The sequence below is a fragment of the Pholis gunnellus genome (assembly GCF_910591455.1).
Source record: "Pholis gunnellus genome assembly, chromosome: 6".
In the NCBI taxonomy this organism is placed as follows: domain Eukaryota; kingdom Metazoa; phylum Chordata; class Actinopteri; order Perciformes; family Pholidae; genus Pholis; species Pholis gunnellus.
This window is the reverse complement of record NC_136532.1, coordinates 17191957-17264045: the sequence shown is the minus strand read 5'-3', so window position 1 is coordinate 17264045 and position 72089 is coordinate 17191957. Positions and strand designations below refer to the sequence as shown.

The window sequence follows — 72089 nt, the reverse complement described above, 5'->3', positions numbered from 1 at the left end:
CACATGAGTCATAACACTGTATCTTTGGCAGGATTGTCACAAATACTTCTGCACTTCTTCTAATGCCAGGAAATAAAACAGAACTGTGGCATTTAGATGCATTTAGCGTCTAATATCTGCATGTTGTGTCGCCACATTTAGGAAGGAGTTAGCAAGAGTGTGTTTCAGACGTTGTTAGCAGAATGTTTGGTCATTTCTGCGAGAATAGATGGAAAAGGAGGGGTGGCTACACTGATGCTACTTGTAGTCAGGCAGCAGGGGAGGGCATTAAAACCTAGTTTGCATCACTCAGCGCCTCCAATTAAACACGAATAACCAGATACAAGTTCCTGTCTTCAGATGTGTTTTATGAGCTCCTGTGCAGCAGGGGAATTCTCCAGAATATACTGTACATCTCCCCGCAGTTTGGCGATCTCTACTGCACGCCTCAGTTCATTAGTGTTAAAAATGGTAAGCATTTTAGAGCCAGATGTACTTTTTTAGCTTCAGATGATGTTGTTTAAGGGGCATATGAGGCTTCCAATTAAAGCTGTATAAAACTAAAGTTTCTCTAATATTTTTTTCTTCCTAGAGTTAGATGCAACTTTTCTAAGCCACGGGCCTAACTGTTAGCACCCTTCTTATCAAAGGCAGACATCAAAGGACGTCTGCTGCTTGTGCAAACTCAGATGTATTAATCCTTAAGACAAAATCTAACAGGCTGGACTCGAAAAGAGAACAATTCAGTCATGATTTGTTGATGTTGTCCATCGGCAAAGTTGCTTGAAGGTAGCGTGAAGAGTAAGTTGAGATGGAAGAATTGGTTATACAGCACACTGTCGTCTATTCACGGAAACAAAGATGGAGTTAATTGCAAAACATTAATGCCGTACAGCAGCTGAAGCTTCGTAAATGTTTTTAAAAATCGACTAAAAAAGCAAATAAGCTTAAAATAAAAATGTACTCTATAATTTCTTGTCTGAAAATCCCTTTTTGCTTGCTCTGGGTCAAAGCTATTTCAATAATTTTAGCACAACCTTTTGGAAGAAGATCCCAAGAATCCTTTCCTAAATATGTCCAACACTACGCTGACCAACTACTTTGATGCTCTAATTTTGTGTCGGACCCATGCTAATGGCTTCATCCTGAGCCATAGCAGAGGCAACAACAAAGCCATTCAGCATCTCCTAGTAGTACGGGAAGGTGCACCGAGGCCAGGCCGTGCTGCACTCCCAATCCCCTTACAGTGCTGTCACTATTCATTCACGGTCTGCCCTTCCTCCTCGCGCCACAACTTCAACAGGGGCATCGCTCATGATAGAAAACAATGAGCATGATTTGTGAACTCTCGCCGTCTTTGTAATTTCATCAGTGTAATGGGATTATATTTCAAATCACCACTCCTTTGTTCATTACACATTTAAACTCCTCTGACAGACAAAAACTTAAATAAAATGTGCATGTCAACCCTGGTTGACTTTGCCCGCTCCGGCACTTGATTAGACAAACAGCGCACCGGGGCTGCAGAACGGGGAGAAATAATGTGCTCATTTATTCATTTTTCAGCAAGTCACAATAGATTTTTAACGACCAGTGTCTGACCTCCCCTAGGTACTTCTTGCTTAGGGGGGTTAATAAAGCCTAACGCTGTGGCGCTCAAGCACCACGACGAGGACCAAGCTGAGAAGATGTCTGTGATGAAATAAAGGCAGGGCCAAATCAAGAGTCTCTGAACGCCCGCCTCAACCCCGGAGAGAGGGGGAGACCAAGGGTGTGGGGGCTGATGGTGGTGTCGGCGGGGTGAGGCTAGAGAAAGAGACTGGTATTCCACTTAGATTCCAATTCCACAGGTCTCTGAGGGACAATTAAACCAAGTGAGGAAGAAGTACTCTCTTTTCTCAATGCACTGGGGCGTGCATATTAGACGCCGCAACCATGGTGATACACTCACACACAGAAGAGTCTGCCAAGACTTAAACTGGGAAGCTTGTAAAAGCCGCTCTGAAAACTTCACGTTGACATTTTAGAACACAGAGAGATCTCTCTGTGTAGTCCTTAGATTTAATGTCAAGCTGTGCAGTTAAAGGATCTTCTCTGAGTCACGGCAACATTAAAAGAAATGTGCGTTTGTAAATCGTGGGATTGCGTAATTTCTGGAGTTTTAAGATGCATGCATGCACGCCTTATTAAGAGTGCATCCAGACGGCTTTAGATGTGGTGTGTCTGGGGAAAATGTCAAAAGTTTGGGCACACCAAACACACACACACACACGCACGCACACGGCGAGAGGGAGGGAGTCTGTGCAGATGTGCTGCCACTAGACATCCATCTTGTTTTCCCGCTTAGCTCAGTGCTCTATTTGTCTGAATCTATGTCATTTTAGCTCACTCAGGTCAACGGCAATTCAACCTCCTCTTTCGTCTGAGGCACTTCAGAATCATAATGTGATGCATGTGGGATAGGAACCTGCTAAACACAGTCCCTGTCACTGCTCAGACATTGCTGGATATAAATGATATACGCCCTGCGCCTGCCTTCCCTATTCTGAGCCATACTACATCCTGTTTCCACCTGCCCATGATCACTACTTTGTGCAAATATTCTCTCCCACACCCTCTCAGGTATTGTTCGTGATGTGTCACGGCATTAGACTATAATCACACCTCCAGAAACGTCAGGGAAAAAAAAATAAGACTTAGTGATCTGGAAGAAGAAATGGTAACAAAAGGATTTATTCATAACAGTTGATATTTCATACTTTTTCTGGCGCTCAGCCTTGTTTCTCTCCTTTTAGTTGGTGTAGCTCTCAGCTGGGCGCCTCTTGGGAACAGAGGAAATTACATCCTACCTGATAATTAGCAAAGTTCAGAGCAAACTAAAATCTGCCCGACTCTCTTAGCTCCCCACCACTGGCAGCTTTCTCTTAGCAACTAATTAAGTCCGCCTCTGAGGTTTTCAGCAATGTGCTGGATGCTGCAACAGCAGAATTAAAAAACAAAAGGAAGAAGGATGGAAATGAAGAGTGAGGGTTCATTTTTTATTATGTTTTTCTGTTTCATCTTTTTATACTGACAAATAAAATATGACAATGGTATTCCTGGAGGGAGTATTATTATTTCACACATGGATGCATTCTTCAAATAGAAATAACAGTGTTGGCCGCCATTACGCACGGTAGCAAATAGCGAAGAGCCCTCTGTCCATAATGTTCTTTAATTATTATAATGTCATCATCCATATCCGGCAATGTTGCATGAAAAAGAAACAGCAGAGCACACGAGTGTTAAATGCAAATCACTAATCTCCCCACAGTTGAATTAAATCACACTACACAGACAGCATTATTAGTGATGTTATCGTCACTGTTGCAAATCATATTGGAGAATCTTATGTGAGACTTATACAATGGGTTTGATATTTTACCTCCATATTATTCATTTGTGGTTTACCCTTATAGGCTTTATAATATATTTTTTCTTTTTGAGTCGTCCCAATCACCTCAACTCTTCAACCTCAACACAGTAAAGTTACAATCCAAAACATCTCCATTGTGTTCTCTTTGGTGGCTCCTATGGCAATAAGTGATCATTGTATAGGTGTGTTTTTGGATCTCACATCACAGAGACAATTTCGCTGCTTGTAATGTTTCCTGGGAAATGACACCGAGTTCGTAATACTGCAAATGCAAGAGCTCAGCAAACGAGGCTCAATCTCCATTGTGTAACCTCATTTGGCCTAACAGACATATTTAATGGTATAATGTGTAGCATTTAGGGGGATCCATTGGTAGATATGGAATATTATATTGATAAGTATATTTTCTGCAGTGTATAATCCCCTCAAAATAATGTAATTAATTATAAATAAATAATTAAAATGAGCCTTTTATATCAACCTAAGGAGTCGACCGCCATGTTTTCTACAGTAGCCCAGAACCGACAAACTAAACACAGGCACACGCATTTGCATTTTTGAGTCAGCCGCTGTAGTTCTTTTACAGATGCCGCCAAATCTTACATACTGCACATTTACATGAAGAGAGGTAGAGTAAGAAAGTCTGTGATTTACGTAAAGAAATAAATAAATAGAAGCTAATTTTAATCTGTCATAATCCTTGAGTTAAACACTTGAATACAAGTTGCTCATTAGAGACGCTTGAGCCACTGGGCCACTGATGACTAACAGTGTAAATGGAGTCGCCTTTAAAAGGCAACCCAACAGCCTCCTTGATAAGGCTCTTGGTTGCACTGAGACTGTTTGTGATGTGCAATCCATGAGAGACAGAGGAAGCAGGCAGGCAGGCAGTCATTATTTTCTCCACAATTACCTGAAGTCCTTGATAACGAGCAAAAAAAATGCCATATAATTAGAAAAACACCAGCAACACCATTATTGTCAGGAGAACACAACAGTATAATGAAGCAATTATAAATGAGCAGCTTTGTGCTTGTCATTAATTTCTGCTTTTAAGGATGTGGAGATGAAGCATGGCTAAACGTCAGAGGGAGCAGGGAGGATGTTTAGGTGGGTTAGGCTGCGAGGAGCGCACTCTGGGGTGTTGTGTGTGGGGGTGTGTGTGTGTGTAGTGTGTAGTGTGGGTGTGTGTGTGTGTGTGTGGGGGGGGGGGGGGGTGCGGCATAGACAGAACTGCTGGTGATGAGTCCACCAAGTGGCAGCATGGACAAAATGTCCACTGGGGGACACTTTAAGCACGTTATAATAACTTTCTATCATGAAAGTGCAACTAAGGCTTTCAGTCTGAAATGTGTGTTTACAAATATGCACAGATGAGGACGTGCAGGTTCCACTGCGGCCAAAGACGGTCGGATATCATCACACTGCATTCAAGTTGTTTATTTTGCATCAAGTGGAAGATGCTCGGTTGCCAAATGAAAGGTAATGAGGAAAAGTACATGCTGGGCGAGGAGCTTGCCCTTTTCACATATCATCACAGAGATTGATCTCTCCTTCCCTTCCCCTCACTCGCATCCGGTCTCAATTGAGAGATACTACATTTGAAATTCATGCATATTTTCCTTTGAAATGTATACTGTGCTCTTCATGCAGCCGTGCAATTAGATAACATGTTGCATTTCATTAAAAAAATGTCCTCCCAACCACTGAGCGGATTAGAGACACGTCCTTTTTATTAATGAGCCTGTTTCCCTCTTTGATTTCTCCACATATTGAAATGAGTGGAGACAAGCTGAAATCCCGGTTTCCTCCTGATATGTCAGGGCTACTGTGAGCTCAGTTGTTTGCCGCCTCAAAGGCATCAAGGTGAGCAAAAAAGGAAGACAGTGAGTGAGTGAGTGAGTGAAGTCACTCCACTTGGTATACACTGAGAGTACAACTCCAAAGCAATGTCCTCAGTTAGAAATGCCATCTTATTAACACATCCTACAGCACACTTCATCACATTGTCTTGAGAAGGCAATTGTATGGAAGGGGCAATTAGGACAGAGAAGCTGTGAGGTTGCCATTATTTTTGAATTTAATGACCACGCAATACGGAGCTAGATGTAGAAATGAGGGCTACAATACTACAATTATGCATAATCTGGCAGATCTTACCGCACCCCCCACACTACTCTTCCTTTCGCCTTGAATAAATTTACATGGAAATGCATCTCTGCCTAATTTATTCCGAAAAATTAGAATATACATTACAAATATTTCCATAGACGACATCGGCAACATGCGGTTTAGAATTTAATGACTTATTTCTTTGTATTCGTGCTTATAGATTAGGTCGGTAGGGCACACCCTCCCCAGGCAGTTTCTTTTTTTTTTTTTTTAAGATAAATAATCAAACACAGGTGAATATACTGATATTTATATTCACCTTTCATTTTTGTTTCCAGCTGCTGTGCCATTTATTCTACAGGAAAAGAAAGCTTTCCGGCCCATAAGAGAGAGAGAATACACACTGTGGAAATGTGTGCTCTGTATGCAAGTGTGTGTGTGTGTGATATGTGCTATAAAACAAAGTGTGTGTGTGTGTGTATGTGTGTGTGTGTGTGCCACTTGTAGTGGCAAGATGCATGACTCTGGACACAACCCAAAAGCAGGGATTATTGACATGGATGCTCCACCATTAATAAGCCGCCGTATCCTTTTGTGTTCGGGGTCGCCATTGCTGCAGTTAACTATAACTTGTCAAGGCTGCTCCAGCCGCACAATGCGCACCTCATGCATCTCCTGTCAGCAGGCATAATTCCTGGATGCTGGCACGCCGCTGATTTCTGCATAAGTGATGCGAGCCTTCTAGTAGAGTTAGGAGCACGAGTCTTTTGCCATTGAGAGATGTTCATCATTCTTGATCTGGCTCTGTCAAGACCTGGTGTTTTAGTGCCTCTCACGATTAGGCAGAATTGACAGGCCAAGAAGGCAGTGAATAGCAAAAATGTGTGGAACTAAGGGGGTGCGGTGTAGGCTGTAGGGTGAAGTGGAGTGTGGCCGCCATTTAATCTGCAATTTATCAGTTTAGGCTGCACCATGTAACATCAGGGAGATTACATTCCGGAGAGAAGGAGCTCTATCTATCCTCCATCCCCTCCTCCTCCCCTATCTCCTCTCAAATGCCTCCTAATGTCGTCTGACGGCAGAACGCGGAGGACAAAGAGGGAGGACTGTCTTTATGGTAACCATTATTGTTTCTGAAACCCTTAATTAATATATAGCATTGTGGACTCCTCTGTGAGTAAGCAATGAAGTGCCAGTGACAGAAAGACGGAGCTTAAGAGGTTTGCTGCAGCGAGACAGGCTGCATCTTTTATAGAGTCCATTTGTCATAAAGAAAAAGTTGGGTCAGATTTAACATGCACACGCACACAGATTGCACGTGCGCTCAAGCAAACAGCCACACACACTCGCTGCCATTGACGTCTGCACATGACCTCTGACAACGCTGATCACGTTTGGCCAATAAATGCTTAATTGCCATTTTTCCGTTGGGCTGCTTTATTGATGTCGCTTCAAAAGTGATTAATATGAACTGTTAATTAGCTGTTGCATTTAGCACTAAACAAAACTAAACTGGCATGTTGCATTATATTGATTTCTTAGATTTTTCTAACATTGTACAGAGATGAAATTAAAGAAATAAAATGTTGTTATGGTTCAATGTCAACGTAAAAATGAAATTAAACTGTATGTCTTTGCAATTGGGAGTCAGTGTGCTGAAATAAAAATACATCTTAAGCACAGTGTTTTGGACTTGAAGATCAATGGATGAATGCCTGTTTTTAAGAAAATCTATATTTTTTTGCATTTTGTCATAAGCAGCAGGAGGACACAGCTGTTGTTGTTTTTCAATATTTACTCAAACATCCTATTCATATGAATCCAAAATATTTTCTCAACATTTGTGCTCCTTGCACACTCTCCGGGGTGTTTAAAAGGACCATTAACAAGGTCACTAACTCTATTAATATACACCGGTAGAGTATACCAACAACAGTTGTATCTCTTGTTTTGGGAGGGCAGAAACAGAAATACGAAGAAGCTGACTTACAGGAAGGAAACCCATGGCAGCCTGATATTAAAATGGTTCAGGAGTCAAGTAGAACAAGTCAAGCAGCTGGAGGGCAAACAAAAGAGAGAGAAAGAAGAAGAAAAGAACAGGTCATTCTCTAAAGCTAATGGACTGTCAATGACCATATTGTATTATATCAAATATTATAAAATATGTGTGCTTCATGTGAAGACTGTGCTATTAGTCATTGTCTGTTTATTATTTAACCAAAACCATTAACCAACAACAACAGGAATGAATTAAATGTACATATTAATGTTAAAATAGTGAGAATTTGTACAACTGCAACAGAGAGTTTCCAATTACAATTTCAAAAACCGGTTTCAGTTTTTATATTTTTTTAAATTAGACAATCCTCCACACACGTCTTTGTCCTACGTCTTGCTAACCTCTCCAGTGTGGAGTCTGTCTACCCGCTGCTGAGACCAGAGCTCGCCACCGCTGCAGCATACAGTACTGTCCACCAGATGGACTGTAGCCTGAATACCAGCTTCTTCAGTGCTCATACAAAACACATTTGAGTGCCTGGACACGGAAAAAGCGTGTTAAACAAGATACACTTGGACTTTTGATAAGGGTATATGTATTTGTACATTGAAAATCAAGTGTTGTAGGATACAGAGTGCACAAACGTATTGATGCATTTTATTGCTTCGTGATCGCCAATAAAGCAGCCTCTATTAAGCATGCCCGTATCCCTGTGGTTATTTTCTAAGACATTCCCAGAAGGGGAAGTATGATTCTCTCTCCGGCGACAGAGAGCTTGATCCATCCTGAAAAGGGGATTGAACCCTCACAAGATGAAGACATGACATCTTCGTCTTACTTGATGTCAATGATAGGACAGCTCACTTGTAGATCGGGCATGTTGCCAGCCAGCTCTCCCTGGGTCCTGAATGCTGCCTCTGAACAGAGGCCAACGACACAGATGACATCCGGGGAAGCACATCACTTGTTGCTTAAGGACAGAATAATCGAAGTGGGTCGTACCGGGACGCTGGCCTCAGTGTGTGTGCAAGGGCTGATGTGTTCATCTAGTGAATGTCTGTGTCGTGTGTGTGTGTGTGTGTGTGTTTCCTTGACTGGTCAGGGCAGCAGTCAGAGCTGAGCCCTAAAATCCACCCCAGTGACAGAGATGGTCAGCATCAGCAGCAGATCTTCTGCCTAGATCATGTTCACAATGAGAGCTGTGCCAGGCAGTGGCACAACTGCACCGTCCTGTTGGACAACCACATTCTGCCTGCCAACACATTTCTAACCATTGATTTAGAAATGTTGAAATCAGACAAATGTGTGTAAGCAATATGAACATTTCTCAAGGCAATAACAAAGGTCATTTTAATATAAACAAATAACCCTATTGATTTACATGCATCCAGGTAAAATATGTTATTGTTGCCCTTAAGGGATTTTGTTTTCTTACGATCCTCGCCTGACACAGCCCTAACAATATTGCTTAATTGCAACCTCAATGAAACATGCACGCTCAATCACGGAGGGAGTTTGCTGTCGAATTTATGGAAATGCATGAAAGAGGCCTGTGTTAGTTGTAGGGTACACCTGCACTTGTCAAGGTACTCAAGTACGCCGGGTAATTGGCCGTTGATTGCTGCCATTAACATGTGATGGCTAAGTGCATCTAATTCCTGTTCTATTTCCACGGTTCAATTTGATGTCACCACCCACTCTTTCTCTCACAGGTGATTAGCTGTGCCTGTGAAAATTGTTCTTTTTCTAATGATATAAGCACAATATAAGGAAGGAGTGGTAGCCTCAGAAGCACCATTGTAACTGACACCGTTGCTTAATTCATATCCTTTGTGGTCAGCAGTAAAGGAAAACATGATGGGGAATGTCATTTATTACCATGTCTACTATTTTAGACTAAACCCAGTAGGTTTGATGCCACAATAAAAGTGCGGAGGGATGCCATAATCTATGTATCTGTCCTTTGGAATGATGCTATAACATGACTGTTTGGGTTAGCATTTAGCCTACTGTAGCCTATTTCTATGTTATAATATTGGCTCTCTATAGCAACCTTCTGAACCAGAGCTATTCTCTTATTTGTTACAAGACAACAAATCTCCTTTGTCTTCATAGTTTAAGTTGCAATTATTACAGAGAATGGCGCTCACTTTTACTATTTGCATCTCTTACACTATCACCACCTCAGGGCAGAGATACTTGGTATCCCTTTGAGTTTTAATCTCCTCCTCTGCCTGCATCCTTGCGGCTTTTTCATTTAAGTTTTCATATGTGTATTTGACATTTTTGTTCATTTAGACCCCCCTCCTCCTCCCCACAATTAATTTAATTGACGTGCTGCTGCCTTGTGTTGTTTTTTTTTCTGTCCTTTGTGAAGATTTCCCGCCACCAACAACAGATTAGTCCCAAAGAGATATGTACATATGGAACTGCACCATGCGGTATTTGCGCGTGAGGGCTTGGGAGGAGGGCTCGCGCTTGTGTGATTACACTTTTCACATCATGTGAAACGCAGTCAACAACAGACCATTCTTGTGAGCTAAGTAATAAAAAGTATTAGCCTTATATGCCTGTGTATTTGACTTTAAGTGTGTTATATCTCCCTCCTACTACTAGGCCCACTGAAAAAATAAAAGGCTTAATAATAATAATAATAATATCCATATTTTAAATTTGACAAATATCCACAATGAACAATACAGATCCAGTTCCAGACAGCGAGTCCCATTGGTTTTAAATTTCAAGCCGTCGTGCCCCGCGGTGTTCTTTGTCTGAGCCGCTCTCAGATCAGATCTGCAGACCGTGGTCGGGAATGGTGTGTCTGCCATCTGCAGGACACCGAGGGAGAAACACACACTTGTACAGTGAGTAAGTAGCATGTACAGTCAATGGGGATAACAGTGCTGATGTGGTTTGTCGTTCTTCCTGCAGCTGCATGCTCTTATGGTATATATATTCCTGCTTTAGACTATGCTCCATGAAATACAAATATTAATATTCCAGTAAATGTCACATGTAGAATAATCGTGTCTGTGGTATATTCTGGTGTATTTTTAGTCATGCTTATGAGCATTATTTTATTCTCTTTTAGATCACTAAAATGTAGGTCCATCTTTAGAGATATGTCACCATCCTAATTTTACAATTGATTATGACTGCATTAAAATGGTATGAATGGCAATTTTAGTGTTCTGTCAAATCTACTGTTCAATAACTTCCCATTGTAATTGAACAGTAGGGGGTGGGGGCTTCTTCCACTGCTCCTCTACAGCCAGAGAGCACCTTTCGACGTGCGAAGTCATGCACGAGCCCTGCTGGACTGATCGTCCGTCATTCCCACAGCCATCTGTGTGAGACCTCAGGCCTGTTGATGTCTTCAAGCAACAGGATGACATCAATATAAAACTAAAATGAGTCTTTCCCACTTGATCCATCTGCCACCTGTAAAAAAAGAAAATCCCCTTTACGGATACAGTGTCTAATTTGGAAGTAGCGTTACACCCGATGTGATGTCTGCACAGCCTCATGTTGCCTCTAGTTCACTGCTGAGGAAAGCATCAGCCATTAATAACGTCGAATGTGGAGCAGCGTAAGACAAAAACAAAACCAAGCCTCCTCAAATCAGCTAAGTGCCACCTAGTCAAAAAGATCCTATCTCCAAATCTGGCCTATCTAGCCCATTGGCTTATGCAACTAATTAACTTCACACACCAAAATTTGAATTTAAATTAACAATTGTGCGATATCATCAGGGGACACAAAGCACCCTACGAAGAAGTTTATGATGAAAAAAAGATGAGTATTAAAGAAGGCAATCGGTGAAGTAAAGAGGGCTTTTAGATGAGGGGATATCTCCAATTACAATCCACCGTACACTTGTCAGCAGTAATGAAATGTTTGCTGAGAGGTTGCTATTTGTGGCTGCTAGATTGGATGATGCTGCTCCACTGCCCCCACTTACAATTATATTCCACGCATAAATTTCCCTACCATCTCTTCTATTGTGTGAACTGTCAGCCAGATATACCTACAACTGTCCCAAGAAGCCTGAGAATAATGAAACACCGTTGTGTACAATAGGTACGACATTCTCCCCCTGCAGTGGAAATGTATCGCAAGAGACATAAAAAAAAAAAAAAAAGAAAAAAAACTTCTGCTTCTTTTATTGTTTTTAAAGAATTACATAATGCATTAATCACAGTAAAGACAAACCGGCTTTCCCCGCATGTCGTAGTTGTGCAAGCTTACAATTAAATGTAAAATTAGATGTAAGATGTAAAACTGTTTTTTTTCTCTGCTCAGCTTTTCAACTCAATTGCACAGGGAGCAGAGCAGTAAAGCTTTGAAGAACAGACCAGCTCTTTAGTCCGTACACTTGACACTACTGCCCAGTGGTTTGCATACAATCAGAGCTGAAATTACAGTTGCTATCACGGCGAAGTGCATATTTGTGTAAATAATCTGGTGTTTTGATCAGTTTCTTTACCGGGGTCAACTGATAGCTGATGCGACCGGCTATCTGAGGAAACGCTGAAACGCAAGCCAGCTCCAAATAATTTCATCACATTTGTGCAGTATGTATTGCCAATTAAAGTGGCATCACATAAACCTAATTAGTATAGATGCAACCTGCAACTTGATTTTCCAGTGCATGGTTTTCTCATCAAATTGATTACAGAGACTCTGCAAGGAAGCATACTGCACATACAAATCTGGTGTATGTGCTACTGTAGACAGATATTTAAAAAAAAAAAAAAAATGCATTTGTGATGTTGCCTATACATGTGGAAGCTTGAAATATTCACAGTCAGGTGCTTAACTCGGCTACTCAAACTTTATTCTAATGATAATATCTTAATGTTAAATGACTGTAAAGGCCAGAAGTAATGACATTTCAAAATGCACTGCTCCCTTTCAATTTTTTTCAGGCAAACATCTGTTTTGTGCAAAATTAATCGAGTTTTGATATGCAAGTATCACAGACACAAAGAGAAGCTTTGCATCCTCTTGCAGGTTCAATTACTGGCCTGTGGCAGATGCTAACTCTATTCTACTGTTCATCATGATGGAGAATGTACAGACCATTCAATGACTTCATGCAAGAGGAGGCAGAGGGTCAACCAATCAGACGGTCATCTCACACGCACTCACTACATAAAAACCACGCTCACGGACTACACCAACCACTTTTAGCATAAACTGAAAAAAATAAGATCAGTAACAAGTCAATAGTGTTGATTATTTGCTCTTCTATCCTACTGTGTATTGTGCTGTCAGGTCAATTAACGTGAAAAGTAAAGGATCATCGAAATCTATAATACATGTGGCACGTCTGTGCACAAAAATGAAGCAGAGGATTTCAAGAGAGAGGCGTTTTAGTAATTTCTGGATAATTAAAGACATGCTTGTACTATACTTGAAAATATACAATGACACTGGGATATCACAGCACGCCAAATTGGGGAGAAAAAAAGAAAAGAAATAGAAGTGCACATAAGCACGAGTCCCTTTCTTGAACTTGTGAGGAGGTAGAGCGCTAATATCCAATAGTTTCTCAGGTACAATATCAGAAACTAAAATGTCTTTGTTCACTAACAAAGGCTTGTGTTGAATTAAGGGTGATGTGAACACAACAAGCATCACAGCAGGTCAGTATCCAACTTTTCCTCCCGTTCCCCTCACCGTTCTACTACCAGTGCAAAAATGATCCAGTACTCTGTTGACAACCAATACAGGACAGTCATAATCAGGCTCATTGGCTTCAACTCTGAGGTAGGCTCTACAACACCAAAGGGGATATTTGTTCAGATTCAGCTGCGTTAAAGGGACTAAGCCATGACAATCAGTGATGTGGAGATGTCCCCTGGACAAAGGTTTCTCAGTGAGACGTGGTTGGCCCATTGGAGTGTGTGTGTGTGTGTGTGTGTGTGTGTGTGTGTGTGTGTGTGTGTGTTGGGGGGGGATAATGCCTATGCTGGGTTAAAAAATAATAGTCAAAAAATAACTACCTGACAGAGTGCCCAACATCGAAAAAAGGCACAATGTTCAATATTTCCATAAATGCCACCACTACTCTGAATAAGTTGACCCTGTATCACAATCCCCAGCCGACTCATTGCTGAGGTGCCTGCCTAACTCAAGCTTTTCTGGCAAGTTTATTATAATTACACCACTTGCCTCAGACATCTTGAATGGGCATGATATGCATTTTCTTTTTTTTCCCCCTCTTTAAATTAGATAAACAAAAGCATCAAATAGAATTACAGAAATAAATACAGTTTATTTCATATAAATATGTGGGCCCTTATGTCCAAATTGTCACTGACACACTTGTTTTTTGGGAATAAGATGAAGTAAACAATTCATTGAAAAAGCTGCCCTACTTGTTTGATACACTTACCTTGTGAGTAGTATGATTATTGTGAATTGATTTGAGTTTTTATGAGTCGCTAAATCCCATCAGTAACTACCACGCACTGTAAATCCCCGCGTTACAATGCCTTCAATGAACATTATATTGTAATTTAATTGGAAGCCCTTCCCTCTCACTCAGGGGGGAATAAAAAGATCAGTGATCACATCAAGGAAGTCTGGTCCCTTTATATAGGATTATCTTTTAGATTGATTTAATGTCATATTGGTAATTGTATATTTATAAAAATTCCTAATACAGACCCCAAACGTGAAACATGATTGAAGAGACAAAAAGAAAAAGAAAAAAATCCAAATCAGGTTCAGAGTTAACATCTTGCCAATTTTTCCCCAAGGCCGTTTTTTCAGCACGGCTAAAACCTGGATTTGTTCACATACATACAGTAATATATATTTTGTACTCTTTCAACGTCTCTGGCTATGTACAAGCTATACAAATAAAGAGCAGGCTGAGGGCCAGGTTTTATAAGCTGTGCAGAGGGAGCAGTTGGTTGGGAAGTCTCCAAGTCTCCCGGCTCCTTCCCCCGCAGTCTGCCCATACAGGTGGCTGTTCTGCTTCACTTGCGATCGTCGATGGTCTTAATGAATTCCACCGCCGCGGTGAACTGCATCCACCAATAGCACTCCTCCCCACTCAGCCGGCTGGCATAGAAATTATTGATGTACTGAACGGTGGACAGCAGGCAGGGCGGGTTTGCCTGGAGGGGAGGAGATGTAGGGATGGGCCCACATTAGCCGCTGAAAGAACCTCACGTAACGCCGGACGGATTGCAATCATAAATATGTTGATATGTAAAATATATCCACACAGGCTAGCGGATAGCAGTCTTTATGATGCATGGAGTTACAATGCAGTCATTTAGGAAATCATTTTCTGATGATTAGTCTTAGTCTTCCATTTCCAAAAATCAGTCAATAAGTGATCGATACTGAAGGTCAAAGGAAGAGTCTGTTGAAAGATGCAGCTTAGTGCTGACTGTGCTGTTAAAAGTGTGTAGCAGTAAGAGCAGACTTACCCTAATGAGGACAAAGACAAGTACAGGGACAAAGTCATCCGCTCCAGGGACGGAGTCCTCATTGGCCAGACTGAGGAGGTTCATGATGGTAGAACACATGCGCAGGATACACTGGACTTTGTCTCGAGGCGTCTTGTATGCATTGATGGTCCTTATCTCAGACTGTGCAGAGGGCCAGGGAGCCTCCTTCAGATAAACCTGGAACCACAAAAGTAAACGAAGAAAAAACAACAACGTATTAGTCATTGTTTTTTCTTCTTCTTCTCCACAAATGAATAGAAGTGATCACCAAGTAAATACCTCTGGGATTTGAAGAGCTTTATGATTGGCTGTCACAACCTTTGTGAGCCGCTGGATATGTTCATGGAAAAGCCTGTGTGAGACAAAACAAGTCAGTATATGACAACAGAGAGAGTGCACATTCTGCCCAATCCAACAGTGCAACATATCAATCTCAATATTAAGCAGCTTATTGGAGTTTATCTTCCTCACTGGTTGTCTACTGATTGATTAAGTGGCTTCAACTCTTAAGAAAAATGCACACACAAAGCATCCTGGCTCGATAGTAAACGTTAGCAGCTAAAATGAGCTTTTAAGGTTTTTCTAGGTTTATAGCATCATCTTTACTACATGTTGTTGCTCAATGAAATAGGCCTGACCAGGTTATTTATTATTTCATGAAGATTTAAAACCTAAATCTCATCATAAAAAAACACAAAAAGGTATTTTTGGAGTACTGCCTAGTGTGACTGTGAGGCACTGGTGTCATTGCAGCTACTCACTGGTCTCTGAGAATATCTCCATCCTGGTTGGGGTAGAAGGCCAGTTTGAAGATGCGGTTCATAACGCTGCGCTCAATAGCCATCTGGGCATCCTGCAGCTGGTCCTCGCTAGCGTACTGCCAAATGGCATCACGGGCCATGGCACCGTACAAGTAGCGCAGAAAATCCTCCACTGCTGCCGTCTTGTCATCCGATGCTGTGCACCCCTGGAACGCTGGAGGGGCGCAGAGAAACAACAGATGTAACAAACCAGCACAGGACGTAGCTGCAGCCTCTACCGTGGATTGTTTCAAGTCGAGCTTGAAAGTGATGTTGTGTACACATCTATAAATAAATACATGAAGTGATGGTCGGAATCAATCTCTACTAATAGTTCTGGCCAAATGTAGAGTAATTTCATATTAGCTATAATTACATTGTCAAACTTAAAGATAGACAACAATCCTTCCATCATATCTCCCACTTCAGAGTTGGGGGGGGATGGACGGCCTATATATTTAAAAATCCTGTAAGGGTCACCACCGCCTGTTTTTGGTTGTTGTGTTTAAGGAGTGGAATTGGAAAAAAAGCATTGTAAATCATGTGTAATATGCCAGAAATGGAAGAAAATAGGACGGCAGGAAGGTCAGGATTTTCTCTACTCTCTGCCAGCTGAAGTTCATATCAAGTCCATCTGTCCATCTGCTGTAGAACATGTGGAGATACCTTTAATGAAGTCAAGCATCTTGGACTCCATGTGTTCAAGAAGGAGCCGGACACACACGGTGGTGAAGTAGCGGTTAGCCACCTCCTTGTCTCTCAGCACCCTCTGGAGGAGCCTCTCCAGGTGGGCCTGAGAGGTCTGCAGGCCCTGACGACACCTGGTTAGATAAGCTATGTATGGGGCCCGCTTTCTAAAGGAAACAGACATTTGTATTCTATTATTGCCACTGTATTGATGGCTTTTTCTTAGTAAAACATCACATTATGAATTGAGCAAATTAGAGATTAAATGGCAAAACCCATGGGGTGCCACGAGTGACTCTCCAGTCCTCCACAGTTACCTGTAATCCTCTGCAATGGCAGCCAGCAGCTTTTTGCAGGTACGTGCGTCGAAGCGGGTGACACAGCGCGTTGTCTCCTGGATCTGGGCCATCTGGTTCTTATCCTGAAGGTTGATGGCCTCTGCGAGCTGGATCTTCAGGAAGCAGACGATCTCATTGTCTGAGAGAGAGAGAGAGGACGACAACAGGGAGACAGCATTAGACGACACTGCGCGCCGCTCACAAAAGGAACGGCTGGCTGCTGTAATCTGATCAACCTGCTGCCTCTACATGACAATGTGACCGATGGCCGCAAAGATGGAGTCTTATGGTTTTACTGTTGAGCATTTCCTAGGATGTCCCTTGATTGTGCTTGCTCCTGATGTGAAAGTGGAGCCCTGCAGAACTGCTGTGTGGAAAGCTTTGTTTTGTGCAGCATCAGCATACTGGTGTCTTTCTGATAAAATGTTAAACCAATATTAATGCAGGATATAAGTAGTTTAATAAGTAGGATGGTTTAATAACGTGATATTTTACCGACACCATATGGAGTTTCTCTTTTAACATCCCCCCCCTCTTTCAACCTTGCCCCAAATCTTGGAAGGCGGGTCAGAAGGTGATAGTGGTACAGACAAGGTGCCTTGCTTAAGGACACTTTCAGCAGGTTGGATGCTTGCCAACCTTAAAGGCTTGTACCCTTCTCCCTGTGGAGGGGTTTGACAAAGACACCCAAAGTCTAGTAGATCGCACCAACTATAACAGCTCTAAATGAATACACTCTCTGACTCTTAGCATGAATTTAATGGATTGTGCTGCATGATCAGTTTGTATGCTAACACCAGTTATTTATTAGTCCCGACAGCAGCCCTCATACAGGATAGATCTCGGGAATGGCTACCTTCAGAGTCCATGTGGTCGGGCAGCCCATTTCGCGTGGTTGTAGGAGCCATGATGGGCAGAGCCACCGAGTCTGCAGAACACAATGCCAACCTCAACTTCTTCTTTGCATCACTGAAAGAGACAAAAACAAAAGAAATCTCACCGCAATGGCTAAGAATATCTGTTAAGTAAAGTAATTGTTGAGTAATGGATTATGAATCGGGTTTTGTGGTTTTCTGACCTGAAAGAGAACTTGGAGTCGTGCTGCTGTGCTGTCTGGCTGGCTGAGTCTGGGAGGTCATCAGCGGAAATGTTCTGAAGAGTGTCTTCTCTCGGAGAGTCGTGCATGCTGTCCTCAACACAAAGATCTGTAAACGTGAACAAAAATAGGCAGTTTATTCAATATAACTTCTGCCAGCATGCAGTGTGTAGTTTACATATATATAAAAAAAAAACAAGTGTCTTTCCTGACCTCCTGTACCGTCATAAGAAGCTCCACCTGTGGCTCCATCACTCGGGCTGGTCCTCTTGATGTTCCTGTACTTGTCCAGAATGTCTTCAGCTGCCTGAGCTTGAGAGCTGTGTCTGGGCAACGGGTCATCTGATGAACCGACAAACATAAAAGATGAATGAAAATGAAACCACCATAATAGATATATTTATTTTGTCCCCAATTAGGGAACCAAACCAGCACAGACCTTGCGGGACACGCTCTGGGGCAACGTCGTCTTTCTCATGCTTGTCTCTTTTCCGAAACGCAGCTATCGGAGCTGTGGAGGAGAGACATGCGATTAGTGCGTTGACACCACCTTCACTATCGCCGGATGACAAGCTGGTCATGAGTTGCCTGCCTGCAGCCTGCTCCATGTTTTTCTCATGGTTTGTATTGAGACCAAAAGAAATCTCAATGTAGGATGTATGGTGTCATACAATACCAGAAAAAGTATAGTGTAGAACTTAACTAACATCAAAGCAAAATAATATTGGAATGGTAAATTAAACCATCGTTTCATAGCAGAATATCACAAAGGTCTAATGCAAGTCATCATAAAAAGTCCAGTCGATATCGATGTAAATAGACCCACTGATGCTTATCCTATAACACTACAGGACAAACAAGAGACACAGGTTTTACAATTTGATGACACACACACACACAGAGAGAGAGGAAAAACTGGGTGGAGTATCTGTATTGATATTCTGTATTCTCCATACGGTAAAATGGTAACATACTAGCAAAAACATATAGAGAAAAAATAAAAAGGGGTGATAAAACGAATGCAGGAATGAGGAGTGTGGGAGTGTGAACTCAGGCTACAACCATGTCACATCACAGCTCTAAGGCGACATCTACAAAGCAGCATGGGTACGCAGCCGCTGGCTCCAGCAGTAAAGCTAGCTCAATGATGACAGCGTGGAAGCGTTACCTGGGACATCACTCTCAGCCGTCCAATACAGCACTGTGAGGAACACAACAGACAGGGTTGGCCTTTCACACACGGGCTGCCGCTCTGCTGGACAACTGACTGTGCGTCACCATGCAGAGCAACAGGACAACACAGTGGACTCTACAGAAGTTTGGCTGGAGATTGGTGGTTTAGGAGTTCAAGGCTCTTTACTTTTCCATGTGAACACAGTCTAATGTTTACTTAACAAACATCATTATCTCAAAGAGTAATAAGCAGCCTTTCTGTGTGGGCACAGCTCATTATTTCCCAGACAGATGTATGAGGGACGGTTATAGAGTAGAACTGCAACAAGAGATGTGTCATCTATCAGTGCTGATGACAGAAAGGTCTATCTAATGACCATTAGCCGCTGGCTGACAGCACTGCTGGGAGGGCTACAGCCATACAATCTACACAGCTAACGCTCCTCAGATGACTGATTAGCTTTGAAAAGTCTATATAAATCTGCAGCCAGTGAGACGTGAGAGAAAAAGGACTGGACACGTCTCTGAGGTAACTTCAAACAACAATAAACATGATTTTCCAACTGGCGCCTCAGAAATGGAGTGGACAGTATGGATCATCATTCTCTTTCCCACATTATAAATTGCTTTTTGCTCTGCTCTTTAAAGTGTGATATTTCCTGTCCGCGGTGATTAAGAGAATTATTTTTTTCCCGCAACAAAAAAAACAAAAGGAGCGCTGCAGTCCAACAGATTGCTTTTAAATGTATAAAAGTTCCTTTTTAAAGTGTTGAAAAGAGGGCATGCCTAAAATGACCAAGTGTTCCGTTACCTTACCTTTGGGAATGGCTGACACAAAACGCTTCTTCCACCATGGCCTGTTGCGATCAGACTTCTCGTCGTCACTGTCTTTCCTGTCCTCAACCTTTGGATAGAAATGACCAAGATACACTTAGACAATAGCAGGGACACTATTACACACAACAATCACTAAAAAAAACCCTATTTGATGAATTTAAAACTGTTCCTCAGCAGCATTAGTAAAAACACGACTGTCCCTGTCAATAGCTAAGAGTGCCTCTGTAACTGGTTACCTCTCCTTTCAGGGAGTCCTTGCTGGGGGACGAGGACGGTCCTAAGGCGAAGGCCCCGGCAGGGTCGCGCTCTTCAACCGCTACCCGCCGGTTAAGGCCGGGGTCACTTGTGGGCCGGCGGCCTGGGCACACAATGTCAGAGCTGCGGCTACGTACCAGCCTGTCTGGGAAGGAGTGTCGCTGCTTGGTGTGCTCCAGCTCAGCCTGGGCCAGGCAGTGGGGCGTGAAGAGAGAGTGGCGCGTATCCTGCCCCAGGGCACTGGCTTCAGGGATGGGAGGATCAGGGGGAGGGTGCGGGGGCCTAGCGTAGTGCACTTTGGGCCTCACTATTGTTCCAGTGGAGGAGCCTGAGGTAATAGAAGAGAAAAAAAGAGGAAAAATTAAAATGGATGATATTTAAATATCCCAGTGCACATTGTATATTTGCATTCTCTTTAATCTTTAAGTTACTTACTTACCAGCTCACAGGACAAACTCCACAAAAGACTTCCCTAAATAGTTTTTACATCATTAGATATACCAATGAAATAGGTTCACTGAGAGGATTGTTGTTCTCACTCGTTTCAGAAAAGTGGCTAAACATTAGAAAACCAGTAGAGAAAAAAAAAAAAAACACCTCAAAAGTGGGGGAGAGTGCTAAAGAGAGTTAGTGGGAGATGAGCCCCAGGTATAGGTGGGCCACCTGTTCCAAGGGTAGACTCTCTCTCCTGAAAAGCTTCCAATGGCAGCCTCGTGCCATGAGCACAGTGGGACAAGGGGACAGTGCCAAAGAGCCTGGGGTGAGGTCTCTCAACCTGTCATGCCTTCACCTTGCCACAGACACAAAGCCACGATCATTCCTCTCCCACACAATTTCCACCTGCACTACAAACAAAATGCACAGTAACAGAGACTGTGGAGAATAATTTGGGATGCCAAATGGGCCAAATTACATGACATTTAATTTGCACTTGTAATATGACCAGCAATTGGTCATATTGTGTGTGAGGGGGCACAGGCATTCTTTTGGTTAATTCCATAGAGCTCAAGCTGTTCTGTGAGCCCGCGACATTAGGGCAGGGATTTAATGATACTCATTTCTAGCTCTGATTGGCTTTAGAGCATTCTGGGAGTGCAAATTACCTTCACAGGAGGAGAGGGGATCGAACATGGCCAGTAAGGAATCGGTCTGGGACGGTGGAGAAGTCAGATGGTGTGCTCCTGTAAAACCACAAGAGGATATGAGACAATTAAGAGTGTTTACTAAATGAACCACTGATATACAAATGCACATTACTGTTATTTTTAAAAATGGCTTAGAACATTTAGTTAAAAAGATAATAGCTTGGTGATTCCCCCAGGCTATTATCTAGTTAGATATTCTTTGTCAGGCTAACAAAGATGATCTGACTTTAACTTTTATGACAATTACAGTGGCTGAGAACTAAAACAGTGATTTAGCTTGGTGGCAGCTGTGCAAGTGACAGGGATTGATAGCTCTGACTGATGCTGCTTAGATCAGATAGACACTGAACTGATGACTTAGCTAGCCTAGCGGGGATGTGGCACTCTCCTACCGTGACCTGACTCCTCCCCATCTGGACTGGTCACAGAGTCCTTCCCTCCAAAGTCTGAGCTGCACTCTGACCGCAGGTCCTCGGTCTTGTTGGGGATGTCTTCCGAGGTTGCACTGATGCCTGCATCAGGGAAAAACAAGTACAGTAAAATACTTTGACTTTGTCAAAAAAACAGAACCCGCATGTTCAATGTTTCTCAAACAAAAGAGGATATTTTTTCTCTTTACTATACAGTATGCTCTCTCTCTCTCTCTCTCAGATAGGAACCCACTGGGAACTCCAAATTGGTAGCGTAAGCTCCCATGGGTAAGGGGAAAGATACAGATAAGAGTGATCATGAGATGCAGACTATCTATTGGCCAGATCCCGCGGGATGTTTTCCTGTGAGCCGAGCCACGAACATCACCGCTGGCTTCTTAATCTAGGATACTACTTCATGCTTGTCAACATAGCACGTCCACCTGAGCCCACGGAGAAGACAAACCAGCAATAACCAGTGCCATCCAGAAAGAAAAAAAACACACACACTGTCCCATTACACTGGTTAACAACATGAAAAACAAAAGGGACTAAAATTAAAAGCAAAAAAAAAAGAACTGATAGGAGTGGGCGTGAAGATGGGGGCGAGTGGACATTAGATTTTTACCTGAGACCACACTGAGGCCTGGTGTGCTAGGTCTGGAGCTGACTTCTCTGACCTCTGTGTCATCGGAGGTACTGCCAACCCCTGAGCAGCTCTCCAGCTCCTGCAGACGCTCCTCCTGTTTCAGATCTGGGGCTTCTGGAAGTGGACCCAAATAAAGGAAAGAAAAAAAATGTATATACATATTTATTTAAAAAACAAAAGACTGAGAAAAGAGTGCGCACTTTTCTAACTTGAAGTGTGGATGAATTTAAGAAGAAACTATTGGCAGTTTGCAACAGACGATGGTCATTCTCTCTCTCTCCAAACCCCCCCCCCCCCCCCCCCCCCCCCCTCTGTTACGATCATTGGGAAACCAAGTGTGCACATATGCATGAAATCAAACAAAGCATACATTATCGTGTCTTATAACAGCCAAACCAAACCATAAACCTACTACGGCCAATTCTTTGGCTACCCAATGGAGCTGTTGGGTGGAACCCAGAGGCTCCATACTAACAGCAGTACTCATTTGCATGCTCGTTAGTAATAATGTGCTGGTGAAGTGCTCTTCAGAGTGTAGTTTTCTGCTGCCTAGCCATGAAACAAGCGTTCTACTCCAAGCGAGCCTCCGATCGCGCTATTACCGAGCAGAACAGGGGTAGCAAACGGAACAAAAAGCAATCAAGACACTCATGCATGTCATTTCTGCACATATTGAAATGCTGTACTACCTCAATTAACATAAGGCCCAGGGTTTTGAAAGAAACACTTAACGCTGTTAATAAAAGCACTCTACTGATTTCCCCAAAACACAGGTTTTTAAAAAAGGGGGACTTAAGCACATAACTTCTCATTAATAAAATGTTGGGACTGAATGTTCAATTTGAAAGAACGGACAATCGAATTTGGATTTGCACTGACTGACGTAAACTGATAACCTGTGTGACTATTGTCATAACAATATATAAACACCAGCCATGGAGAAATTCAATGTTAAGTCTAGCCAGATGAAAAACTGACACCATGTAAACTGACTGAGGACAGCTGCAGGTGCTTCCCTCCCCACTGCTCCACCACAGGTGCACACACACACACACACACACCTGGTGGTCCCTCTGAGGAAACCCTAAACTGCCTTTTACTGGCACACGCAGATCTGCCCTGAAAGACAGGCTAGTGCACACAAATATGATGACAGATGCACTCACACATTGTTGGTATGGAATGCCGTGCAACCACACCTGGTGTCCCAACCCCCCACTATATCAAACAAACATAAACACGCATGCATAGACACACGTGCATGCGAGCACACATCGGAGATGAAGTGCAAGAATCGAGACTACAACCACAGCAAACGGTCGAACAGAACAAACCTGGCTCCCTACCTGAGTCACTGGGAAGGACTTCCACGCTCCAAGCCTCGCTTGTGGTCTCCGAGATGGTGGAGCCGTAGGGGTCCAGCAGCACTGAACCCGAGCCAGGAAGACACAGCAGGCTGCCGAGCATGTTCTCCGCAGCTGCCCCTGAGAGCACAGGGAGAAAGAGACGTCCACAGCATGAACCAGCTTTATGTAAGAAGTCACCTCTATAGTCACAAAGTCATCTTGAAGGCACCTTTTTGTCCTTTACCAAGCCTCTACTGGTTGCGTTGGCACTGGTGTTGATTCATATTCTGTAATTAGTTCTGATAAATTATTCAGATGTATCGTATTGAGAATACCACTACAGAAAATATGCCTCTGGCACGAGGTAGACATTTTTGAGTTGCGTGCATGTTCAAACTTATTGTTCCATTCCTTAAAATATTCGTTATAGTACTAAGGCTGCTACGAATTATTATTTTTAATCAACAGATTTATCAGTCATTTTTTTCATTTACAAATGAATCATTATGGCCATACAATTATGATTAAAAAGAAAAAAATGGTAAAACATGTCAACTTCTTTCAACTTTGAGCACTCAAAATGAAATCCTCAAATAGTTTTTGACTGAAACTGTTCAAAACTCAAAGATATCCAATTTATAATGATATGAAAACAGAAGGAAAGTAGCAAATCCTAACATATGAGAGCTGGGACCAGAAGAATAACTGAAATGAGTAATTAGTTTCAGCACTGTATGGTACCGAATGTATTGGCTTCACATGGAATATCTTAAATAAAACCTGTTCCATCACTTTTACTGTTTTGCCTTCAGCTCTGACTTTTAAACAACACTGTGAAATGTCCTGAGATAAGCAAAAACACTAGAAAACCCTCTGAATGTTGTGTGGATGGGGCTTCAAAGATAGTGAGCTTTGCATACAGAGACACAGAGAGAGTTGGAGGTCACGTGCATTTCATGCTGGGACCCACAGGCACATACACCACTGTGCCAAAGGTCAGAGGTTAATGATAATATCTCACCCTGCCGCGGCCCTCCAGGGCCATGACTTTGAGCTGTTGATTAAGCCTAGCATTACTCACAACCAAATTACCGCTTAGCCCACCCTCCCACAATGTCCTCAGCACGGTGTCCCTCCATCTCCATTTGGGAAGCCGCGGCCTAACAAGGCGGAAGAATGCGGAGGAGCTAGCAGGTGTGAGTGGGAGTCAGTGGCTAAGGCTCAAGACCAAAAAGTCGACCTGTGGTAGCCGCGCCCCCTGGTACGTCACGCTTCCACCTCACGGCACACACACACACACACACACCATGAGCACGCATGCATGCCAGCACCCGGGTAACAGTGTGTTCTGATGTTGGCGGGGGCAGGGCTCTCATTGGCGGTGGGAGAGCACTATCCCGCTGTCCGTGTTTACAGTCTTCAAGGTAGGGGCGCAGAGTACTTGTCTTTCAGGTGGATGATTAAATGAGTGGCACAACAAGAAGTGAAACAATTAGAATTTCTGCCTCATTATCATGGTAATCTTATCAGTGGGATAATGAGGTATTAATGGATATTTAATGTGCATCTCATAACCCAATCCCTTGGAGAAAACACATAAGGAAATCGCTGTAAATTCACTTAATGATGGAAAAGTCCCCCAACGCCATATTCCGAAGAATGAAAAATGGTGGATGCAAATGAGAAGGAACCAAGGTCAATAAGACTGCAGGGACTGAATGAATGTCAGAGAGACAGACGGAGAGAGAGAGATGGGCAGGGGGAAGGCTGTGAAGAACAAGACCGAGTAGAGGAGACAGGAGGATCTGAATGACTCTCTACTGAAGATGTTTATCTTATACAGTAGATCAGCATGTTATGATTACGCATGTACTTAGTAGCTATGTGATTATGCAAACTTCAGGATTCACTTCCAGAGACACTTAAGACTATAACTTGTTTTCCATTTTCTATGTTTATGCGTCCACTTCATTAGTGTATTTTATCAATTGGAAGATTGAAAAGAAAGAAAAAAAGTCAGCGGCAGTAGAATAAAAAGAGACAACTAGTATGAAATTGGTCATTTCTGCTTCATCCTCAGTTATTATAATTAAATTAAGTTGTTTTTTTCTATAATTAAAAAGGTATGAAAAACTGAAATATACTGTAACTGCATTACTCATTCTAAGCATTGTTCACGATTTGGCAGTGAGACAGGAACTTCCACTGCAAAAAGACACATTTCATACATCTCCCTCAACACGAAACACATAACATTGTATTATTAAACCATGTGGATGAAAACAACTAGAAACACTGGCCTATATCATCTCTTTCAGATCAAATTTACTTATGTGTCTTATCTACTGAAATGCATTTCAATTCATTTTTTAGATCAAAGAAAACTATCATGGGAAAATGTAAAAGCAGTGCCATGAGGCATGTGGTGCATTTCTTCATAGCACCTGAGGTGAATTGATGACCTGCTTTGCGATGCTATTTCACCCGCATACCACAAGGTGATGACATTTCCCTAAAGCTACTTAATCAACAGTCAGGGAAGATCCCTACATGTGGCAAATTCATCTCATAAAAAGGCAATGATCACGCAGGCTGTGTAGATCAATCAATGAGCGTACGGATGGAGGAAGTAAAGTAAGTTAAATAAGCCGAGCCCAACCTGCTATTTCCTGCAGCCGATCTTCATCCATGTTGGGGTCAAAGTCACTGCCGAGCACATCGGTGCTCCAGGTTTCGCTGACCGTCTCGGAGATGTCCCGATCATCCGTCAGACCCATCATGTCCCTGATCTCAAACTTGCGCAGTTTGTCATCCAGGTTGTCCTGAGTGGTGGCTGAAGGGAACGCGCACGTATGTTAGACAGGGTTTGCTCATGAAGGACTTTCATCTGTAAGCTTTCTTATCTTTTGTCTGTATCTGAAAAATATATATTTAGAATTCCAACTTAGCAGCATACAGAAATATACACAGACCCTGTTCATGCTCCAGAAGCTGTAGAGCCTCCACCCCGTTGCTCCCTGACGGTCCGGCTCCCAGCTCAGAAACAGACTCTCCCTCCAGGTCCAGAGAGGACACAGAGTTAGAACGATTGGACGGACCTTTGGTAAAAAAATAATAATAAATACAAACATACACAAGGTAATAGTTTGTTTGATAATTGTTTGTGTAGCTTTATGCGTCTTCAGACTGACCCTCTGAGATGCCTTCCAAGTTGTCACTGCAGAGGGAGAAGCGAAGGGTTTTGTCTGGTTTACCGTGCAGCTTAGTATCATCAGCATGGCCCTCCCCCTGGGCCCCATCAGCCATCTGCAGGTTCAACACCTAGTGGATAAAAATAAATCATTTATATATATATATATATATATATATATATATATATATATATATATATCTTGTGTTTGTTACTAACGTGCTTTGAGTCATCCTTGCTAGCGACATTATCTCATACAAAGACAGCAAGAGACGGTTAAAGTTGGATTAGGGAGTTGGTCTTATACATGAGATACAAGGTTTCCCAACAACTGCATAACATTGCAAGCACACACAAAGCACTGCAAAATGCATGCCATCGACTCCGAGAAGTCTTGTTCCCCTTCAGTGACAGGAAAAGATATGCTATTGAATTTATCACATCATCATCTCTCCTGCAAATGAGTACATTAATTCAAGTCACATTACCTCATTCTCTGACATCATCCCAGGGACAGACTGAGGACCGGTTCCTAGTGAAATCACGAGCACCTCCTCTGGCATCAGCTCCTGTAGGGACTCCTGGGAGCTGGCCTCTGCCTCCCCCTCCTGGGCAATGTTGGTACGGCTGCGGCTCCGGGCAGCTGCTGGTTGGTGGGTTGGAGGGAATTAGTAGGGAAACCACTGTAATATTTCCATAAACAACCAAACATTATTTGTGAAAATGAACAGCTCGAGCCTAAAGCTTGAAACTGGAGAACCAATACTCTCATCTGGTATGTCACGCCAATGCTAAATTCATAAGTAATGAGAATGATTTGCAAATGAGCTGTAAAGTCATAATGACTATTACACAAAGAAAATGTCAAAATAACCTTTTGATTGATTTCCAATTATTTATTTATGTAGCTATACATTGGTGACATTAAAGACAAACTTATATATCGCAATTTAGATGTTAGATAGTAGTTAGTTAATAATAAAAGCTAATTAAAAGGCTCATTTAAGCCGATACAAAAACAAAAGTGCATAGAAAGCTTTGCTCAAGATCAAAAAAACAAAAAGGCATAGTTTTAAAAATAAATAGACATTCTGAAACACTGTACATAATGTTCACCATCGATATAATTTGGTATGTCCTGTGCTCGAACATGGTATTCTGTGCATGTTGAAATACCAACTGATGTGCTTTCACAATGTTTTTTAGGATTGAAATGGCAGGCCTAACATGTTGAAATACCGAAGCTGCACATGAGCTGCACACCCTTAAGACGAGTGACATATTTCAGGACTGTGTTTCTGGAGCTTTTGTACCCGTACAGCATTGATTATGTAGCTCCATCCACCGGATATATCTAAAAGGTTTTAAAAGAACAACTAAGTACAGCACCAGTTCCCATATAAGTTCACTGGGGTTCTGAATTTGCCTGGGGGCGTCTGGTACACAATCCTCCAATCATAAGATAATTTACAACATTACACCCATCCTGAATTATGTTTTTTATGAACAATGCTTCCATCAAAGTATGTATTGGGATGAAACTATTTGAGGAACATGAAAAGTATGCTGGTTGTATCCCACGTTCTTTAATAACAACATTATCTCAGTTGAGAATTTTTAAGAGATCTGAAAATGAAACACTATACGTTCTCCAATTCATTTACAAAACACAAAGAAACCAATATAATCCTTGATATTATCACTATAATTTGTTTTACCCTTTATCTGACATGAGCGGATGCCATATGTTATATTAACAACACAACCACACCACCACAGAGCTAGAATTATTGTGGGAAGTAATTGCGCTAGTGTGTCTTTTATTTTGACCACAAATTAGCCAGAGACCAGAAGGAGGAAATATGGAAGATAGATTTTTTTTTTGCCCACTCTACCTTGGAATGAAAAGCCATAATCCGCTGAATGAGGAAGCAAAAAGGGGAAAAAACGTAGAAAACTAAATGAGTTGAAAAACATTGTAGCTCTAATAATGAACAAAAGCACTGTGCGAGGCAAAGCAAGCATGGTGAGAGCACATGGACGACAGCAGCAGTGCTATGCAACAGTGGTGAGGCGGGAAGGTTACTGTGCCGTTAAGAGCACGAACTACATGAGTGTTATCTAACACGCAAGTTGGAGAGAAAACCGTTACATGGGTTAAGTCCTCTCGAACCCTAACACGACTGACGGGCTACCCACCAAAAGGGGTTACTAATGGAATGTGAGCAGACAGAGCGGTGGTTGTGGGGTCCCAGGATGTGATAGCGGCTAAGTGTTGTCCTGGTCATTCAGTGGCAGCACAGGAGGAAAGGAAGAGGACAAAGTAGGGGGTTGAAGAAAGAATACAGAGTACATTCTCACAAGTATCAACTCAAGATTGTGTGTATAAACGTCATATTTCAGAGTAGCAAGCACTAGTGGTTCAGTTCTAATTAAGGGGGAGTTGCTACAGCATCATTTGTCATGAGAATGCTAATGAAGGTAGTCTATGCATCTTTTCCATCCATTCCAATTAAAATTAGTTCATTTATATTTGGTAATTTAATTGGTTGTCATTTCTGTAATTGAGCCTCAATCCAGGCCATGCTAATTATCTTCATAACAAGCTGAGAAGAAGCTCATTAGCTTCCTATAAAACACAGGCCTTTCACTAGTCATCACCACTCAACTTGTTTATTATGCTCCTCATTAGGCAAAATATTATGCTTTCATCTTCTAGTTCTAGTTTCAAATTGGGATATTCCTATAAAGCAAAATCTCCCATATCGCGAAATTACAAGAGGTTGCGTCACTTTGAGCACATCAATACGTCAATTCTATAAAAAGTGGCAGTGGCACAGAGGTGGAGGTACCTATGGGGAGTCTGTTCTTCTTGTTGGCAGGAGTGGTAGCTGGGGAGAGCTGGGGGGTGTTGGAGGGAGTGAGCTCCAGACTGTTGCTCTTCACAGTTCGAGACTGGGGCACGTTGGCAACAATGCTCTCCAGAGCCATGTGATCCTCCTCCCGAAGGTGGTCCCCTGCCATCACATTACGCACAAAGTCCACCTATCGGGGGAAGTGAGAAACTTTATTCTTGAGACCGTAAATCAGTCATTAGAAGTCAACAGTTATTCTGAGGAAGGGTGTAAGAAGTCTGAGTGAACCTAAACTGTGTCTGGTACAAAACGTCAAAGGATATTTTGAATGGAAGGAAAGATATACCATGTTCATGTCCCGACATAAACGACATAATGTATTGAAAAACATGTTGTACACTGAAGTCTCACTGAGTCATGAGGTAGGTTAATGCATGAGCTTTCCCTCTAGCCAAATGTCTGCTTTCTTTGCTACCGACTCATCTGCAATTCACATAAGACTATCCAGCCTATTTTTAACTGTATGTAGCATGCCTTCACACGTTACCTAGAAGATCAGCGTCAGTCACATACCTATTTAAACCTTTGATGTACCGCTATTGGCATTCACGTGAAAGTGACTCACTTGTGGAGCTCCCTTTTTACAATGTGATCTACCTAGTTAGGATTGAACTGCTATCATTTACTTGTAAACAGTGCTAAATGATATACTGTGACAATAGGTTAAGGTCAATAATGACGACGCGTATGCCAAATGCAGAAGAACTGCAATGACAATTGGTTATACAGAAACCATAAACTAAACTGACTGGAAGACATGTGCACTGACAAGATATTTGCGCAACAAATACTACAAACTGAATAATTAACGCTTGAATTAACATCCCTAGACTCACAAAAAAGACAAACATGCTTATCATCTGCAGAAGGATGTTTACTGCACAGATTTGTATGTAAGGTTTTTATGTCATTTTGTCCGGTGCCTGTAAATGAACTCTGCATTGGAACATTTTGAAGTAATTGTAAATGTATGCAGAAAGTCAAATTAGCCTGCCTGTAGGGAGTACCCAAAAACATTAGAATGCCTAGATCTAAAGTTCAACCCTGCAACAGGGTGGCAGTACATCAAGACTCAAACTTCAAAATGGTAGCTAAGGATACATTTGGATATTAATTGCAAAAGAGCCTACCAGCACGAGCAGCTGATTATGTGAAAGATAGACCGCAGTCCTACTGAGGCCTTCCAGAAGGTTCATCGAGGACATGGGCGGGGTCTCGACTGCTCTTCCTCCAATCACCACATCCAGAAAGGCAGCTACACAACTCTGCAGACAGAGACGAAGAGGCATAAATTAGTACAAGGAGAAATATGCTGCGCTCGGGCTGGAATTAACGAACCGTTACTATGGTTCACAAACCTTGTCAAATTTGGACAAACTGCTTTTCCGCCTCGGGTCTGCAGCATCATCATCGGTCATGGCCAACTGCTGCAAAAGCTGTCCCACCTGTGTAACGACAAAATATGCAACATCACTCTTTATTGTAGGATGCCTCCCACATGTTTTGATGTGTTAACAGGATTACTTGCTGTGCCACGAACCTGCATTAGGTTGAAGCGGGCCACTTCATTGATGGGGGCGTCTGAGATGATACCATACTGCTCTGGGTTAACTATAGCCGGGCAGATGAAGCAGGTCAGCAGCAGGTCTGTACACATGGTGCGCACCTCGCCCACCTCGAGACGCTCCACACATGACAAAGTCTTGTACATCTGCGACACAATCCAGCGCAGGCTGTGGGGGAAGCAGTAGGTGTTCTGCTTCAGGTACCCGATAAACTTGTTGACCAGAGCTACCAGCTTGGTTTCATTGGCCTCCACAGCTGCCTGCACCCTCTGTTTGTAGTCCTCGGAGCCCTTCTCTCCAAAGCGTTCCTGTTGGGCCGGAGTGAGGCGCTCCGTCACCTTGGCTGGGTCGATCTCCAGGTGGTCTTCATCTTCCACCAGCAGCTGCATAATGGGTTCGTGGAGGGTGGCGGTGAGGAAGAGCTTGGCCGAGTACAGGCCCTCGGAGAAGAGCTTGAAGAGGATGCTGAAGGCACAGGTTCCCCGTCGCAGAAGGCGCCGAGGGTTGTCACTCTCCTTCAGCTCGAACTCAACCAGATATCTCAACACCTGGGAGTTGGCAAGAAATACAGGTGCACCAGAGAAAAACACGTTACTTTGAGGCTTTAAAATTGTTCCACAAATGTGTAAAACTAGAGACAGGTACGGGCTGACTGACCTGTAGCAGGTAGCTCTCATCCTCCTGCATGATACAGTTGCCATAAAGTGAGGTGAAGACTGTATAGGTGACCCCCTGGGTGTGCTCCTGGTTCAGCCTCTCTCCTGCCACCAGACAGGAAGCCACTAGTCTCGGGTTCTCCCTTAACCTGGCCACGAACTCGCCATAGATCGTCTCCTGGAAGCCCAGAGTCTTGTAGCCATCAATAAACTGTGTGTCTTCCAGCATTTTGGCATGTTGGCAGCATTCAGCCGGAGAGGCCTCCGCACTGCAGAACAGAATTGTCTCATTATTACTAATGTCCAACATATAAAACCTTGTGTACCAACAAACACGATCAGTATAAACTCTAATTCCCTCTCACCAAGACAACTAGATCTCACCCCACTTACAGCCATGGCGGGTATAAAAGGGTTTATCCCAGCTTTTCTACGTGGTAGACGACACATCATCCAACCTTGTTCTGACTGACATACATCAACCGTTAAGACAATCAAGTAGAAGCATTAGATTGCATGCTCAAAGAGGTCTCACTTGCTCTGCGTCTGCAGGCTCCAACTGACAGCTGATCTAAACTGTTGTGACGGGGCCAAGCGCACGCAAGAACAGCATACCGTATCAACATCGCTCTTACCAGCACAATAGAGTTTACATTCAGAAAATACTGGGATCCAGATCGCCGCATTGTCACCGATACCTGATACACTTATTTGAATGAGTATCGGACCGATATCGAATATCAGTATCGATGCATCTCTAGAAAATGCTCCACACCTCCTTAAATTTGAAACACTTTGTAGCATTTTAATTTAGTAGTGAGTAATTAAGGAGATGTTTTGCATTTACCAGTATTTTCAATAAAAACTGCTTTGTGTTGACATAAGCAAACCAAGAAACAATAATAAATCACAGGCATGACACAGATTGTCCTTTGTATACCTCTGTTTGGGTACAGATTTGTTTTTAAAGTTTTGTGTTCATCAATGAGTTTTAGAGGTATTTTTTGCATTTATATTTTTTAACCTTACAGAGAGACCTGACTCTAATATTGATGCTAAGCAAAGCTAATCACAACCTGGCTACAGCTCTGTACTGCACAGACATAACATGAAAATCCATCTGGTCATCTCTGAGGTCTGACCTGGTGAGAATGAGACGATCGAGGTTGATCCTCTGCTGCTTGGCGATCCATGCGGCCCAGTACAGTCTCTCCGCCGTCTTCAGTACGTCACTGTTGAGCCTCTGGATCAGCTGCTTCTCCGATGCCACGTACAGCCGCTCCTGCTTCAGGTGGTGGGCCAGAGTGTGGATGTCTGGCTTCACCATCTTCACCAGCTCACACTAGCAGAGAGGTAAATGACCTGAAAAGAAAAGGGTAAGACAGGTGAATATGTGGTACTGAAACTGATCAAAAGCTTAAATAACCTTTTATTAAATGTTGAATCAAAGTCACATTAGCAAGAAAAATAAATGTCAGGTGTTTTGTTCTGTTGTGGGACTGTCCAGCATGTGTATTTGTCTGTTACCAAGCACTGTATTTATACGAGAAACAGGAAGTGGTTCCCTTTTCTGTAAAGGCTGGCTGAACGCCAGCTCACACATGATGCTCGCGTCACGCAAGTGAAGTGATCATTTGCATTCCATGTGCTTCACACGCTGGCCATACGACAACAACAAAAGCACGCTTTTTCACAAGCTTCAGGAGACGCCAAACAGCTGAATATGCAAATCCCTCTCCCCAAATATACACAGCCAAGACATACAAACCAAGCTGAGGGCATGAAATTTGAATGATTTCTTGGTGAATCATACTCACAAAAGCCTCTTTGTGGCTGGTTGCAAACACAGCAAAGACAGATTTAACAGTGGAGTTATGGTTCTGGGAGGAGAATGGGACGAGACTGGAGAAAACGGCCTCAGAGTGGGAATGACTGCAAGGCAGGGCCATTGTTCACAAGCTAACAGACAACCACAGCGCTGGAGTTGATGTGTCTGACAAATCAAATTGGTTATACAGATTTAAAATACATAATGATAGCCTCCACATTGAACTCCCTGGGTAAACCAGGAATACAAAGTTATTATTTATCTCCGATCACTGGGATACATTTTTATATTTTTGTAATGAACAGGTCAACTTAAAAGACCATTTTAATGAAATACCACTATTATACAAAGAAATATTCAGTATGTGATTTTGTGGTTTGGGGAGAAAAAAAAATATGCATATGTATTTCTTCACAAGACACAACTGATCACATGAGAAACAAAATAGCCTCCTGGCTATAGATCAACAAACCAAATAATCTCACAAGCAATTATTCACTTAGTAATTTATCAGGAAAGCTAATCATTTCACATCATTATAAATTGAATTATTTCAGTTTGCTTTTGAAGGCACTTGTGATTTGTAAGATTTTTTTAAGATTTTAGGACCAAACAAATAGTTGAAATGAAATCAATAATTAACTGGATAATGAAAATAACGACAACACTTCACTTTAAGTTCACTTATTTAGCATTTATAAGCCGCAGTAGTCACTATAAGGTAGTTGTAAGCAGTGTGTTTATTCATTTATTTGTCAACAACTACAACTCATCACGTGGGGAACCATAGGTGGAGCCTGGCATATAATCCGATTTAAATTTTTCTGGCAATATGTTCAACAAACAGTTCACTACTACTTCTAAGTGCTGGCTCTTCACATAGACTGTATAGAAGAAGTGGACGTAGTCATCGCGACGTCACCCATTGGTTTGTTGACTACCGCTTTGAAGCCTCGAGTTCGGCAATTTTGCCGTCGCCATCTTGGATTACGGCTGTAGCCATGGAAGTAACCATAATTGGCATGCGGATGAGTGACAGACGCCGTACACGGCTCTGGTAGCGGCAGCGACCTGTCAATCACAGTAAGCCCGCCCTAAAGCATACTCAGCTTTTTGGTGTATTTGACCCTAAATGGGACCGTAAGTTACTAAATGAACATCATGAGGTATTGAAGAAGACTTAAACTAGCGATGTTTACTGAGGTAATAAATCAAGTGAGAAGTAGGGTCATCTTCTCATAGACTTCCATACAATCGGACTTCTTTTTGCAACTGGAATAGTCGCCCCCTGCTGGTCAGTAGAGAGAATGCAGGTTTTAGGACACTCCCACATTGGCTTCACTTGACAGAACTGGAGGTTGCCGCCTGGTTCTTCAACAAATATATTCCACTTATAGGCAATATTTTTTTTTTTTTAATTAATGTTTATTGAACAGTGTGAAAGTAAAGTAAAGCTTTCACAATAACTATTAGTTGTTTCCCAATCTGGACATTTGTAGAACAGCTTTTAAGGTCATGAGATTATGTAGTGAGAGGTGGCAACAAAAGTTAGGTTTTAACTTGGGCTGCAACTAATGATTATTTTCATTATCGAATAGATAATTTTCATTAATAAATCGACTAATTGTTAAGTCTATAAAATGTCAGAAATGATTAACTGCCACAGAAAGAACCAGCAAATAACAGTAAGATTTCGAGCGTTTTTGCTTCAAAAATGACTGAAATGATTAATCAACAGTTTCTATAGTAGTTGTAGCTGTATTGCTGTATTTTAAATTAACTCGGCTTCGTTACTCTCTTAACTTTTAGTTTCTTTTAACTTGTCTTGTTCTGTGTTTTCTGTCTGTAACTATGCGTCTCTGATGCTGCTGCCTGTCTTGGCCAGGTCTCCCTTGAAAAAGAGATTTTTAATCTCAATGGGACTCTCCTGGTTAAATAAAGGTTAAATAAAAAATAAATTACTTGAAAACGTACAGAAGGGAGCTGCGCTAAAACCAACCACTTGGTGGGAGATTTAAGTTATTGTAAAGAAATCTAAATTTAAGACCTTTCTGGATTAATAGATCTGGAGGGCATATAAGAAAGGTCCATCTTCTTAGGTTTTATTTTGTTTCCATTGACAGGTAACTGGTTGATGAGTACACTCAGGGTGCACTTCCACGTATTCAGTCATGTTCTTAAATAAGCACATTCCTCACATACTTGGAAGGAAGTGAAAAAAACAACTACGCTATTGAGTGGGTAGCAGTGAGGTTAACTGCCATTTGTCATGGCCTCCTGTGCCAGTCAGCTCCAATACAAATACACTGCATGAAGTGAGTCAGTCATGGAGCTCACTGAGGAACTCTAAAGCAGAAGAGAAACCCAACAACAGACTGTGAGGGAAAGCTGAGTGTAGTTGTGGCAGTACAGCCACTGAATACTGTTACCATCGTGACAAGAGGACCAGTCGTCATCCATTACACCAGCACTCAAATTAAAACAAGTCATAAGAGGCAGGGCAGAGAAAAAAAATAGATGATTTAAAATACCAAGGCAAGTCCAACCGCTTCAGTTATCTGATGACAAAGTTTCAAAATTCTAAATAATTCTAAAAATGTGAAAGCAAAAATAACAACACTATTTTTTGAAGTGAATATCACTTAATATCACAGCACCTGAGCAAAGGTGTTTGCAAAACAGCCCACTCATCCCACAGAGACACACACACACAATAGCACAAAGTGCTTTTTATAGATATTCAAAAGGTTTCATATTCTACAAAAGGTGTTCATGTTTCTGAGCAAACATCCTCTTCACACTTCCCTTTCAGATCATTTCTTACACCGCTCAGCAAGCCGATACTGTGCACCAAGTACATGAGATTTAGGAGTGACCTTTCCCACCATTCGGTTCGAGTCAGTGGTGTAACGGACCGTTGTCGATCCGTGATCCAGACGGATCCCCCCTCATGGTTCGGCACACATGTGAACCACACAGTTTAAGGTTAACCACCACAGTGTGAGATAAAGTATTACTGCCAATCGTTATCCGCCAATATTCAGTAAAATATGCGATCAGAAAATCTGCATTTATGCTTTTCTAGTCAGCGATCTCTAAAAATGTTTAATTGTAAACAACCAATTTGTGTTTAAATTGACGGCACTGTGGCAGCATCGCCAGTGCACATTATGATGCGTTCAGGCTCTGTTTAGTGAAAATTTGTATTGGGCCAAGGTAAATTATAACCTTATGTGTTAAAATGTAGTGTTGGTGAGAAACTTGACTAAATCCAGTTGTTTGAAGATGTTTTCACAACATAAATAAATATTGGAGAGGCAAATATGATCTGTTTACACGAGCTCTAAGCAGCTTATAGTACATCATTAAAACTACTAATGACAAGATTCTTTTGAATCAATAAAATTACAAACTTTTATTTCCTCCTCATTCGAATTGTGTATTTATATGGAGAAGAAGAAAACCTATAAATTACTATAACAAAGTCAAAGGATAGGATTTAGAGTTTTTGATTGTTTACACAGACTACAAAAAGGTTAAAATGATTTTTGGGATAGCGGCACGAAAAAGAAGCCTCATAGACCAGCTGCTATAATCAAATAACAAAAGGGATCTGCATCTGCGATTCTTGATACGATCCGAAATGAGAGTTGTATGGTCCGTTGCACCACTAGTTTGGGAAGCAAGCATTATTCTATCACTGCACCCACTCAGATTTAACCAGCCAGTCTGTGGATCGAGGAAGCGACCTTCTGGCCACAACGCTAGCTTCTCTACCCGTATGGCCGCCACCACAACCAAAGGAATGTTTCACAATGTCCACCGGCTCAAAGACAACACGCCGTAGTGATGCCAAAAAAGAGAAATGCACACAATACACAGAATGTCCCAATTGAGGGGCAGAGTCTTGCTAAATCCATGTTTCCATACCAAACACACTATGAAAGGTTTCATGTTGCTCTTCCACATTCGGTCGAGAAAACAATGTTTAAGCTGAAGTTCCTGGAAAAACCTCCACTGTTTGTAATTGTTATCCGCTTGGATATTTAGTTAATCACAAGGAGTTATATGGATGTTTTATGGATAAACAGTATTTACCATTAAAATGGATCACTGTTTAGAATACCAGTCAGGTGCTGATGCTAAATGTTACAACTTGTACTGTAGACTTAGGTATCATGGAATTAACCCAGTTTACCACAGGGGCTGTCACTTTATCTACCATCCTGACTGCAACTTCCTACTATAAGAAGTTGCTGATTTGGACAGATGAGGAGCACCAGAGTGCACATTAGTTTTGGTCTCAGTCAGGACATACCTTCTCAACTAGGCAAGATATGCATATTCAGCCTCTTTCTGGCCTTCTGAGAGACCCATGAAGGTGGGTCAAACCATGTGTTGTTGCCCAAGACCTTCAATCTAAAACATTTTGCACAAACCAACATTCTTGAGATGCACAGCAGCTGTCATGACAAAGTGACAAACACTGCTGAGCTGGTGAATATATATATATATATTTATATATATATATATATATATACATACATACATACACCAGCTCAGCAGTTCAACATCCTCTTAACCTACACAACATTGCAGTCGTCTCCTTCAGTGACTGCAGATTGTTAGAAATTGTATATAGTTTATATACATCGTCATCTGCATTAACTGAAATTATCGTTAGTTATTTTCTAAACTTTCAGTATTGTGCTCATCCAACAAGTAGAGATGAACCTACTAAGTAATGAATTATAATAAATCCAGTTGCAAAGCAACAAGCGTGTGATCCCTTCGTCACACTTGAATCAACAGAGCTGATTAACACTTATTTACACAACAAAGTGAGTCACTGAAACGGACTTCTGATGCTTTTAAAAGGCATGTTTTGCTGTGTAAGGTGAGGTGGCGTTTGACACCGGGTATTAATGTTTGAAGAAAGCGAACACAGAGCTATAGGATAATTCAGGAATCAGTGTACTATGACAGCAGTTATTGTCAAAGAGGGAGGTGACGACTGTATATTTATGTTGTAATATTATATTCCATCATCTATCAGGTAAGCTTTAAGTCAAGTACACAGAGCCTGTTGGTCTTTTATAAACACATGTTGTCTGGCAAACATTCAAAACTTAAACGTATTCAATTTGCATAATGTAACCAGCCAATGTTTAGCACTTCACCTTATTAATAAGACAAGACTTATGTTCATCTGTGACCAATTACTACAGTAACATTGGACGGACAAACAACGAGTTATTGGTAATAACCACCATTAAAACATTGATCATGTTAAAAGGCAGCACGGTATTATATCCCATGGCCTTAAACGCCTAACGATACAAATACTGTCCTAGTGGTTCTGTTATTAGGCTACAACTTTAGCGAGACACTACCTTCACAGGCTCAAAGGGTGGCTGTGGGCACACTTGACACTAAAGCTGAAACATTTCCATGTGCTAACGTTAAGATACAAGTTTAGAGTGTCCTTGATTTGGTCATTTACTAGCCAATACATCGAGATGGGTTAGGTTAAGGTAATGTCAGACGAGCTGAGAAACATATCAAATAACCCACGTATCTAACGTTAGGTCAACTAACGATAAATGCTATGAAGGAAACTGACACGACCCAAGACACCCAGGTGTTAGCTACACTGTCAGTAGTCAAGACGGGCTTACGTTTTGCACTGATTTGAGAAGGAGCACAGACAGAAACCTGGTGAGCTAGCCAGCCCTATAGCAGTAGCCTGCTAACGTTAACCAAGTTGAACTCGTCTTGCTAGTCAAGCAGGGTGAGCTAACGATGAAGCTAGTTAGCTGCGTTAGCTTAGCGCTAGGCTGCAAGCTCCTCCGTGTCCAAATCTGATCAACAAAACATGCGAACGTAAATTCAGCAACTTACCGACTGTTGTTAGCGTTTACCGGTTGTTCACTATTTCTCTAAACACAGCCGATCAAAAGATTTCTCGAGTCAGAGGAATTGTGTGTTAGCCGTCTCACACTGGCTTCTGCAGGAGCGAACAGTGCTGTCATTTGCTGTCATCACGAGGAGACATGCGCACCCCGCATGCGCAAAGGCTTGTTAAAGGAAGCTTTTCCACCAACAGGCCGACACATATTGTTGAGTCTGTAACAATAGTTTGTGCAATTTCTGACACATCCTACCGCAGTTTTAAATAGAAAACGACCAAACATTTGGGAATTTTCTGATTCACAAGCTATATGACATATCTTACTGGATAACAAACACAATTGTAGTTCCTGTTAATATCCTCGTCATGATTATCTAGCGGTATTGTGTTCATCATATTCTCTCTAAAATGTCACTTTTTAAATTTATTTTTTACTTCAAATCCTGTCAATTTCTCTGGATCCTGGTTGCACTGAATTAGTGTTTAATATTATTTAATTTGTAAAAAAAAAAAAAAACTTGGTTTACTAATACCACTTGTATCTTTGCCCAGTCTGAATATACTGGGAAAATAAAACAGTATAAGGCAAATGATAGTGAAAACGTACATACACTGTGATGTTGCAATCACTCAGATCAGACAAAAAAGGAAATAAATGCTTAAGATCAACAGATCAGGGGCCACATCCCATAGTGAAACACTATGGGACATTTCAACATTTAAAATTCCCTCTTTTTGTTACCATTCCTCAACCACATCATCAAGGAAACACTGTCTAGGAAAACCCAGAGAGGGAATAAAAAAAACAGACTAACTATAATATAATAACTTTAATGCATTTGAGTGCAACTGTCTGACAAAAATACACAATCTAATTTACAGGTTAATTAGTAAAACTGTTTTGACAGAGGCCCACTTAACTAAAAGCAGGACATTGTCCTGAACTTCATACAGCACAGTAATAGTACAATGTATCACAATAACAGAGGATAAACAATTTTGATTTAGATATTTCTAAGGGAATGTTTTCCAATAACGACAGCATTATGCAGTTATAAGGGATATTGATTAAAACTGAATAAATACACATACTGAGCCAGTAAATAGTTTGGTTACAGCTACACTTACATGCACTGACGTACATATATGGATGGACATGATCTAGGTTTAGTGCTGCTCAAATGGGGGTGAAGAAAATCTAATACATGTATTCTTCCACTAGGTGGTGGTCTAATAACAAAGAAGAAGGACACCTCAGGAAAATCTTTGAGTCAACAACCTATTAGAGTAACTCAAATCAGACATGGTATACCACATTAGTATATTAAAAAAAAATATATATCACCAAGCATCAGCCAATTTCAAACTCAAGTCATAATATATATATGACAAACACCAAGTCTTCATCATTTACTCATGTAAATGTACTTTGTTTGCCTAGTGCTATTGTTTGCCTAGTGCTATTTATCAAGAAATCATGACCTTGTTACTCAAGATAATCCACAGACATTGTTGAGAGCAGTTTCATAGGAACTATGGCTGAAAGAAAATAGTTCCTACATGAAACAGCTCACAAGGTCTGTGGATTACCTTGATTAACCGGGTCATGATTTCTGTTAAAAGCGACATTGCTGTTGAGTTTTTCCCAAAACGTTTTTTTGCACCACAAGCCTAGTGCCATGTAGTCCCATTATATTGGAGAGAAGGAGGACATCTCTATGGCTATCTCTAAAACTAGGCAACTCACACCAAAACAATCTAGATTTGGGGTTTAACTATCCCTTAACAGCAAGGGATTTTTTCATATTGTTTTTCTTGTGTGAATACTCCTGCATGTGTGTCATAACACCATATGAAAACTTAAGCATAGCTGCAGAAGGAAAGGGACAGACGGCTGATGTCTTCAGACATGCTGATCAATGTGTATATCAATCTAATTGATGGGGACCTTCTTATTTTACCCTGCAATTGCCTAATAAGGAGTACCCTAGAAGATAAATACAAAGTCACAAAGTCACTTGTTAAATTCCATTTATTCTATATTTATATATGGGTTATAAACATCACAAAATAGAAAGTTAAGGAAGGTCTCTCACAAAGATATTTAATCAAGTAAAAGAGCAACCTTAGATTAGTCAACGATGGCAATAGAAGCAGGCATATCATCACATCTGGGTTCAGTGCTGCAGCTGTGTTAGGAACATTCTTATTTTATCATTTATGTTTTAGTGCAAACAAGGTCTTTGCAGCTCTTGGCTCCAGGGAATTATTCAATATTAATAATAAAATAGGATTTTACAATATAGATATTAAGGTTGCTCTTTTATTGCATATTGTTGAAGAACATACTGTGGTATTAGTTACAATAAGGACGGAAGGTCATGATGTTCAAATGATCTAATATTCAATATATATATACCTCTTACATGTCTAAGCATCAAATGGTACCTCATTAACATAAATATAATTATAAGCAATATCCATATTAAAATACCTGAATATAAACAACATGCTTTGAGCAAAATAATTGTTCATTTACAATGGTAGTTCAAACAACCTAAGTCAAGAACTGTCAAGCCTTTAGAAATAGCTAAACCTATACATTGCTTTGTGTCAAATGCATTTTTTTTCCCGACTGAAGGCCACTTCCAAACAAAGCAATATATACAAGAATGACATCAAGTCTTATCACAAGATGAAATAAGCTCCAACTAAAATTCTTAATCAAGTGGGAAACAAATAGGTGGCATGATTGTACTTCTTTGTCTATCAAACAATAGTTAACATGGCAAATCAAAACGTACCCACACAACTAATATACTTAGGAAATAATACTTAAGTACAAATAAACAGCTGTAATATCACAACCACTGTAACAAGTTATAATATAAATTTCTGATAGAACAATTTTGGGGAAATCAAAAATGGATAAATGTTACAATATGAGACCTGGCTGTGCCTACTATTATGTGGTGGCAATGCGATGTTTATTTCATAAATATTGTGTGCTTCATACACTGCAGAAACTGCACGGATCATACATGTTCACATCTTAAACACCTGGGTAACTTGTGAGTAGTCTACATGCAGGCTATTAACTCTTCTGAGTGCAACAGGATCAAAACAAGCCAAAAACAACATAGGGCATCCTTAAAAGTGTGAGTATATACTGTATGTGTGTTTGTCTTTGTATGTGTGTGTGTGTGTGTGTGTGTGTGTGTGTGTGTGTGTTTGTGACAACAGAGAGAAATAAGAGAAAGATAGAGAGACAGTAGGAGAGATTGGTCACAGATATACACAGATTTCCATATCAATGTTCAATTTGTAACATCATGTATTTACAGTCTGTACATTTTGTGTAGGTGACATCATTATCATAACTATTTAGTGCTGTCCTATATAATATCATCCAAGAGATGAGGGGTACCAACCCAGTCCAGTGTTCTTGGCTCGGACGCAGCCATGATCATGCACATAAACTGCTTCCCTGTTCTCCTATCGATTGGGTAAATTGTAGTTGGAGTGAACCTTTTGTTGCTCTCCACAAACTCACACAGCTGATTATAGATTTTGGGATACTCGTGACGAAGGAAGACTCCCCTGGTCCTGAGCTCACGCTGGATATTGACAAAGCACACCTCTCTGGCTTTCCTGCCCTCCTCTCCCTCCTTGTCAATGTCCGGTGTGCCTGGAGGCGGAGTGAGGATGAGAGTTTCCATTTCACTCTCCTTCCTGAGTACCTTTTTGTCAGGGCTTGAGGAGGCCAAGGACACCTTTGCATATTTTCGAACTGTTGGTGCCGGGACCCTTGGTGAAGGTCTGTTAGGCACTAGTTCACCCACAGCTACGGATACATTCAGAAGGAAACATTCATTGGGGTCATACTCGTTACCTGCCTGCTGCAGTTCCTTGCAGTATTCGCCTAGGTTGTCCTTGAAGCCATCCAGCTCTCTGAGAGATAGGTATGTGGGAGACATGAGGAGGCTCTCGAGTCCAACTTGGAGGAAGTTGTCAGCTGTCTCTGGATTAGCAAAACCCAGAAAGAGAACGCCTCTCCCTCTGGAGAGATAGCCAGCTTTTGCAACGCGAGAGAAGGCTTTGTGGATCCCTGTATTCTCTCTGCAGAACTTAAGAGTGTGTCGACACACGCTGTTCACACGGCCGTACAGACAGCTCTCTTTATGGATCTCCCAGTCATCCCTGCGACAGTTTCGTGAGCAGTAAAAGGTGTAGCAACTGTGACATGATTTGAAGTACAAGCAGGCGTTGAACATACTCTCAATCCGGTTGCACTTCTTGTTAGCGCACACCATAGTGTCGTCCTCATCTGTGCTGTGGTCTGGAGAACATTCTTCTGCACTCCTTTGTAAAGCATCACACCCACTATCAGGGTCTTTGATTGTGTCAGGGCTGGATTTAGATGAGGGGAGCTGTGTGTTCAGGGGTCCTATGTTTTCCAGTCCAGAAGATCCTCTGTCTTTGTTGTCATCTTCAGTAATTAAATGCTTCAGCTGGTCTAGAAGGTCCACGCTTGACTTTCTGCTATTTGGTGGTTTGTAATCAACGACCAAATCAGCTAAGAGTTCGTCAAGTTGCTCTAGACTCTGCTGGAGGGAGAAGTTGTTGTGTTTCCTCTCTTTGGTTATGTCCTGTGTATTTTGTGGCTGCTTGTGATGCATTACTCTTGGAGATGGTATCTTTTCACCGTCTGACGTATCCCAGCTGACTGAATGCACATCACGCCGCTTGCTGTTGCCTGCACATAAGTCATTATCTGTTATGGTGATCTCAGGAGTTACATACCAGTGCCCACTCTTGGTATTCCTCCATGGATTGCTTGAGCCCCTCTCTAACGAGCTTTCAGAGAGCGAAAGGGCGGCATAGCGTCTTGGTGAACTTGAGAGGTTAAGTATAACAGGTTGACTCTGTATGTCAGAGGATGCTGCATGCTTTGCTTGGTGAAACAGGTTCTCATAGCTTCGACCACGAGGCACCGATTGCTCTCTTTCCTGCCGTGGATATAGAATATTGTCCCAAGACTTGGAGTGGTTTCTGACCTCTGCTCCTAATCTACTTGTCTCCACAGAGCTGTTAGTAAACCACGGGGGTATACTGGGGTCTTGCCTTACTCTTGGTGGTGTGTGCTGAGAGGACTGGTTGGAGTATCCAGATATACTCGAGCGATACCAGTCATCTGAAAAGGCCTGCGACATTCGAGGGCGTCGGCGACCCTCCGTATGGTATGGCCTGGATGGAAAGTACTGCTCCTCAGGAGAGCATGGTTTGGAATAAAACAACCTTGGGTTACTCATATAGTATGGATTGGACCGGTTGTCCTCTCCATAGTAAGATCTAGACAGTGGAGTTTGAGAAAAGTATGATCCTGCCTCACTGGTGGAGTAAGGCCTACTATATACAGAGTCTGCTGGCTCTCTGTTGGAAAAGTTTTCAGGGTAATACGACCTGACAGGAAGGGTGTGCACCCATCGAGTCCTCGGATCATACTGACTAGTCATTGTACTACCGTGGCTGGTTAGACTGGACCGGTCATCCTGAAAGTATGCTCTAGAATAGGGATGGACTTGATACCGAACTGGGTCCTCTGTATAGAAAAACTTGGTTGGTATGTTAGGATTTGAGTAAGCTCTTTGTTCTTGACTCAGATATGGTGGTGTTGGTGAAGGCATTCTGTGCATGTCTAGATGCTGGTATGAGATAGGAGACATGCTGGTGGTATAGTGGTATCCTTGTCTAAAATCTCCACTGTAGCATTCACTCGGAGTGGGCGTTGGTGAGGACACAATCTGTCGAGGTACATACAAACCTCTACTGCTACTGGCCTGGGAGTATCGCTGCCAAAGATGCTCAGTTCGTGCATTGGGAACCTGCCTAGATGTGTGCTGCAGTACAGCAGCATCTGGTTTAATGTCAACACGGCACCTGACATGAGGGGTCATGGCTGGTTTATCTGGTTTACCCTCCTCAAAACAGTCTGAGACATAGAGGGGGGTCTGAGGCTGCAGTTTGATAGGATGCACCTCGTTCAAAAAAGCCTTGTTTGAGGAGTAGGATTCTCTATGTGTTTCAGGAGTCCTGAAGGTATCTGACGCAGCCTGAGGTGCATCCCTCCCCTTCCTGGCTCCTGGAGGGGACACTGAGATGGGCACAGGGGTGAGGGTGGACTTAATCCTTGGAGCGCTTCTAGATCTTGTTCTCTTTTTAGAGTCTGACCATGTAAGATGGCTGGTTTTATCCTGGGTGGTGTGCTGCTGGAACTGTCTGGTGTTGAACAGATCGGGAGACGAAAAGCGAAGGTGCCCCGGTTGATCTAGTCCATTCCACATGAGATCTTTGTTTATTGTCTGATGCTCAGCCCTCTTGTAAGGGTACTCCATTGAGGCAGATAGGGACTGCGGGTCATCCAGTGACTCCATGAAGTCAAAGCTACGGCAGTGTCTTTTGTTGATGATTTCTGGTTTGTCTATCATTTTCGAGTCACATTGCCGGGAGGAGTGGAGAGAAATCGAGTGGTTGCTGATGGGATTTAGAGTAAAGTCCCGATATAGTGTTGATGCCAGTATATCAGGAGGATGCGTTCGTGTCATCTTAAAGGTACTTCAATGCTCTCCATTCGGTGTGATTCAAGATCAACACAGCCTGAGGAAAGAAAGAGAGAGAAGAAAACAAATACCCTTCAATGCAATTTAAATGTACAGTGAGTTGTTTACGGCAATAGTTAGATCAGCATATGTTTGATTAGTCTGTGAAACAAATCTAGACAGACTTTTTAATATGTTTTATTAAAAAGCATCTAAAAAGCTTAATCAGTGAAGTGCATCTGTACAACACTGTGATGATGATAGTATATATTTAACAGATGTAGTAGATCATTTGCCAACCAAGTTCATCTCATGAGATAATTTAACATATTTGAGGCTTTGACCTTTAATTAGACTGGAGACACTGTACGCTAAAATGAACTATTCACATTATCCTGCACTGCTAACTTGAAGGTTTCTTAATTAAAAGAAAATGCAAAACATAACTTATATGACATAATACCACATTTTTGGTCAAATTGTTTGGTTGGTATATTAATCATTAAACATGTTAGTGGACAATAATATTAAAGCTTTTTAAACCAATTTCTAATGAAAATATGATCTGAGATCTTTCATCTTACTGCATAATTGCAGCATATCATGGTTTACCTTTAAATCCTGTGACCTATATTAGACAGTTCAAAATGTAAAAGTAGCTGCCCTTGTTTTAAAAAGATTTTAAAACGCAATGCAACAAAGCATTTCTGTTTTCTACTGTTTGAATAATTTACATCTTATAAATTAATAATATACAGAAAACTGCTGTGAATCACTGCTTAAAGATCCAGAGTATTCTTTTAAGGGCTTTAAATATTTTCATGGACAAAATTATTCAACAATGGATTTACATGTGATGGGCTTCCTTGTTGGCACCGACCCACAAGCTAATGCTGAGTTACCATCTGTTCATCGTGATGAGAGAGGACTGACCAGCCATCCCCCTGTCATGTCTCCACAACACACCTAAATATCAAGTCCTTTCACACATGACCAACCGTGACAGACAAACCAACAATTTGTATTGTTTGCTTTGCCTCGTTCCTTAGATGTTTTTGTTTCAAATACATATTATAAGATACCGGCGTGTATTTTGCTGCTCCTAATAAAAATAAACACAGCAGCTAGTTGTATGCGAAGGTTCATTTCATTTCAAAAGACTGTTTTTAGACATGCATGAATGAATGTCAATAGGTGAAAACATTGCAAATGAAAACCAGATCACAGATCAGTTGTCAAGATGGATCACCTAAATATAATCAATTTGATTGACTTTTCTTTAGATTTACCATGCATTTTGTCCCATTTCATAAAGTAGTAGTAAATACTTTAGAAGTCATCGTTTAGTGCCCGTGTTTCAGCTGCACAAGTAATTCAAGATCTCAATTTTACTTGCTAAATCCAACAATTGTAGCACAATCTATTCAGGAATTAAATTGTAGTTCAAGAGCAAATTTCCCCATCTTTTCAAATCCTGTAAAAAAAATATTTTTCCCAAAAGTCTGCTGTTCTTAAAAACAGAGGCAGACATCAGCTGTTATATCATTTTATCATTAGACACTTTTATCCAAAGCAACTTACAATTCAGATTCTATCACAATTCTACACCGTAGGAAGGGCTACAGGAGCCATTTTGGGGGTTAAGTGTCTTGGTCAAGGACATATCAACATGCAACATGGAACTGAGTCGGGGATCGAACCGCCGATCTATGATTGAAGGACAGCCCTGATATCCACTTCGCCAGAGTCGCTGTTAGGATTAATGGTCACTATTTATAATTAATGGCCGAAATCATTATATAATCATAATCATTATATAAATACCAACTGTGATACATTTTGTGTCAGTTGTGCCAAAATTGCAGGAATAAATTCCTTATTAATATTCCATCAGTGAAGAATATGTAAATGATGATTGTATGGGTGCTGAAGTTTATACTATATGCCACTAAATGGGGAAAAGGTTCCATAAATCAATCTTACTTTCTTACCATCATCTTCCTATAAGGTATAAATGAATGAGGTGAGGTGTCAGCAAAATGGCAAGGACCTTGTACAATCTATTACACATACAAATATGCCCAATAAGGTGCAGGATGTGAAGGCTGAACATTCAGGGAGAAGTTCACTTCCACAATCTATCTGTCCTCAAATAGCTATAGCTTTAATACATCTGTGGATATGAACAATAGCTCCCCGTCACATTAACTCCAATGATGTTGCTAAAGGAGATGCGAATGTGTTTGCAAGATACTGTAAAAATAGTCCTGCAAAGCAGCTGTACAAGTCCCAATAGCAATGCAACAAAATGCCTAAGAGATTAATATAATAACAGAATCAATTAAGTAGGTCTACGTCACTGTTGACATCACTACTGACCCCCCCAGACACACTTTTAAGTCCCTGTGGAAATCAAGTGAAGTGTTAATATGTTAATGATCTAGGACTGAAGATGAGACAAAATAGCTCATTTGTGTTAAATTAGAGGACAGGATGAGAAGCTTCGACAAACTAAATGCATGTATTCCTTCCTCTACTTATCCTCATGGTCTAAGGATGTTCTTGCATAAAGGGACGACACTTTCCTGCTCAAGTATAAAACCGCATGCCACACACTGTCTCCATGGCTACAGCACACAGCAAAGAAACCATCCAACACTGCTGGAGTTGCACACTCAGGGCACAATTTCAGTCTGAAAAAAAAAATGGACTCCCATTCACTATGAATTGCTTTAACATTGTCTGTGTGGGCAACATCCACCTGTGACACACAAGTGCAACTTTATATTGACCTTATATCAAAGGATACACCAATAATATTGCTATAATAGCTTAGAGCCAAAGGCTGTGTTTTCCTGTGCCTGCTTATCATTTCCGTCGCATGAGGTTATGGTTATACGTGAAGTTTTATATTAATTCATATGCATTAGCTTGGCAGTTTGTAATTTTACTAAAAACTTCGACTGTATTCTGCCAATTTCGCTATTTCTCACACAATAACAAATCTGATGCCGATTCGCCTGAAACCTCCCCGTGGGGCCATACCGAGGCGCATTGAGCCTTGAAGCGTTACCAAATACTTGCTCTAACGCACTTCGACACCCTTATTATTGTGGTGCTGCGGCACGAACGGCCCTCCATCCTCTTGTGGCTGACCTACTGCCTTTGAGCCGGGAATGACATAATTTGCAGATAATCAACAAACAAAAAAAAGCAACGGGTTCGAACCAGGACATAGCCCGCCGGGAAAGGGGGGATGACTTTGGCTAAGTTTGGAAATGAACGATTGCGCGAGTGAATGAGGGGCCTTACCGTCTCGCCATTGAGTAGATCGTATGCGGTGAACATGGTGAAGCCTGTGCAGCCTGTTCTCCGCGCGGCGCAGCCTCAGCCCTGCCGTAAGCCTCCCGGAGCCGAGTACTCGTCCTTCATGCTGCCTTACATGTTGTATACTTCACCCAGCGATGCTCTCAGAGTCGCTTATGGCGTTGTGCGTGTGTGTGTTTGTGTGTGATGGAGGGGAAAGAGGAGGTGTGTCTGAGCCTACGCTTGTGCGCGTGCCTCTGGAGGCGTGGTTGTGCGTGTTTTTATGGGGAGGGAGGGAGGAGAGGATGGGGGTGTTGGAAGAAGCAAGGGGTGGGTGATCAGTCTTCGGAACAGCAATGCGGTCTCTCCGTTCATCTCGGAACATGGAGCCCGGAGGACTACTGCATGGGCATTTCCGGGGGAACTGCTGTTTGTTTGTGTCCTCCCGCAATGTAAGGTGCTTCGTAATCAGCTCTCTTCATCGCGAGGCAAAGCGATTCTGACATTTACATTTTTAGAAAGTTACTCTTGGATGGTCACTTCTGATCTTCCTCCTACACTGTTGCACATGCATTATACATGGAGATGTCTTGTGCCAGTATAGTGTAATTTTGTTGCCTTGATGGATGATCGATGTCTCATGTAAGGCTGCGGATTGTTTTCATAATTTATTATACTCCACTTATTTTCTTAAGTAATTGATTAGCCTGTTAGGTCTATAAAATGTCAGAACATTTCTATAAGGGCTAAGGGTAAGGGTTATAATTCTCCATAGTTTAAGGTGGCATCTACAAATAGGCCTACCTTGTTTTATTCGACCAAGAGCCCAAAACCAAAAACACCTTGACACCGAACATCTCAGAAAATGTCCTCTTCTACTCCGTGGAAATCAAATCTTCCTTGACACAACATCATTTTGATACAACACATCATCTTTGTTGTTTGCAAAATTTGCAAGATTCAAAATCATTTACATTATGCCTTCCTTAGCTTGCCCTGTGCCACACACATCTGCCCCCAAAGTCTCACCCCGCCACAGCCTTGTGCATTGTCTGAATTGATGATGGGGACAGCTGGCTGTGAGCCCCAGCTGGGAGCACGTGACTGCCGCTGGAAAACTGCTTATTGAAGCATTCTCACAGAAGATACAATTCACTACAGACAAACTCTGCTGATGGGGCTGAAGATCGCAACGATATTTAGCTGTGACAGGGCTCATTTTGTTACAGGAAACACATTTTTACATTGCTTGCGCACAGTAGATAATCACCAAGTTTTTTATTTATACTTTTCCTGCATGCATCCTGCTTATAAAACACCATAGCTAACCGAGACTCCATCTGTGATATACCACGTGTATGATTCAGAATGACAGAACAGTGGATCTCACATTGTGCGGCATCCAACATCACTGAGAGTGGGATCTATCTGAGCATGTGTGACTCACCCTCTCAAACACAGTGCATTGGCATCAGTTTGTGTCAGCTGTTGGTTAGCAGGCATAAGTGTCTGTCAGCTGGCTGCTAGCAGGTGTCTTAGGCACCTTGTAGGCTCTGTGGAGAGGAAATCAATGGCTCTCTGTTGATTAGAGGCCCCTCTGACAGGGATCAATCAGGCTTATACCGCCACAAAGTAACAACATTAAAGCAGAACCCTGCTTCACTCCGGCTCCACTGCTCCGACAAGCTTTCATGCTGCTCTGACATATCAGCCATAATGAGCCATAAGGAAGAATCTGGACATTCTGCTTTGTTGTCGTTCCGCGCTCATGCTGACACAGTAAACAACCTTCAGTTCTCCAGCTGCCTCCAATCAACTCTATGTAACATTAAGTTACTCTCTACAAACTTTCTCTTTGGATTTTTGTGTTGTCATTAGAGGGAATTACATAAGAGATGCAGGGATGCACATCCAGCCAAACCCCACTGCTCACAAAGTCCAGCCCAAAATAGCCAGTGTGGCAGGCTAATACAAAGCAACTCTCAGCTTGGGTTATTGTGGACTGTAATGACATGCCAGAGGAAACAAGGAAAACACATTAGATAGCAATGTTAAGGCAAACACATTTTTGCTGGACTGTTTCACAAGGAATCCCCAGGGCAGGTAGGAATTTTGTGTACGGTCCCTGCAGTGGTTAATATTTCACGAAGCTAGAATTAGACCTCTTAGATAGACACATATCAGAATGACAGGGGTTCCTTTAGATCTTACGGGACCTTTACATGCCTTGTATAAAATATGTAGATACCCTGATTCAGTGGACTCAGATGAGTGAAATGCAGCAGCTGTGAATTTGAAGATTCTGGGGAGATGCACCCAGTCTACCCTTAATCCCGAATCAACCCTGATTAAATTCTCAACAAATTAATCCACTCAATCCTCTCTTCCCAACTTTTTTCGCCCCAGACACGATTTACAGTTGTGGCAGCCATACAGCACATGCCACTCGGACCACGTGTTTCTGTGAGGATTTAGATGCGGCGAAGTGAAGTATTTGGATGCTCTCTTGGCTCAACCGAAGAATCCACGTTGGCGTATAGCTTTGATTCCTGGTGGATCAGACTAGATTATATTCAGCGGATTTTTAGGCCTTTCTAGAGTGCACTTGAGTTAGAGACACTCTTACTAGTGTGCTCGTGTAGCTGTTACTACATGTTGTAAAGGAAGCAAATGTTTGCAAGAAATCACTGCTTGAAGAAACCTTGACTAAACGGGATGCTCTTGAGACTTGAAGAATAGAATAGAATAGAATAACCATTTCAATGTCATTTCTCATGCTTAATCAGCAAATTATGTTTACTTTGGCTGCGCACAAAAAGGACATTCAAATCCACTGCAAGTAACACTCATAAACAAACTGATGTACAAGCCAAATCATTTGGGAGCGGTATCCATGGTAACCCACACTGAGTAGGAGCAAAAGAGACTGAATTGATTTCAAAGGGAATGAAGTAATGTGCTGATGGGAGTCTTCCATGGAGACCATAAAAATGTACGTCACGAGGATGAAGGGAGATGAAAATTGCTTGTAAACCTTCACCAATCTGCAAATACACCGCAGGAGGGTGTGAGCAGTGCAGTTTCACAACGATGCACGTTCGGTGGAAACACGCAGTGTCGATATCTCTGCTGGCCGAGATCGTCTCCAGCAGAGATTGACAATTTAAAGTTAGCATAAGGTATACCATAAGGAGGCCCCCTGTGGCAGCCCCACGGTAAAAATAAGACAGGAAGAAAGACTTGTGTGGGCAGATCCTCCTCTGAGTACATGTAGGTCAAAGTAAGAATAGTGTAGATATTATGCACAGCTGCACTGAACAAACACAAACTCTTCTGTCCTGGTCTCTGGAGTCACAGTAAGACATCCCATGGTGAGTCTTAATTAAATCTTTACCACACACTCCTCTCTCTCGTCCTTCATCATCTACCATTTTGGCTAAGGAATCACTCAGTCGTGTGTGCGAGTTTATTAAAGGGGAAACACAGTTAGAACGAAGAGACGGGCCTCTCTGCGGGTGCAGTTTCTTTCCAAGGCCTCCTGATGGTGTGAATTATTTGTGGCAGTGCATTGTCACTATGATATTGTTATGTAATGACATGGCAACAGAATGCAGTTATATTACATTTAGAGAGTTTCATCAGATTTTCAAACTGCGATTGAGGTCAGCGGAAGGTTTTATAATGCAGGGCTGTCGTTAAGGTTGCGCTATTCAAGACTGGACAGACAACAAATCTTTTGTGCCTTGGTTTGGAAGAATCAATGAGGTCCTTCTAAATATGGATATCTCTCGCTCTCCATCCCACAGCAGCACAATGCGAAGTAGTACTGAGTTGCACTAATTGTGCAAAGCTGCAGGCCATGTATAATAGCTGTAACAGCCACTGTTTCCCGTTCAAAGGCTGCCATCTGATTTCTGAATAAAACAACTGGATTGTGGACTAACATTAGCTTTTCTTTTTCCTCCATAAAAGAATGACTCAGAAACCTTTGGCTACAAGTATTCTGTTCAAGTATTTGAAATGAATGAGACAAATGTGACATGACCCCAGAGCCTGGAGTCTTTCCCATTCAAATCATGCGTAGTTTGCACAACCCATCAAATTACATGTGTAAATCGCTTTTGACACTTAATGTATGTAATTACGCATTCCGGTGGCCATTTGCAGCCATCCAGATGTACCTGTGCTCTCAGCTTTCTCCAGGCTGTTTAAATGGGTCAGCTCTGGAAATATCCTGGCTCAGAGAAGAAGTCGTGAGCGCCCCTCCCGTAACAGAACTAGACTATTGCTGGCAGTATCTGAATCCTTTGTTTGTGACCTGCAAAGTCATAGAAGTTGTATTAGAAGATTACACAACACCTCAAGTGCATGACTGTAGTGGGAGAAAATTGCAATTTCTATTGGTTTTTTTGTGAATGGATGTGCAAGATGTGCAGTGGTATGTGTAAATGATGCTGACTTGTCAAAAAAAGTAGAATGTAATCATCTTCCAGAACATGAAGTTATGTCTGTCCTGATCGGATGAGCACCTGAACTGCTAGCCAAACCTCGATTTGTTGGGAGGTAATGGTATGGCCCACTGAGCCGCTAAGAAGTGCAAGCGGGCAGACAGCTTTGAAAACCACACTGACCTTTTGTGAGCGAGCTGCCATATAACATCCTCCCCGCGAAATTGGATTTTGCACTCCAGACACTTTTGTCTCCAGTAAAAACTTTCAAGGGAAAAAGAAATTGATCCATTTGGTGATTCAAATTGAGCTCTCTCCCTCACTGCATAGAACCAGTCATCCTAACGTATTTAGACACGGCAAGTCATTTTAAAGTTGGATAAGGGAAACTAAAATATCTTCATTTTAATATATTTGTTTCAACTGTAGATGCAGTCATATTGATTTGTACAATGAAACAGAGGCATTCTTTTGACTAGACGATGCATGACACTATTGGCCTCTCTCAGCTGCAGCTGCTGCATTCAGATATGCAGCCCGAATGAAAGTCCAAAAGACATTGGAACATAACAAAAAAGGTTTGTCCTCAAACTGTGTGAATAAGGCCATTATTCTAATAAAAAGAGGTAGGCTTAACTATGATGAGTAGTATTCAGGGAGCCATTTGTTCATATGTGCCCAATTAGTTTGGTTTAATAGGATTATGCACACATTGGTATTCGTGTTTTCTGTGTGATTATGTATCAAAATCATGTCATTAAAATGTATGTCTGAGTAGACAAAACCTCTTTGCTGTTTATAACACAGGAGAAGACAATACTCCCCAAAAAAACCTTGTGTCTGTAATATTACCAACATAATAATGGCTCAATCGCTGAATAGTCAGTGAAATACAAACATCTCACATCTAAAAATAAAATAAGAATCCTAACTGTAGCACAGAACATGTTTTCACCTTGTTGTTTGAGAGAAATGCACTTCCAGTTTGTCAAAATGAATATAATGTATTGTATTGAGTAGTTCTGATCAAACAGACATAAAAGGGTTATTACTCTATTGTAAAAGGAATTACATAACCTGTTTAATCTCCTGCAGAGTTGAAGGCTGTGGCAGTCAGACTGCAGGCCCACACCACCGTGTGGTCACATTGGTATGGCTGCTATTACAACAACTATGAAAAACACTGTTCAGCTGAGCAAAGTGTGCTCAGTCTACAGTTTTCGGCATGAATTTCAAGCATGTTTTAGTGCTTTAAAAAGTTTACAAGATTTAGAGACCTTTTCAGCTCCTCCTTTTTAAATACTTGCATATTACCATACAATACAAAACACAAGCGCATCAAGCACAACTCCTGGACGGTTAATACGGGCAATTCCAAAGCGAAAATTGTATTTTCATTTTCTTGGATGTCATGGCATAAAGTCATAAAAGTTTTATTTTCATAAATCTTTGTCTTAGGGGACTTTAAAATCTGTAACACATACACCACAACACTATCATTTGACCTTCAACTTGAAAAGAAAAAAGGCCACAAAAAATACATAAAACCTCAGTCAGAGCAACAGAGGAGGAATCTCTGCAGGATGGACATACATGCGTAATGTTACTGTTCCATATTCAGTCAATAACAAATAAAACAGTCATTGTTGGTCATAGACTTTATTAGACATGTGCATGTTTTAATAACATACTCATTTTCACATAATATAGCTACATTGCATATAACATCAAATCTTTTTTTACATTTAATTCAATTCCACCATGATTTACATTATGCAATATCAAATGTTTTGATTGACAAAAACCTCAGCTCTTTGATTCTTGCACTTACATTTATGATGTACATTTTAAAATCTGGCAGGCATCAAATGACAATCAGTTCAACTCAAATTTGTAAAGATTTAATCTTTTCACAATGACAGTACAATGCATTTAGAAAACAATAAAACTAGCTGTAACAAAGAAAATAATGTACATTCACGGTCAGATATATCCACCATAAATAATGTAAACTTTTAAAAAGAAAAAAAACCCATCTGTGAATATAAAAAACATACATAAAACTAGTTCTTTGCATCGCTGTCTCAGGAGGTGCCATGGCAAATAGTATGTCTTATAATGGCCAACAGGCCTCTGAGCGACAGTATGACATTTTTCGAAGTTAACCATCCATGCTGATTGTGATGACTCATTTTCATAAATTACACACTCAGTGTAACAGTTACACAAAGCTTCTCTTACTGATCCTCTTGGCGTTGGGCTGTACCACGATAAATCAGACAGTCATGCACTGACACTGAGTCACTGTAAAATGTAAAAATGAAAGCCTGAATCACTAATCCATAAACTTACTAGCCCCAGATAGTCCTGCCTCATAGAAAAAAACGTAAGCGTGTAGGAAATAGTTAAAGAAATAAAAACTTTAGTGACACGCATAATATCAACAAGCACAAATAGCAGCAGGGGATAAAGGTGACAATCTGCATCACTCAGAGCTCTGTACAACACATCTATTTGGTTTGACCAGTTACAGAACGACATTCACACATTTATGCACTATTGAGCACAAGGGGTCACTGTGGCTACACAAAACACAGGCAGCATGAAGAATCTGCAAAGGAACCAGGGCTCCTTTATACTTGTGGCTATTGGGTCTTCTCTAAAAAGCATGATATTGCCATTCTACATTGACATTCAAATGGAAAGCACTCCTTCTGGAAGACATTTTAGTGCCTGGAAACAGATTTGTTTTTCAGTCGTGATCAAAGGACAGTGCAAGGGGGGGGGGGGGTTGCAGGAAGTTCTAAATCTACTGCAGAGCCACACCCCCCAGTTAACATTCCTATTCCTTTACATGATTTCTTTATTGTATAGCGTATTCTTACAGACTATAAAGTCATTGAAAACCAAGGAAAGAAAGTCTGCTGCATTGTATGATACAGACTAAGGTTTAGAGTTACTTAAGTGCAAAATCCCAATGCATCAACTAACTCCTGACATAAACCTGACTCAATCCACTAACTTACTGTAAATCCATAGCTACAGTAAGAAGCTTTTTCGTTACATTGCATTGGAATCAAGGGAATATGACATTACACTGTCTGTATATAATCAAATTTTTCACTAACTGTACCTGAACAGTTGCAAACCCTGCCTATGCTGTATCCTTCTGTGCCACACCTGTCACACACACAGCAGCACCCCAGGGTGGGAACACTGAGTTGTTGCTTTGTCAAGTGACAGACGTATAAACCTGAAAATAAAGACTACATACATCAGTCAATGTCACTGTATTCAAGTATAATTTTGCAGTATTCTCTGTGTGCAAATGCATCTGAAATAATAGAAAGATTCTACCTTATTAAAATGCATGCTTTTCCTTCATTATTAGTAAACAAGCACAATAAAACTGCAATGGAAGACCCTCACCCACATACAAGTGTCACAATCAATTGGAAATCCCTGAGACAACTCCATTTGATCTGACGTTCTTGTCTGTGTAAGGCATGCTTTCAAAGGGGGTGAGCTTTTGGGCTTTTGTTCTTGTGCGACAAAAAAAAGTGGCAGCAACAACATACTCACAACACCTACTAGGTTACTGTACTAACTAATACAACTACATGTGACGACACCGTTACAAGCGCCAATGTCAGGGGTTGGAAAATGCGACCATTGCCTCCTGTTGACATGCAGCCAAGACATCACCATGAGCGGTCAACAGCTCAAACAGATCTAGCATTAACACTGGACATCCTATGTGTGCAGCTGTGCTGTGTTAGGGACTGTACAAAACTGATTTTAGGACGGACGGGTCAGAAAAGGGTATTGTAACTTAGTTTTTGCTCAGGAGAGTGTAGTCTTACTTTATTGGGAGAGCAGGGAAGGGTCTTTCATTTGTTCGTATCTTACCACATATTTATATACTAGGTGATTGTTTATGTCGTTTATGTGAGATGATTTATATAAAAATAGATAAAATAGTTAATAAATCAAAAAGATGCTTTTCATGTGTGCCATAGAGTTGCATTTTGCCAGATGCAGAGGATATAATAACAGTTTTAGCAAGTCCTATATTCAAAAATAGAAACTGCTGTATTTTCACTATTTTGTTATGTTTGGCATAAATATATAATTTTGACAATTTTTAAAAACAATGGGGAGGGCTTTGTTTTTTTTTATAAAATAAAATATTAGGTTTAGCACTCCTCCACTCCCCAATGATTTTCGTGCAGTCCCATAATTCATTCACTTGGTCGGCTAACCGACCAAAATGCAAACATAAAGATCACAATTACTTCACAGCACCTACAAACAAGTGGGAACAATATTTTGTTGCTTAGTTTCTTATCTTTGTGTATTTGAGTTCATGCATACATAGGCTTTGTTCTGTGATTCATTTGTGTAACACAATTTGTGAATGACTTACTTAAGCTTGAGGCGAGGAATGTTTCAGATAACAGCGCCTAAATTAACTGTGTATTCTACTTTTTGTTCTTTTTAAAAGGTGTTAACTATTTAGGCAGTGGGTGTCAAGTGTGTACATTTTCATATCATGGTCAATGTACATGAATTGGATCCTGTTGGTCCTTGTTCGCTGGGGGAATCTGTCCTTCAGTTTGCCTGTCCATCTTTCTGTCAGTAGGAGGAGAGGAGGGGGGCTTATGCCGTCTCAGTCTGAGAAGAGACTGGCAAAAGATTTGCGTAGATTGCGTATGGTTTCAGCCTTCACCTCGTCCTGGCTAAGGCTGGCTCGTGGCGCTGGGGTTTCTGGAATGTTGAAGGTATTGGTAAGAGACTGGGACTTGCTATAAAGAGAGGAAAATGGCAATAGAGGAGAGGAAGAGGCTATTAAAGTCATGCAGCAAACCCATGGAATGAAAAGACGTGAAGCACGGCAAGACAGAGAGCGAGAGAGAGAGAGAGAGAGAGGCAGGAGAAAAAAGGCTCAGTAAAAAATGATAAAAGCTTTCTATATGGCCATTCAGTATTTCCTTATCATTTCAAGTTAGCTTTGATATGATATAGTGAATGGCTCTTCTGGATGCAAAGAGATGATGACAAGTGTTTTATGTCTCTATTTCAAGAGAGCATAATGCAATCTCATATAATCCAAATTCAGGATCATGTGAGTCATTTGTCCATAAAAGCCATCAGCTGAAGAATGTATTGGCCACTAAGGTAAAAGCAATATTACTATTTTTTTTTGCAGCAAAAACCTCTGACTACATTTCTAAAGCTTTCAACAAATACAGGTGAAATGTAAAGGTTTGAGGGCTTCTACTGTATATCAACATGAGTTGTATAAGTTGTCAGTAGTAGTAAATGGTCAGTTTCTTTATTAAGATGTATCTTCTTTTTTTTCCACAACACAGTTTTGCATTGTTCATCGACCAATTATTTTCACAATATGCAACAATATATGAACTATTGTTTATTTTTTTCATATTAAATGTAATGGTTCAGATTCCTCAGAGTTATCAGTTTTGTCTCAATTTAAATTGTGTGACTGAATGTGAATCGGAATAAAGATAAATTACTTCCAATGATATGCCAATATTGCATATTAATTATTAAATTAAGAATTATTAAACTCAAAATGTATAGTTCTGTAATAAATGCCTTATATAACATCACATCAACCGAATAAGTTTTATATTAAATAACCACTTTTTTAAACAACTTCTAAAAGTTGAACAATATTGAGTAAATACCTATTTTGATAAGTATTTCCTTTTTTTCTATCCATGCCTGATACAAAGAGAAAACTGATTTAAAATGTTGAACATTTGTTAAGCTGTGTCCTAGAATATGTATTGTGACAAATGTGATAGATTATGAACAACAACAAGCCAACTTTGGCTTGTTGTTGTTTTAATGTATGAAATCTGAAATGTTATGTTTGGTGAAACTGCTGCGGAAGGACTGAAAATGTAAGAATTAATAAATCATGCACATTCAAGAGGATAGTTTTATCAAAAAGTGCATAAATAGATTTCCCATGTGGCATGCATATCCAAATGCAGGCAAAAAGTAAGTAAAATGAGAGAAAACTGATCCATAATCTTTTATTATAGACACTTACTTACTTTAGTTGTGGAGAACCGCCCACAGCCGGGTTGTCCTGGCTGGGCTTGTTTGGGGGCTGAGGCTTTTGCTGCAGCGGGGGTCGTCCTCCTGGGCCCCCATGGCCTTGAGCAGCAGGTCGGGGCTGCTGGGTGGTGGTTCCTCCAGGGCGACCTTGCTGGCCGGGAGCCCTCTGTTGCTGCGCTGCCCCCTGTGACTGCTGTCTAGGAGGTGCAGGCCTCTGTTGAGGTTTCTGCTGCTGGGGGAGAGACTGCTGCCTCTGAGCTTGAGGTGAACCTCCCTGGCTTCGCTGAGGAGAGCCCTGACCAGAAGGAGTTCTCTGGCCTTGAGGGGATCCCTGACCTGGTGGCCGTGGCTGGGCTGCAGGTCCTTGGTTAGCCTTAGCCTGAGCACTGGGGTCACCGGTTGCTGGGTTCGCAGCAGATTGCTGGGCCTGTGCAGGAGGTTGGCCTTGAGGCTGTGGGCGCTGCTGAGATGGGGGACTTTGCTGGGGACCACCTACAGAAAAAAAACAAATCAGCAATCACATGCAAATACTTTCCTGGTATCCTTGCCTAGAATTTGGAAATAAAGAGAAATTATTTCTGGAGAAAAATAAATTGTATCATTTAACTTCCAAGTTCTTACCCTGAGGTGAGGGGCGCTGTTGAGCCTGTGGTACGTTGGGCTGTGAGACAGGCTGAGGAGACACTGTTTTCTACAAAACATACAGGGGTAACATGGCAGTGAGTAAATGTGCACCAATCAAGAAAGGAAAGAAAATTAGCTAAAGATAGAACAAAAACATTAAAAGGATCAGTGCTTGGCCCATTACTCTTCATTTTTGTTTTGACTCTTGATCACCCACACATATGACATAAATCTCCACTTCTGTGCTGATGACACTCAATTATTTGTACCGTCTGACATCTATCCTTGCAACAGTTTGTTTGATACCTCAGAAATATATGTCAGCTCACTCAAAGCACCTGAAAATACTGTCAGACTGAGTTATATTAAGTATTGGTCCAGGCAGACATAGACATCTATTTCCAGACATTACCTTAGAGTCAGAATGCTTATTATTTAATTATTCTTAAAACGCAATTCTTATTTTTGTAACATGTCCAGGGTCTTCACTATGCTGTCTTTAACAACAGTTCTGTCACGATTAGGCTTTGCCTCTGTGTTCTGTGTGTCTGTGTTACTCCACTCTACCTGTCAGTCACTCCCTCAGCCTAATTCCCTTCACCTGCCGCTGATCAGTAATCAAGCACTTCCCCCTCCTCAGCACAACTCTTCTCACCTGTTCTTCCCTCTTCATAAGCTCCTGCCCCTCAGTCACTCCTTGCCAGATTCTTGTATTGTCTACCCGCCCGGTCGGCTTGTCCTTTTTCCCGTCTCACTGCCTACCCTGCTGGATTTTGTCCTACTCCCGTCTCACTGCCCACCCTGCTGGATTTAACCCCCTTGTCTCTTGTCTCGTCCATGGATTCACCATTGTGTCCTGTAAGCTGTTGATGTTCATTAAATATACCCTTTTCACACTACTCTGCCTGGTCTGCGCTTGAGTCCTCCACCATGCCCCGTGACAAGTTCCACCAATTACCTTGAGTTTGTTCAAGGTACACCTGCACACTCCTTGCTTTGATATTTAAAGGCTTGCATGGCTAGGCACCACATACACGTGGACATGAATGTGTTTCACTATGTATTTATTCATTATCGGTTTCTCATATTCATAGTCTGTATACAGTATGCAGTATATACGGTGCATTGTATATATCTTATCTCGTAAGTTTCTGATGTTCTTAGAAACCTTGTGTGTAACTGTGCACGCTAAATAAAAACAGATCTGACTTGACATATATTACTAATAAAAGTGTGAAAAATAAAGACAGGTAAGAGATTTCTGGATCCAAAGAAGAGTATCTGTGGTTTGAGCACCTGTGCAGGCTGCCCTGCTGTGGAAGAGCTCAAAGTGCGTGGAACAGCCTGGTTCATCTTAGAAATCACCAGCTCTGCAATCTGAACACGATCCTCGTCTTGCTGGTCTCCAATCAGCGGCATCGAACAGTCATCAACCTAAAAATCCACATATGATGGGTTTAATAGATTTCCCTTATGGTCACAGAGAAATATTCCATTGATATGATGTGTCTGCCTTTTAGTACCTCTATAATGTAGTCCATGCCATCTTTACCATGTAGAGCCTCCACAGCACAGATATCCAACCCTCCAAAGATGTCAGCACAAGAGTCCACCCACAGTCTGTACCTGTAATAACATGTTAAACAGATCTATAATAGTACAGGGAGACATTATAGGATTCACAAGCTCATCTCCTCTGCATTTATGAGCTCTTACTTGTCTGACATGGCCACCTGCTCAAGCATAGATGAGCCAGTGTTGGTTTTCCAGTTGCCAGAAATTGATGTTCTCCTGTTTATTAGAATTGTTTTAATTATTTTGCTGTTTAACCACTTTCATTTGATGTAATAATGTACCATGTGTGTATCTTTGGCAGTGATCTGAAACTCACATGTAAGCTTTGTAATGGTTGCCGATCTTCTGGATGCGGACATCGTACTTTGCATCAATGAAGGGCTCGGATGTGGCATAAGTCTTGGTCAGTGCCACAACACTGGCAATATCTTGAAAATCATATTGATTGTCCACTTTCACCTGGAGTGGCAAAGGTCAAAATATAAATATACTGGCATATATTGGTCCAAGAAATATTGTGTTCACACTGAATTGAGTAAACACTTGAGCACTCCAGTACTACCTTTCCCATTCCTGAGTGAGCATGGCCCATCTTTACCACTACAGGAAAGCGGGGGGAGGTAATCTGTAACAAGAGAATTATCACATACTCAGACTTATCATAAATTAACTTCATCATTCATCACGCTAATCACTAAAACACCATTTTTTAATGCATTTCTGTCAAACAGAAGTGGCAACACAGCACACCTCCTCTATTTCTGCAGGAGATTCTGATTCATGTTCATGGCTTGAAAGCCTGTGACGGCAGGGGTGGAGATGACTGCTCTGCAGCAACAGACTCAGTGTAACTGTAATGTCACTGACTTGGCAGACGAATAACCAAAAACTCTGCATCTACCAGTTACGGAAAAAAACAAGACACTCTCCAGAAAATGAGATTGGTCTCAGCTGCTACATGAGGTGGGATATTGACATGAAAGTAAATGACCCACTTAAAATGTGAAGTGGGCCGTGCAGAGGGATGACCTGTTTGTGTGTGAGTCTGTGTGTGTGTCTCCTTAAGGCTTCAGCATTAAGACATACCCATCAGCCCAAGTGGAAAGGGGGGCGGAGAGAAAGAAGGAGAGCAGATGGCAAAGAACTTACCATTTCCTTGTGGTTCGGGTAGTACACCTGCTCTATCAGAGGGAACTCCTCTGAGCCTAGTTGCTTGGAGATTCTAGACATCTGAGCAAACTAAAATGGACAGAAATGTTTAGGAGAGAGCATTTGTACTCCAAAATGTAAGTTTCATGCAGATGAAATTGTGTCATTTGGTTTCAAACTAATTGATGAATAATACTTGCCACCCATGGTTTGTCACAGAAATTGTAGACAGAGTGCAAAGAGTTAACACTTGGCAGTCCAGCATACTGCAGTCCGATCACTATGTTCCGGTGGTCTCCATTCTTGTCCATGCTGAAGGCATGTTGTCTGATCAGCACAAAGTCTGGCTTTAAGGATCTGGGTGAGAGGACATTAGCAAAATATTAAACTGCATTGCAAGACAAACTGAACAGTCATGAGGCACTTCCATTCATGGTAGTGGAATTTCAGCAGATTTCAACAGCAAATTTTGCCGCAGCACTTTCAAACTTTCTTAACTAGAATGTTTTGCAGAGTACTCACTTAGTAACCTTATGGCCATTCCTGATTGCATCAATGTCCACATTGTAAGTGCCTGTGGAATTCACCACCAGGCTGATCTCAGAGAATTCTGCCTAAAATAAAAGAATTTAAATCATGATCACAGCAGCAGGACAGTGAATGACTCCATCTGAAGTGTGTTTCTACCTGTTAAGAGGCCACAGGGGAAATCATGGAAATGCCAGGGCAACATGAAGTAGAGGGCCACAAATAAAAAGGGAGGGAAATGCCTCAGGCAGTGGAAAATATTTAATAACTATCAGGGTGTCCTCGGAGTGTTGTTGGGTGGATTACAGTATAAGTATCCATTGACACACACTGTGTTAATATTAATAATAATACATATTTTCACAGATGTACCAAAATGACTAGACTACACAAACAACTCATTTATTTCTATAAGAGATTACAATAAACATGTTGCATCGAAATGAATGGCTTTCTGGAGGCATGTGCCAAACAATATATGTTTCTCTTAATCAGACTTCAAGAGAGCAGTGTGGGAATGAATAAAGCAGCCCCCTCTCCTATCAATACTCTGGGACATTTATCATTCTAAGGGCTCTCTATGAACACCGTAATGGCACCCATTGTACTGGATGATTCATCTGTTATTTACTGAAGAAACCACAAATTATGTTAAGTTAATATCAGGCCTGTTGTTGATAAGTGTACCTAATATGCAAGTTGACATATTAGTAAGATTTACCCAACAAAATGACTCACCAAAGGACTTAGAGATGTCACTGCCTCAGAAAATAAAGATATCAAACCAAAATAGGATCAAAGGGAAGACAAATGATGCATAATATGGGCAGGGTTATGTAACGGCCCTCCAACTGAAGTTCACAGTTTAGTCATGAGGCTAAAGCTGGTTTATTTCAACTAGTCCAGTTATGTTATAAGTTCCCTGTCCTCCTAATAAGGAGTAAAGATTGACACGAACACATAGTAAGGAAAATAGTTATGTGTAAAACCTACCTGTTCTACCTTGATGTCAAATTCACTTTGGACCTTTCTTCCTCTGAAGACCTTTACCCTGCATGTGAAATGAAGATTTGAGTCCAATTGTTGTTTGTATTCAGACACAAAACATTCATTTAATTTTGCTGACAGATGACATTTTCTCCAGCATTTGCAGAACATTTCAGAACTGACCAATGAAAGAGTTATGTAAGATACAGAAATAAAGCTGAATTCAATGGAACTAAATGCTATTTCTCCACAGATAGAGTAATAGGTTAGTGGCAGTATGTTATATGCTGGTATGGCTCTAACTGCTGGCATTCATCAGGATTAGGCCTGAAGGCCCCATGCAACATAAACAAAAAGGTAAAGCTATTAAGATTCTTAAATGACATTATTTTACTACCTGATGCACACGGAGATATGAATTGGACATAAGGACATTAATACTGGACCTAGCCTTTTACATCCACCTTATGAAGTATAAATACCCACATATCCTGCATGTAGTGACAGAGTGTGAGAACCACGGGGCCTCTGTACTGTAGGATGGAAGGGTTCTGATGAAATGATACACAGATTTATTATCACCTAGGGTGTCATTTGGGGACAACAGTGCAGTGTTTTATCACCTTTGCTGTGTGTGCAAAGCTCCAACAAGCATTAATTATGCACACTGGTGAGGAGGCTTGACTAACCTGATGCAGGCATTTTTCTTGTGCACAATTTGCTCTTACATCCACTCCACTTGAAAATACCTGCATCATCATTGTGGGCATTAGCCCATACCTGCATCGGCCATATGTTAAGCATTGTATTGGCAGAATGCAATACTTCTACACGAGCCACAGCTGATCGTCACTTGAAAATGGCTCCTCTGCCTTCAGTCTGTTGCGCGTTCGCCATGGCACTATCGGTACACAAACACGTTTGCACGGTGTTTCAGGTCTGAGCAAAGCCAATGGCTGTCACACGTGGTATATCTCCCAGCACTGGGTGAATCATATGACCTTCTAGATGTTAGGCCACTGCAACCCACAGTCTGCCACACATTTTGGTCTAGACGGCACCGCGCAGGCAATAAGCACTGCTCTTACCAGTCGGTCTGCTGATCATCGATAACCAGGAGGATCTTGGCACTGCTGGAGACTCCTGCCCGGTCAGCTGCCTCAGATAAGGTCGCAGCCGCAGCAGCTGTGGTCTGTTTAACAGCATTTGATATGGATGAGAAGAAGCCGGAGCCTCCACCTCCAGGCTGTTGCTGTTGCTGCTGCTGCTGCTGCTGCGGCTGCGGCTGCTGCTGTTGCTGCGGCTGCGGCTGCGGCTGGCTGGTGGACTGCCGCCTCTCTGTCGGGCCGGGCGACACTGCGGGGCTTTCCTGCGGCTGGTCGGGGCGTTGGAGATCGGTCATGTAGCCATTGGGCAGGTTGGACATGAAATTGCTGTCCGAGAGTCGTCGGCGCAGGTAGTTCATGATGGAGACTTTCTATAGTGACGGAGAGAGGTGTCCAAATATCCTCCAACGGGATGCGACTTGCAGCCTGGTGTTCAGTAACAAAACGGAATGACTAGGCTACTTTCCTTGGTACAGGGGCGGGGATCAATGTTACCTAAAGAGAAACAAGTCTTGTAATATCTATTGGGTGCAGATTTTTACATCTACATTACAGCAGTAAGGAATCGTGACTGTAAAGCTTGAAGAATTAGCTAAGGTAAAGCAATCACACAGCCTATTGATAATAGCGGGAAAAATAAGGCTCTATAAATAAAATAATGAATACTATTTACATGATGGATTGTGTAAATAAACCCCACCCATCAAAGCAACCACTACTGTTATAACAAGGCACGATGGAGCCTACCTGGGAGTGTATCCAACCTGATCCGCCCCGAGGATGAGTTGATGATGCCTAATTATTATTATCTCTCACAGGAAACCTAAATATAGGTTACTCTCATGTCCTCTGTGCAGTCGGAAAAACGGTGCATTGAACATGTGAAATGAAAGCTACAGTCCTTCCAGCATCACCGCCGTTCTCCCTGTCCTTAGTCTACCCTCAAGCCCTAGTTTATTCCGTCTGCTCTGCGTCACTCCCAGTCATCCTGAAGGAAAGTGGCCTGCAAGGCTGCACGAGAGTCAAGTTAGGCAGTGTGCGAAACACAACTTCCGGATGTTGCTTTCAATTTGTTTTAACTTTATAGGTTTTACACCACCTATGGTGAATTCTATAAGAAGAGTATACATCTTGACATTCTAATTCAAAGGTAACACATTATTAATTTGGACACGTTTTCATTACAAATAGGGACATTTATTTGTCTTTTGTGAATCAATGTGCCTTTTACCATAACCACTTGATTCTGTAACTTAATATTGTTCTCTCAGCAACGTGTTGAAACGATGACAGGAAATTAACAGATGTTATAAATACCTGTTTAAGTCATATTAGTAAACCAAAATGTATGGGTACAGCTTCGAAATGTGATGATGCCTTTGATTGTTTTATGTCATTGTAAATTAAATATTCGGGGGCATATGGTCGTGCCAAACAAGCAATTAGAATAAGTCATGTCAGGCTTTGGTAAAAAAAAAAAATTAAAGAGTCGTTTTGCAGTTTTGAGTTGACCAAACGGTTAATGATTTAAATTAATCCTATCAATGCGGAAATTTAAGTGAAAATAATTTGCAGTTGCACCCATCAAAGAGTGGCAGCTGAAATCACTCAAATGTCTTGCAAATGTTTAAGTCTTTTAAGCTATTAAAAGGAATTTTAATTAACTTCCTGTATTGTTCAGCCTGTGATTGTCTGACTTGACGCAGCTCTCTGATATGATGGTGGTGCTGAAGAGAGTGTCAAGGGCGTCGCTCTGTCAGACATTAGCACGCTGTGACTCCACGGGGTGCTTATGGGTGTTGATGTGATATTGCATCCTGTTGTGTTCAATAATGCATCAGTGGCACACTTACTGTTTGGATTTCAGGGCGCTGACACAGTGTGTTACTTTTGATTTTCAGAAGACTCGATACAGATTGAGAGATGCGCCATCTGTTGGTGACACCCAGGAGTCAGTGATCAACACAGACCCCCAGGGAGTCCCAAACCTCTATGGAAACTGTGTGGTGGTGACTGAACCATGTTAACAGTGGACACAGATACACAGTGCATTTTAATCAGTTGAATAATGCCTGGTCGAGGTAGATATTACTGACAAAATATTGAAAACAAAATGAAAAAAGCATTAGTGATGGATGTGTAGGATATTGGAGCTTAAGCTTGGATGTTTAATGGCATCTTCTGCATGGCAAATAAGTGTTAATTTAATATTGGACTTTTGATTTTGAGTTATTAATTTATTCATAGACTCTCAACGTACATTCACAAGTTTACAAACAAGAAAAATATACAAAATAAAACAAGGACAACACAAAAAGTAGAACAGATGTAAGTATACATGTAAGAAGCTGTTCCTGTGTCTGGTGGTTTTGAAGTACAGTGCTCTGTAGCACCCACCAGAGGGGAGGAGTTGGAACAGCTTGTGTCCCGGGTGTGATGGGTCTGCAGTGATCTTTCCTGCTCATTTCCTGACTTGGTGTACAAGTCCAGGATGGAGGGCAGGCTGGAACCAATGATCCTCTCTGCAGACCTGACAATCCGTTGTAGTCTATTCCTGTCCTGTTTAGTGGCCGATCCAAACCACACAGTGATGGAAGAACAGAGAACAGACTGGATGATGGTGGAGTAAAACAGAATCAGCAGCTCCTGAGGCAGGTTGTACTTCCTGAGCTGGTGCAGGAAGTACAACCTCTGCTGGGCCTTTTTCCTGATGGTGTCGATGTTGGAGGCCCACTTTAGGTCGTGGGATATTGTGCATCCCAGAAATCTGAAGGTCTCCACCGCAGACACAGTGCTGTTGAGTATGGTGAGGGGGGGCAGTGTTGGGGGGCTCCTCCTGAAGTCCACTGTCATCTCCACAGTTTGCAGCTTGTTCAGCTCCAGGTTGTTTTGACCACACCAGAGGACCGGCTGTTCAACCTCCCACCTGTACGCAGACTCATCACCGTCCCTGATGAGGCCGATGACCGCTGTGTTGTCTGCGAACTTCAGGAGTTTAACAGACGGGTCCTCTGAGGTGCAGTCGTTGGTGTAGAGGGAGAAGAGCAGTGGGGAGAGCACACATCCCTGGGGGGGGCGCCAGTGCTGATAGTCCGGGTGCTGGATGGGAATTTTCCCAGCCTCACCTGCGTCCTGTCTGTCAGGAAGTTTGTGATCGGTGGAGGCTGGCACAGTGAGCTGGGAGAGTTTGGGTTGAAGTATTTCCGGATGATGGTGTTGAACGCTGAGCTGAAGTCCACAAACCCTCTTCGCAGATCCTCAGTGCCGGTGGGGGGTCGGTTGGGAGAGGTGAGGAGGAGGCAGAGGGTGTAGGTGGTTGTTTAATGTCAGGGCAGTTGGGGGGGGGGGTGAAAGTGGGCTAATCAAACCTGCAGTAGAATACATTCAGGTCGTGATTCTCCTCAGTGTGTGTGTGTGTGTGTGTGTGTGGGGGGGGGATACTTGCAGGTCTCTCCAAACTGACGAGGGGTCGTTGGCTGAAAACCTGTTTTCCAGCTTTTCAGTGTAGCTTCTCTTTGCTCCCCTGATCTCCCTCGTCAGTGCGTTCATGGCCTGGTTGTACAGGATCCTGTCCCCACTTCTGTCGGCCTCCTCTTTAGCCCGACAAAGCTGCCTGAGTTATTCAGTGAACCAGGGTTTATTGTTGTTGTATGTGCAGACGGTTTTAGTCGGCACACACATGTCCTCACAGTGTCAGTATGTGACATGCTGGGTCAGGCCTGAGACCTTTACCCTTCTATCTCCAATGGACTAGTGCATACTATATGGGAAAGTCATGTTTTTTTGGTCCTGTAGTCTAGTTGTCTATTAAATTGGTGTATCTGTTATTTGTTACACACCATAGTCAAAAGAGATATTAAAAACAGGGCAGTTCTCCATTTTTCATCAGTGTGATGAAAGGCATTTTGATTTTAAAAAGGTTATGGAAGTTCATGTCAAGATTAAGACATATTGCGGGTAACGGTATGTTATTTTTCTTTAGTAATTTGGTAGCATGGTTGGCAGAAGTTCAGTTAATTCTAGTATTTAAAGCCTAAAATACATTTATTGTCTTGTTTATGTAAAAAAATAAATGTTAATGCTTTCCCTTTTTAAGGCAGCAGTTGATAACTTTAAAAATAACTTTGCCATATGTACTTACAGAAGATCAATCAGAGCGAGAAATAAGTCAAGTAACAGAATATTGATTCATGTTTGATTCACTGCCTATAGACTGACAGTTCAATTGGAATTAACAAGTAGTGATTGACAGCTGCGTTAGAGACTCATCGGCTTGTTTGTTTTTCTGCGGATGCGGTGGAATCTTGCAAATGCCATTAGGAGCACTGAAACGAAGCAGAGGAACCTGGTGTTTCAGTCTGTCCGTCTCTTTCATTGTACTAATGTTAGGATAGGGAGACAGTTCTAAACTGTTACACACTATTAACAATACTGTGAACAATAGTCTGCATTCCAAAAAAATGCATTACAATATCCATAGTTTCTATGTTTGTCCTGTTATTACCTGGTACTTTCAGTACCAATTTGATTAGAGAAAAACTATCAGGGTTATAATTAATAATTTATAGAAATGAATTTACTACTATACACTGAATTATTAACGGAGAACTGATGTTCATTTTGAGCAACTCCTTGCATTACATACATGTTGCAGTGTAAAAGATCTACTAGAGCAATTGTAGTTTATAATATGGGAGAATTGTATTATCTTGTTTTAACAGCTGGTTTAGACAGAGCAGATAACTATTGCCTGTGTATTGAAACAAAATACACTAAGAATACAGTAATAGTTAAAAAGTACACTAATATTCAATTGAATAAAATAAAATGAAGACTATGCAGACTAGAAACAGGTTTATCTTTGCTGCACTATAATCATCTCTCTAGGGTGGCACAATTAATTAATTAAAATTTTATTAAAATTGCAGTATGGCCAAAATTGCAGTAGGTGTGTGTCAAATATCGTTGTGCTGCAGAGGTGTCCTGGCCTACACCTTATATTCTAGACTTCAGAAAACAATTGAGGCATACATGAAAATGAATGCTGCAAAACTAGAAGAACAGTCAATCAGATTCCATGCATTTACAACCCGGATTCCTTGCATTTTTAAAATGTTTACACTACATGGATTGGGTCAGTGAGCAAACATGTTTTTCAAGACTAGTATATCATAAACAAGTTTTTTGATGGTATGCAGTAACCTAGTGCAGGCTTTGGTGGCATGTTGTTGCAGTGTACTGACGTAGGGGGGCAGTGTGGAGCTTAAATTGAGTTCAATGCAACACTTTTCATGTACGTAGTCACAGTCAGCCCTTTATACGTGCAGCCCTTCTTTAGCAGCTGCTATCTCTCTGTCAGGACAATCAGTATAATCAGTATTAAATGGATTGAAACAGGCTAATATATACCAAGGAGGGGCAGAGGATACTTTTTATTGATTTGAATACACTAATGTCCAAATATACCGAATATGATTGATATGTTTGCATATATCAACATATGAATCACACTCTTAATGATTTTCCTGCAGATGACTACCAATGCCAGACAGTATCTGAATGAGTGGCCTCCAAAGACATTCTACCAGGGCCAAACTCCTCAGGCGAGATTGTTCTCATGGCAGCGGCATTCTCAGGACTTAGGAGTCTTTGTCTGGCCATCAACAAAAGCCTTTGGATTACTGGTGAGGCAGGCTCACAGTACAGCTGCATGCGTGTATGGGCAGGTCAGTGGAATGACTGGAGCTCAGGTGGGCTAAGAGCTCGAAAAAATGCAGTTTGGTGAGATTGCAGATCAGGGGGGAGGGAGGGAGGGGAGTGGGACAGGTGGTGAGTCCATGGAGGAAAACAAAAGCCACACTTCCCTTTCCTCAGGGAGAAATGTAAAAAGTTCTGTAAAAAG

The 72089-nt window shown here is 41.6% G+C and overlaps 3 protein-coding genes across 5 annotated transcripts; all 3 read right to left on the bottom strand.

The window, feature by feature from the left end:
* Positions 1–11730: 11730 nt before the first annotated feature.
* Positions 11731–39897, bottom strand: gapvd1 (GTPase activating protein and VPS9 domains 1). Of its 3 annotated transcripts, none has more exons than XM_079161494.1 (28): positions 39766–39897; positions 33179–33398; positions 32038–32305; positions 31356–31928; positions 31174–31260; positions 30946–31080; positions 29753–29945; positions 27389–27546; positions 26902–27031; positions 26683–26808; positions 26370–26543; positions 23711–23848; positions 22344–22478; positions 21698–21817; positions 21264–21341; positions 20142–20488; positions 19885–19972; positions 19064–19096; positions 18335–18406; positions 18109–18237; positions 17878–18004; positions 17656–17768; positions 16779–16938; positions 16441–16628; positions 15736–15949; positions 15254–15326; positions 14954–15151; positions 11731–14635 (listed from the first exon to the last, which is right to left on the bottom strand). In XM_079161494.1, the coding sequence occupies exons 2-28, from the start codon at positions 33361–33363 to the stop codon at positions 14495–14497; spliced, it is 4383 nt and encodes a 1460-aa protein (XP_079017620.1). In that variant the 5' UTR covers positions 33364–33398; positions 39766–39897; the 3' UTR covers positions 11731–14494. The 3 variants fall into 3 exon arrangements, with proteins under 3 accessions (XP_079017620.1, XP_079017622.1, XP_079017621.1); XM_079161496.1 differs by having other exon boundaries at positions 27389–27543; XM_079161495.1 differs by lacking the exon at positions 19064–19096.
* Positions 39898–43170: 3273 nt separating this feature from the next.
* On the bottom strand, positions 43171–46380 carry unm_hu7912 (un-named hu7912; the record flags this gene model as incomplete). Its single annotated transcript, XM_079161610.1, has 1 exon — positions 43171–46380. The coding sequence occupies one exon, from the start codon at positions 46378–46380 to the stop codon at positions 43171–43173; it is 3210 nt and encodes a 1069-aa protein (XP_079017736.1).
* A 12417-nt stretch (positions 46381–58797) lies between these two features.
* Positions 58798–66546, bottom strand: syn1 (synapsin I; the record flags this gene model as incomplete). Its single annotated transcript, XM_079160473.1, has 13 exons — positions 58798–58933; positions 60215–60710; positions 60840–60909; positions 62139–62276; positions 62366–62468; positions 62559–62633; positions 62734–62876; positions 62980–63042; positions 63567–63656; positions 63767–63923; positions 64089–64180; positions 65088–65145; positions 66170–66546. The coding sequence occupies 13 exons, from the start codon at positions 66544–66546 to the stop codon at positions 58798–58800; spliced, it is 1998 nt and encodes a 665-aa protein (XP_079016599.1).
* Between the last annotated feature and the right edge of the window lie 5543 nt (positions 66547–72089).

What these genes read in the sequence shown, in the direction of transcription:
- gapvd1 (XM_079161494.1), bottom strand. Translation starts at nt 33,363, where the DNA reads ATGGTGAAGCCAGACATCCACACTCTGGCCCACCACCTGAAGCAGGAG. An exon ending in GTTTGTCCAAATTTGACAAG is followed by an intron (nt 31,081 to 31,173) that starts GTTTGTGAACCA and finishes CTCTGTCTGCAG; the next exon opens with AGTTGTGTAGCTGCCTTTCT. An exon ending in GGATGATGTCAGAGAATGAG is followed by an intron (nt 27,032 to 27,388) that starts GTAATGTGACTT and finishes TTTATCCACTAG; the next exon opens with GTGTTGAACCTGCAGATGGC.